The following is a 72,089-nucleotide window of genomic DNA, read 5'->3' as shown; positions in this document are numbered from 1 at the left end:
CGTATGTCATGGTTTAAGCTCAGCCATGCAGCTCGTTCACTCACTCCCCCTGCTTCCTCCCTCAGCTGCTGGAGGGATGAGGAGGAGAATCAAAAGAATGTAACTCCCATGGGTTGAGATAAGAGCAGTCCCGTAACTAAGGTATAACACAAGCCACTAGTGCTACCACCAATAATAATAATGATAAGGGAAATAACAAGGGAAGAGAATGCAACCGCTCACCACCTGCTGACCAATACCCAGCCCGACCCGAGCAGTGATCTAACCCTTCTGGGTAACAGCCCCTAGTTTTACATCCTGGACATGATGTGCTGTGGTATGGAATACCTCTTTGGTCAGTTTGGGTCAGGTGTCCTGTCTCTGCTTCCTCCCAGCTTCCCCTCCTCCCTGGCAGAGCATGAGACTCACAAAGTCCTTGGTCAGAATAAACATGACTTAGCAACAACTAAAGACATCGGTGTTATCAGTGCTGTTCCCAGGCTGAAAGTCAAAAACACAGCACTGCACCAGCTACTAAGAAGGAGAAAAATGACTGCTACTGCCAAACCCAGGACAACGTAGCACTGAGAAAAGTCGTGTAATTTGTCCTGAGTAAACTAAATGGCTCTCACATACCCATTCCAACAAGAATTATTTTATGAGTCAATGATTCAGGTAAGAGTAATACTGTGTTTAGTTATTCTGCAATGCTAGGAGACTATTCACAACTTTGTAAATTCATTTGTGTGAAGGATTAATATCAATACAATGGAGATAAGATCACCTTTATAACAATGTCCAAAACTGAATTACCAATATATTTACTCTGCTAAAGGAAAAGTACAGAGAAGAGGTAAAGAGAAGGATAGTTTGCATCTAATTAGCTCGTTGCAGGTGTTGTTTGATATGTGAAAATAATTTATTTCTGGTGCAGCTTTTCTGAACTGAAATAACCTCTGCTGTAGGCAGTACACACTTAACACACTCAGGAAAACTTGGTGCAGTGTTGTCCATAATATTTCTATTATTTTTTATTTCTTTTAAACACTGCCTAATATCTAACCTTCTTCAATTTGGCAGTCATTTTGCAGTAATATCATATAGTCACTCAACAGTCCTTCTTTGTTCCTTTGTCTTTGGTCTTGGGAAATTTCAATAGGAGAGGTAAATTATTCACATGTCCAATTGCAATTACTAATGTTTATTATGTGGCAGTTATCTGTCATCAGTCTAACCCATTATAATTTTGGCAGTATATCTTTCCTAGATCGCTAAAGACTTTTGTATCAGCATTGACTTCTTGCAGTGGTGTACTCATTCATGACTAAACCATAATTACATTGTCACTTTAATGTAAGCCCGTACTGCCACTTAACGAACTGGATCCCACCTTCTTTCAGTGGCTCAGTCCCACCTGCTCATGTGTGTCATAACAATGCTTGCGTAGTTGGGTAATGAGCCAAGTCAAGGAAGCTGAAGACAAATCAAGATGAAAACTAGCCATCAGTTTGCAGCCAGATTATTTGCATGAACTCGATCATTGCGCAGGAACATGAAGAAGGTTTTGGGAGAAAAACTGGGACCACTTCTTGCCATATTAAAGCAATGACAGTTTAGTTCCATCAACCTAAACAGAGGCTGTCCTACTAATATATGTTAAAGCTGAGGATGTAAACAATGAAGATAACATACATTAGTAATGCCAGAACCCAGCATGACAGCTAGTCAGGAGAAAACTCTATTACTGCTGTAATTGTATCTGTTGCTTCAGACAGAAAAATAGCTGGAGTTATAATAGCCCTTAAGGAACATGGTGGAGGCATTAACTTCTGATAAAGAATCTGACTTTTGTACATTGCTCACTTCCTTCTTTCCTTCTTTTTTTCTGATGTTTGAAACTTCTCCATGTATTAAGCTTGATTGCACAATCAGCATTCTGACAAATTCCAGTTTCTCTCTCCATTCCCTTTCATCTTATTACTGTCCATAAATAGAGACAAGCCAGGAAGGGGAGATAAGTATATATCTATAATTGTAACAGTATAGAAACAACTCTTGAAACATATTAATCACTGACTAATCTTCCATACTAATTTATTCCACTTGTCTAGCAGCAGCTCTTTCCTTCTCTAATCTTTCCTATTCTGAGACCGAGACTTCATGATCATATTCCTGAGTAGCGGATGCAGCAAATTGCTATTATCATTTAGACTACAGCTTCCTGTTTCCCATTATATGACAACTGTCAACTTTCTGCATAATCAGGAAGATATATGTCCTCATTTGGGAAGGGAAAAAGAAGAGAAGAGAGTATTTTTCCTAAATGTGGTAATAATGTCAAAATGAAACTGTTTCCACTGTTATTATATATTGCAAAGCATGAGAGAGAGAGAGGGAAAGATAAGAGCAATAAGAGAAGAAAAGAGCAACAGTCTTGAACATTAACATTCTCACCTTCAACCAAGCTAAGAACACAGAAGACCAAACGCCGGGACCCCTAGACTCAGTCTTATTTCTGACAGCGGTTGTCTATGTTAAATAAAATTTGGTGGGTTTAAACTAAGACAATCAGGACTTGATTGTAAATGAAGAGATGCTTTGACACCAAAAAAAAAAACAAGTGCTATCTGCCACTTCTCCTTAGATTAAGCTAATGAAGCAAACTTGTTAGGTAACTAGCAAGTGTCAGTAATAGATGCAAGTCCCTGGCACAGCCAGCCCTTAGTTTCTAAGTTATCTTCCTCTTTCTTTATTTTTGAAATCAGGGAAACATTTCGCCTTTATAGTTTCCACTTGGTAGCTTCAGGAGCAAAAGAAAAGATTGCATGACCCACCATTCTCTACAATGGCCTATAAGTCAAATGGATTTGACCCTTCTCCACTGCTTTTTGGTCTGTTGTTCATTTATCTTGGTTGTCAGGGCTCTGTATTTCTTGGTGATGATGTGAAATGTGAAAATGCATCCTCTGCTGTTGCTGCTTTTTATTTTTTAAAGAGTAAAAATAGTTTGAATCTCTAGACTCCTTCAGAAGAAAAAAAAAGGAAAGGAATAAAATGGCCCACTGAGCTTTATCAACAGGATGGTTTTTTTTCCATTCTCTCCCTCCAAAAATCCCTAGAAAACATAGCGAAACAATAGTTTAAACCACCAAAAAGATAATGTGTTCCATCTGAGAGTACTGTGCACTGGTTCAGTGTATGTACACTAGGCTATTAAAATGCTAAAAGAAAATATACTACTGTACCAAACATATTTCAAAGTAAAGTCTTGCCTTTCTGAATTGATTTTTTTACAATAAATTTCTTCCACGACATCTGTTCCCTCTTAAAAGTAGTTTATTGAACAATTTTAGCTCTGCATCAGTAACTCAGAGTACTTTTTTGGTTTGTATCTTTTTCTGATGAGGAGAAACACGAAAAATTAGACGTTATCATTTCTAATTATTTCCTTTCTAGAGGCATAAGTCTGACTTGTTTCTTTTGAATGAACATTTTATCAAAACATTCACTGGTGTGTAATGTGTTAAATATATTTCCGTATGTATTTTAAAAAAGGTTGGCAGATGCTGAAATTTCATCCACAAGAGTAACATGAATTTTTGACTTAGAAAAGAAAAATATCTTGGTAGTCAGCTGTACAAAGTTAATAGACCAAATTATAGCCTCATTTAAGCTATTATAAATCCATAGCCACTGCTAGTGAATTTAAATTTAGACTAAGCTTAATGACAGGAAAATTTGGGTAATACAGAAAGGGGAGATGCAGTTCACATGCTAATCAACAGAGCAGGGAGATTTTGATGACTGCTGGTTACATGAAGAAGATGATATCTATAAAAAACTGTGGCCATGGCAGGCCAGGTCATCAACACAAGATGTGTTATATGCACACCTCCAGCTATTGAAACTTCACCCCAGACTTACGAATTTGGAAGGAACTGTTCATGTGCTCTGGATGTGAAAAGAGGAAATTTCTTACTCTCTTCTTCCTAAACTTCTATATTATAATATCTATGTTGATATTGCCTATTAGTCAGAATACAGAGTGTCACTCTATTAGAGTGTCACTCTATAAGAATATAACGTTTTAAAATAAGATTTCAAACTTTTCACCTGAGATTTATTTATATAACTTCCACCATTTTAACAATGGAGAACAAAATGCTAATGAGTGCTTTGAGGTATCTTAAGATAGAGCCAAAAGAGGTGGATACTGTCACTGTGAAATACAGAGGTCAGCAGCTCTGGAGATAAGCCCAGTTTTAGAACACTTACCTTGTCCTGAAATTTTGGCTGCCCTGCCAGATATTCAGTGTATATAAAACTATATCGCTATTAGCTATGAATGTCTAATATAAATCTAAATCAAGAAGGAAATTTGTCAAAGATGTGACATGTCATGATCTTGTCAAGAATTTCTTAACAAGCATGTTTTAACGTATCAATATTGTCTTTTCAACCAAAACTAATCAGGGAAATAATTGTGGGTTGTTTTGTTTTGTTTTTTTAATCAGTTTTCAGTATTTATACATGTTTGCAAAATGTAACAGTTTTTTTAAAGCTTGCTATTTTCCTTAAAAACAACTTCTTGTTTAAAAATGTAAACTTGCTGAGAAAAGAAAGGGATCACTGTTAGCAGAAAGAGAGAACTGTATAGTCACATTTCTCACTAAGTTATCTAACACCCAAAGTATTGACTAACTTTCCACCCAGTCTTTACTATAACTTCTATACCATTAACATCTGATATTAATTAGAAGCTTATGTAGTTGTCTGAATGTATGTCTGTAGCATAAATGGGTTTCTGCACTACGCGTCTCGTGACACAGACTGCATCAAATGTATGTTTCTTAGTTCTGTCATTGCTGATTTTAACACCTTCTTCACAGAAAATGGAAAGCATAAAAATAAAGGTAATCCGTGTAGTAGTTGTATCAGATATGTATATTCACATCCAAACTAAGGAATGCAAGAGACATAACTAGCAATTCAAAAATCTTATTCCAACTGTAAGGACATTGATACTCCCTCATGTGGATTTTATTAATTTTCTATAATGCTTTTTGTCAGTTCAACAGGCACAAGACAAAAGCACATCAATCTTTTTTTCTGCTCTTTTCAGTCAGGTGAGCTCACAAGCTCATTTTCAGATGGAGCAGGTGGGTGTACATACACTGTGTAAACAACACATTCTTGGCAAGGCTGTGTATTGCCATTATCTCTTCTAGACGCCAGACAGAGAGGAAAACCAACTCCTGCTTCTCTTAGTGCCAGACACCTGTTCATTTTTCTTCCATTGCATCTGCTTCACCTTCTGCTGCTCTATCAATTGCTCTTGCACTGAGGAATAATTCTCTTCAACAGGAACCATTCTGAAGTGTCAGGAATTTCTCAAGGTTTCTGATCAAATGTAGCTGTGTCGTAGGAAGGATCTTCAGCTAAGGCGTCACCATAAGAAGATGCTCAGGGAGAAAATCCTTGTTGACTTTCTAGAGGTAACACTGTTCATCATTTAGTAAAAAAATCAGAACCCTAAGCCATGTCAATGACTGAGAGTACATTCCACTAATCTCTAAAGCTAAAAAGCTGTGAAAAGAACAGCAACTTTCATGGAATATTTAGAACTCCATGTAGATAAAAGCTTCTAATCGGACAGGAAGGAAAAGACCCACATGACAGCAAATGTAATCTATCTGGTCTGTCACTTGGTTGTTGATACAGGCAGCACATACGCATTAATAGCAGCAAGTTCTGTGGTTTTGAATTGCTACATATTCCCTTTAGTAAAAAGTTGCATTCCTAATTTATTAATCCCGTGGCAGAATCCTGAATCTTATCTTAGTTAAGAAAATCCCCCAAATCCCAGGTTTTGAGCAGATAGTGATGTCTTGTTGATGTTATGGTGGTCTTGGGAAAAAGGAAGTTAATAGTTCAGTTTTGTTCTTTACAAATATACAATATAACATAATTATGCATTCACTTGACTTATTAAGGAAAGTGTCCCATCAATTTGGCATTTATGTATGCTCTTAAAGTGTTTGCTTAAATTATCTCAAAGAAATTGACTCAAACATGAGATCAAGAGCTCTACTTCAGGTTTTCTTCTATTTCTCAATATTTCCCAAGCTACACAACATAGAGATTATTTTATCAATCAATGGTTTTATGATAATCAGTGTTAAGCAATTTCTACTTATATCTGATAGACAATTACTTCTTGATTTAAGTAAAAAGAACAAATAATTCCTTCCTATGAAACAAGGACTAACCATGTAATTTCTGAGATAGCATTTATTCATAAGATTTTAAAATGTCTGGTATGTCATTAGGGTGCTTAAAGAAAGAGTAAAAGGTGGGGATAAATTTGTCTGCTCTCACTCAAACTATGCTTTATATTAGCCTGCAAGCAATCTAGTGAGTTCAGTAAAATGGCTTGTCAAAAATGGTTACACCTGTTTAACAAGGATATAAAAATTAAGTTTGTCTGCTTGTTCCATTTTGCAACAGAATATAGTTTTGTTTCCTTAAAAGCTTTCATATTTTGATGTGCTTTAAACTGTTTTAAAATAATTGTTAACAAATGATTGCATCAGCTCTCTAGAGGAAAGAATTTTCATGCAGTTTGTACTTGATAAAATGGAAATTTTATTATGTTTGTGTTTTTGCAATGCAATTAAATACTCTTTATAAACTAGCTATTTTTAATTCTCTTTTCTTATGGATTCTGGTGGTTGTACAGCTGTTAGACTGATAACTTCTTTTTTTAAAGGGCTGTTGTGTTGTGTTTTACATTTTAGAAAAAAAAATCTTCCACTTATTTTTCTCATTTAAATTTAACTCAATAGGAAAAAAAAAGCAACACATTTACACAAACCCAACAAAACCCCAAAACCCTGAAAACAGTATCAGTAAAACCCAAGAATCCTATATAGAGTAACTGGACTCATGCTATCCTGTGGCTAAAGAGTCCCAGATGCTATTGCATCTGTAAGTGTTCACCTAGTTAGGAGAAGCCACTGCAGCTTCAAGACACTGGGCACCATATCCAAAGACACAAGATTCAGTGTTTTCTTCCCCTACATCCCTTTGCTTTTCTCCTGTCTTTCCAAAGAACCTTTACTCTACAGCCAAGGCAGAAGGAGAAGGGCAAAGCTTACTGCTAGTTGTGAGGTACCATGTACAAGGCCTAGAGTAGGCAGGCAAAGCAGGGCAGGGGGCAGATACAATAAATAAACAGAAAATTGAAAGTACAGTAATACAACAAAGAAAAAAAAAAATCCCAAATTCTTTTGTGCCTCATTTTTTCTCATTTGTAAAATAGTCTTTCCCCTTCTTATATGCATATATAAAGAGAAAAAAAAAATCTGAAGGTAAAATCTATACTGCTTGTGAAGCATTAGCTGGATTATGAGTTATGAGTGCAATAATAATTAAGATCATAAAGGTCCAGTCTTGGCTACTACAATGTTCATGAAGTAAACAAGGCTTACAAGATGGCTATTAATGGTGCATGAAGTTTTAAATAAATATTTTAAAACAAACAGTCCAAATTAAAGTTGTAGAGCAGCCTTAATTCTGGCATTTCTAGAATTGTGGATTTTTGAATTTTCAAACTTCATTGTGTTCCTTTAACATAAGCTGTAAAATATCTGGAAAATATTTCATTAGCATTGTGTTGTCTAAGTTTTAGAACCACAAGAATGTAAAAAATCTTAATCAATATGAATAAATAAAGCTTGGCTTTCATTACAGCAATCTGTATTTTCAGAGGAAGTTTAAAATTTGCAAAAAATAAAAAAAATATTGCCCATAAAAATAAAAAAAAAATAAAGCAGAGATTTCATTGGTGGGCTACTTTAAATATATTCTGCTTTGTATTTTTAACTTCTATTTCTCCATTGTAATGTAATGTTAATTTACATTCATTTTCTTTCCTTTTCATGGACTACGACAGAATAAGTTGTGACTGTGACGACTGAGCAGATTTTCAGAGCGAAATGCTTGGTGCTAAAGGCTCAATGTTCATACTATACAAATTTTAGGGGATTCTTCTTCAGACCACCTCTAGGCTGACCCTGTAAACTGAGTGCTAATTAGCAGTTGCAGTGTTTTCAGTACACTCTTGTTAGTAATAGGTAAAATTGTGTGTTGAAACAATAATACAAAGAGAAAAGATGATTATATTTGAAAATCTGCTAATCAGTAGAGGGTTTCTTTTGTATTAAGAACAAGTTGAAATTCTGCTATTGTGTATCTTAGTTACTTTATAACTAAATATTACAATGGTAGCTATAATGATAAGAAATTAACATAGCCATATATGGGGAAGGGTATATGGGTGGATCCAGGGGAGTATTGTGAAACTCTACCGAAGTAGAACTCACGAAGGTACCATGAGTAGTCAAGTGAAAATAAGAGAATGCTGGCGTCCACACAATGACTGGGACATGTCCAAGGAACAGAAAAGTGAACAGGATGACCTGAGGAAGACTTCTTACTTCATCCGAGGAAGACTCCTTACTTCATCAGGACGACCACCAGAGGGGGGCTGCGCAAGCGCAGAAGAGGCTGATATCGTAATAGACTGATGTGGCAATCCTTGATGCATGTGTATTAGTCAATGATGTAATCTGTGTTGAATATGTATTAGTGACGACAATTTTAGTGTATAAATTGCGAGCGCTATGTAACGGGGTTGAAGCCAGATTTGGGTGCATGCCCCTGGTTTCCCAGCGCTGCAATAAAGCACCTCATATAACCATTCCGGTGGTTATGTGTCAGTTATTACGCTAACACTGAGAACTTCCCATTTCATTTAGTCCAAAAAGAAATCCACTTCCTGTGCTTAGAGACTGCTTCTGTATGTGGTACAAAGCACAATGAGCAGAGATGACCAGGACATTCATTTCAGAAGTACATTCATACTCTGAACTAAAGCACTAACATAGATGCAACCAGAAGCTATGCAAGCATATTTAGTATGGAACTAAGCCCAAGTAACAGCCTCTTCAATCAGGAAACTTTATTAGTGCAGGTTCTGGCTCAACACTGTATTAATCACTACTACCTGGCTTATGGCCAGCACGAAGTGCAGGCAGAGGTCATTTGCCTCTGCCTACAAAGTACCATATACACATTACCTAAATACGCATTTGTCCTTCATATGGTACAATTATGTTTATTGCATTACTGAATGAAAATTTTGCTAGAGTTTAATGTTGCCTGGAGGATGATGATTCAATTTTACAGCAACTGTAGAAGGTTTAAATGTATTTGTTGTTCTGCATTAAAATTGAATTTGTTTAAACATCTGTTTTCAGTTTCAGAAGAGATGAAAGATCTGAATGATACAGATTATTTGAGTGAATGAAACCAGGAATGAAGATGTCAAAGGTCCCTGTTCTCCTCTATGGAGATCTGCTTTGCTGGTTAGGGAAGGACATTTCTTGAACTTGACCCTTCCATACTTTGCCCCATATGCTAAACAGACAGCAGTCATCAGGATTTGGCATTTCCCTCCACACCCCAATATTTTATTAAAAAGTTCTTGAAATGCTAAATAGCTGGGCAAATCATAGCTGATTTGATGAAATTAATTGGTTTAAACTGTCCCAATAACTTTTAAAAGAAGCTGCCTTTCCTAGGCAACCTACTGTTTTAATGCACTGCCCAAAACTTATTTCCAAAGAGCTGAGTACAGCACTGCTCTATCTTCATTAAGAGAGCACATATGTTGGCAGCCAATTTTTTGTAGCTCCCTTGAGTGGTTCTGTAAGTCAGATTTCACTGATAATTGCTTTAATAAAATCTATTTTAACAGAAATGACTTGATTTCACGTGTGGGCTACATTTTTCTGTGTTCTGCCTTATGCATGCAACAATCTGTACAGGCATTCTCTATACTAATGGGACTGCCCTCCTGGTTAAACAGATGCTTAAATGCTTTATTAGGTCAAGGTCCAAAGCCTAGGTGTGCAGGTAAAAGACTTTAAACATATTTAAATTCTGTATGTGAGCAAAAGAAGGAATGATTACCTGAATTTTCAGAAAATTACCATGGTCATGCCCATCGGTGTACATGGACTAAACATGTACCTATAGACAGAATCTGTACTTGAACCCTGATGTAACTTCTCACTCCTGTGAGAAGGTGAATCTGTGTATAAATAGATTCCCCATCTGTTTATAGACCAACTCTGTAGCTAAAAAAAATTTAAATGAACTCTGAACTTCTGATATGCCAGTAACAAAAGAATCAGCTGTCCACACATATACTGTTTGTCTCTGTGGCACGCTGAGATACAATGTGAGAAGACAAAGGATTTTAAGTATCTGTGACTGTTGAACCTGATGAATAAATACACTTTTAATATTTCTGTCTGTAATATCTCAAAAAAGAGCTGTAGACTCAGACATAAAAGAACAGTTATTAAATCTAATATCCAAACATGAGTATAATTTTTGTTTAGGAGACACAAGGGAGTCTTAAGAGCAAGATGAAATCTCTCTGTCAGCTGGCACCTTTTCTAGTGGAATGATCAAAGCTTTCTTTTGCCCTTCTTTTTGCCCCATCATGAGCTGTGAAAGAGAAGAGAGCTTTCCCATCATAGCTTGCAGTCAGTAGATGGAGAAAACAGTTTCAGTCCTCTGCCTAAAACTTTGACATCACAGGATGCAACAGGGAAACTGGGTGAAGCCGAATGTTCCTAAAATAGTGTACAGAAGAAAAAGGAGAGCTATATCACAAGACCCTTGCTGAAGTTGGACCTTCAGGCCCTAATGACTGTCCTTGTAGAAAGCCTGAGATAAAGAAGTGATCACAGGAGGATGAATCTTGCTGGGACGAGGAATTAAGATTGCTGCTAAGATGTTGGAACATGTATTCTCTTTTATTGTGATTCACCATACTGTGGGACATTTATTGCCTTTTGCTGAGATAATCATAAAGAAACACCCAGTGCATCTTCTCTAATCTCCTGTCAATTGCCTGGGGGAGGAATACACCATGATTTACAATCCACAAAGCACATGGACAGATTAAAGACCTTGATGGAAGGGAATCTTCCTTCCTGACACAAATGAAACAGTATTTTTCAATTCTTTTTCCTCCAAAAGTGTTTTAAAGTCACATACACTTAAGATAAGCAGCTTTGTTCCTGAAGAAAGCCTTCAGATAATTGCTAAAGCTTTATTTTCATAGCTAAAAAGTGTAAATAGCTCATTTATGTTATTGCTTACTTCTCCCTGTCCCATTGTTCACAAATCGATGCCTTTCCCCTCTTCCTCCTCTCTTCTCTTGTGATTTACTCTCTCCTAGCCAAATAGGGCTAAATAAACTGTTCCATGCCAAGGTACCCCTTTGGTGAACATATTGTTGGCCTGTAATCTGTTCAAAAGTGGTGAATAGCCGAGGCCCTTTCAAGCAAGCTGCATGAAAATCTCCACTAATGAGCCTATGCCATTAGTAACAAAGAGCCCTAAGGGAGCCATTGTAGTGACTGAACGTATATTATGGATCTCTCACTGTAATTTAATTCTGGAACTGGGAATCTTAGGTAGCATATGAAGAGCTGAAGAACTGCCACACCACCCCCGCCTCTCTTGCTCACACTCACACACAGAAGGAAATCAGTGGGAGAAATGTCCTTGCAATACTGAATACATATGCACATTGGCATTTATGAAAACTCATGATCCCTGCGGGGATGAAGAACGTGGCTTAAAGGAAATTAGAACAGCCTGACATTGGTGCAGTCCCCCACTCTGCAATACAGGTCATGATTGACAGGGTCCTTGTAAATAGAGAATTCAAGAAGGAGGAGGCTGTTAAAATTACATATAGGATGATTGAAATGACATTTAAAATGCCAGTTTAAACAAGAATGCATTTTCTGAATTATGCACTTCATAATGTGCCTTTGCATTTTTGCTGCATCTCCAAGACATTCATTATAAGCTTCATCCAGTGACTCATTTAAGGAAAACTGCAGAAGTGGAGTATTTAATATATATAATGGATTTGCATACATAAGAACAGCCTCTCTACAAAGTACTGGAATGCACAACAAATTTACATTAATATTCGATTAAATCTCTGCAGAATGCTTTTATATGTAAATATAGCTGCCGTATAAAGCCAAGTACACAACAGTAAAACAAAAGAGAAAATGTTATTCCATATACTTATAAAACTAATCTGCATATCTTCTCAATGTTGAAAATGCAGGCTTCCTAAACTATGAAATGATAGCAGAAGCAAATAAAAACTGTAAGAACAAATGAGATTAATTCCAGCAAAGATGTCAGATATTCTTCGTGAGAAAGTTAATCTCTCCTGGACTGGCAGCATTTTTTGTTTGTGGTAATTACAATCAGGGCTAATAAAAGCAATTTCGATTTCTGGTGGAGATCAGTTACCTCATTCATATAAAACAAAAAGGATCCTGCATCCACATTTGCACAGAAGTCCATGAATCAGAAAGAAATTTGCAGGGCATATGTTACAGCTTTCATAACAGTTATGCTTCAAAAAGTGATTTCTCAACCCACTGTGCAGGGATTTATAATTCTAGTGTACCTATCTCAAGGTATAGGTTTCTTTTCATTGTGCCACTGGACAAGCTTAGGGATGCAAATAAGAACTATAGAACATAGAAGCTAACAATTTTGTTTGAAATAACTTACATATTAGTAGGATTATTTATTTTTAAAGAATTGCACTGCATACCTCTTGATACAGTAGCTGCTGGAAGGGTTTTTCTTTTCAAACTAAATTTTTCATGCTGGAAGCACACAGCAAAGGAAGTTGTAATACTCAACCCAGTGAGACTTAAAGGAGTCACAGTAAAACTTACTTAGCTTGTGTCTTTCCCCCTGCAAAATTCATGTACCCTTTAGTTGTGTGAATGATGTGATCAGTTTAGATTTAGGTGCTTTTTGATAATAAAGTTATTTGAAGGGAAGAAAACGTAAGCTCTGATTACAAAATGTTAATGTTCTTCCAAAAAAAGTTCTCAGAGCCACCATGTAGCTGGCTGGACTTCACAGCATTTGGTCTGTTCCCTCAGTCCCTGTGATGTAATTTGGACTGTAAGATCCTCAAGAGTTTCTTTCCTGACCTTCTCTCTCTTATTCTTGATGTATCTGGCATATTCTGCTGCACAGCTGCCTCTGCTCTGATTCCCCATAGCAAGCTGACACTTGCACAGTGTATAGAAAACAGACGAAAGGCACTGAAATGCAATGGGCCTGACAGCTTCAGAAGAAACAGCCAAAGAGCATGATTGGAGAGGTTCTTGCCATCTACATCAGGCAAGTATTTTGGAAGCAAAGGCAAGGGGCAGACAGAAGCTGTCAGCTTATACACACAGACATTTGAGATTAGTAACTCATTTGCTTGCTGGTTTTAGTTTAAAAGCTCTTCATGTCAAGTTTTGACAGTACTTTTGAAAGTATTTCACAAACCACTTCTGTATTTCAGCCTTTTCATCCTTCTTGCTAGAGTGAATAGGAATATCTGATCCTTATAAAGTAAACAAAGACACTGAATAAAGCAATTCACTTAAGATATGCAAAGAGAAACCTCCCACTAAGACAAGGTTAGTAAAACTCTCTTGTTGGTTGGAAGGATTTTTTGCTTTAACCTGTGTCTTTTGGATCAAGGCTGCTGTCTGGTATTAAGTCAGATCACTGACAACAGGTATAACATCAACTGGATATGTTATCTATTACCTGGAAAAAAATATTTTTACTTCTTAATATTCCAAGATTTGTTAACTTAATCCTATTTCATTATAAACATATTTGTGTCTTAACTATAGAACAACTAACTTATTGCAACATTTAGAATAATATATTAATAATAAATAGAAGGTTGCTTTTACTGGATTTTATTATCCTTTCTTTGGTTGTACTGTACACTTCTTCCTAAGGATTTCTACAGGCTACCTTATTGATTAGTTTTTTTAATATTAACTTTTTGACCAGCGGCCCAGATTAAGGTTAGTGTTTTCCCATGATCTCGTGATAGATACACCATGAACACATATAAAAATGTAATTCTCTTCTCACAGGGAATGGTGTATAGACATAAGTAAGTAAGGGAGAAGAGAGTAATAATCAATTACACAGACATTACCTGCATTTTTTTCAGATAATTGTGTTTTTCAGATCAGAAAGTAAATATCAAACCTTTACTCTGCTCTTCTAGACAGTATTTATCATCTTTTTTTCGTGGCTGTTTTGTTCAGGGATGGATCATCACCTCTCAGAATAATAACAGAACTCTTGCTTTATTTCTAATAACATTTATCCAGTTACAACCTTCTAAGAAAAATTCAGTTCTGAGCAAAACAGCATTTGGTACACTGAGTTGGTCCTACAAACAGCAAACTGGGAAGTGCAGACATGTTGTAAACCAAGAATTTATATCTTTTTTTTCCAATTGTTTGGGAGCAGAAGTCTAATTTTTACATTTTGTTGCAGGCAAATGGTGAAAGTTCTATGAAGGTTAGATCCTGCACTTTGTGTTAGCATTTATCCATGGAACGAAAATCCAGGACAGTATATGTATTAACCAACTCAGAATTGCTCTGAGGCATGGAATAATCAGTAATGGGTGCTAAATTAGGAGAAAGATCTGGAAGTAGTAGTAGTTCTGAAAAACTGCACTGCAACTGAAGTGCCACATATAACAAGAATGCCGATAGAAAAGCGCAGTAGTCGAAAAAGGAATACATGTAAAAGTTTGGGCAGAATTGAAATCAGGGGAGTGAAAAGAATTTCCATAGAAATTGAGCTAACAAACCAGTCTCTGGGAATTAAATTGAGAAAGTTGTGGAACTCCGTATACTTAGCAAAACACCAAGAAACAAGAGTCACCTCAAATCAAGGAAGCTCATGTTAGCTTCTTATATCAAGAATCATAGAATCATAGAATTACAGAATCACAGGATGTTCTGGGTTGGAAGTGACCTTAAGGATCATCTAGTTCCAATCCCCATGCCACGGGCAGGGACATCTTCCTGTCTTGCTCAAAGCTTCATTCAACCTGGCCTTGAACACTTCCAGCAATGGGGCATCCACAACTTCTCTGGGCAACCTGTTCCAGTGTCTCACCACAGTCATAGTGAATTTTTCCAAATATCTAATCTAAAGCTATTCTCTTTCAGCTTAAAACCGGAAGACCTAAAAAGACATGAAAGTGGCATAAAATCACTTTTGTACTCAGCCATGATTTTTGGGTATTTCCCACTACAGTACAGTAGTGGGAATTACACTGCAAATGTCATCACTGGGTGATAAAACACTTCAAGTTATGGCACCTCATCACATTACTTTGCTTGTGTTCTTCTGAAGAAAGACTTCTCTCTGTGCTCATTCGTCACTACGCTAAGAAATAGGGTAACCCAAAACATCCTAAACCATGTTCCTTTTGATCATTAAACAAATGCACCAGCTCTTGAATAAATACTATACCACAATTTGTGTTTGAAATGTTTGGGCAAAACCTGTGAAAGCTCTATCTATTCTACCTCACTGCTAATTAAGATAGTAACATATATTTGGCCAATCCCCACAAATCTCCTTGGTATGCTTTTTAGTCACATTTTAGTAACTCAGTATACCATTGATTTTCTTGCCTTCTGCTTTCCTCTTATGTGGCTGGTTTCTGAAAACTTTTGGACAGCCTGCTGAATTCTTTTCCTTGCATTCTTTCCCTTATGAATCATGTGGTATACTTTTTCTCTATACAACTCTGGTTTTTGCAGTAGGAGAGAGAAATGTTCAATTTCCTGTGTATTGTCTGGAATATGTTAACCCATTTTTAATTCTTTTGTAGACAAATATAATTTATAAGAACATAGAAATAACCATATTGATTCAGACTAAAAGCTAACCTACTATATCCTATACCTGACAGTGGCCAATTGCAAAGGAACACCATGAGAGCAAAGTGAACAAATAGTGCTCACAGTTGATCTCAGCTTCCAGAAATCAATGTTTCAGGGAATTTCTGAGGAAAGATACTACCTGTATTATAGTTCATTATTTTTTACCTACCACTTTCTGTAACCGTTCTTTTAGTCCAAGCAGATTTTCTCAATGAGTTTCCCAGTTTAACTAATTTTGTTTAAATCTACTAAGGATTACAGCTGATGCCCTTTATTTCTGAAATTGTTCCACTTCTTCACCTTCTTCATGCTTCTCCCTGGATTACAACCTGTTTCATATTCCCCTCAGCTGCCTGTTGTTCAAACTAAAGATGATAGGTCAGTTAACCTCTTCTCTGATGGAAGGGGATTAAATGAATCCCATCACTCGATTACATTTACTGTCTTTCACCTTTTGAAAAAACTCTTTTTGAATAGGGGGAACTGTATTTCCACTGTGTTGAGGATGTTTGAATGCTTATGCTACAGTTATGTTTTTAATTTTGTTCTCTAATCTTTCCCTATTAATCCATAATGTATTCTTTTTTTCTTTTTTTTTAATTCCTGATGAAAACTGAGAAGAATAAAAGATATCTTTTTGGTGTGTAAATACATAACTGGAAACAGTGCACTGTGTAGACAGAAATGTATTATTTTCCATGTGCACTCTTTATCACAAATTTACATTGTTTTTAAGAACATTTTTATTGCTTGATTTTTTTTTTTATTCGAAGCTGTGAGAAGTTAAACTTGTTAATGTTTGAACTTATTGAAAGGCCAGATGGAAGTAAAGGAGGAACAAAATATTCATTACTTGTGCAGGGTTCTTGAATTTAGATCTAAAGTAGCAGTCATTAAATATATCTAGACTGACAGAAAATATGAAGTGAAAGATCCCTTTAAATCTGCACCAGATCCTGAGTACATTCATCTGAATATCTCAAATAAGGTCCATACTCAGACTTAGCCAACACAAGATCAAACTTTTTTCTTACACCATAAAATTAGCAGTCCCACTGCCAGTATTTTTTGCCTATTTTGTGATTTTTATATATGTTCTAGTCAGATATATAGTCTGTGACAGCAGCAGTCTTTCAGGTGTCTTTCAACACCCTTGAAAGCCCAGGCCATAATACATGCCTCTTTTCTCGGTACCACTCACTGGGAGTGAGTGAACAAGTTACCTGACTGGGTTTAAACCACGACAAGCTGTCAGCATTACTGTTAATGACTTTTTCCCTGCACTTTTTTCTTGAACTTTTCTGTGCCTTTTAGACACAGACCAAACAGTTCAAGTTTGACATTCATTTGCAGACTTAATGGAAAGTCTATCCCATTTTGTGACCAGTGTTTGACTCAGAAATTTGGCTGAAAGAAATAAAACACAGAACTTATTATTTCCCTATTTTTCCCTGTCTGAAACTATAAGTACTAGAAATGTAAAATAAAAAAATGGAGACCCTATTCTTACAAAATATGCCATATAACTGTGTTTTCAAAGGCCATATAAAGTCTGGATAAGTTTTTTGAAAAATGTTACAATTTTTGATATTGAAAAATTTAAATGGATTATTAGATATAAAAAAATGCATTTAGAAATCAAAGCAAATAACAAAATAACTTTCTTAAATTACATGAACACTTTCAAAAGGCTAAGATGTTGTTAAAGCCACAGATTTGTAAATGGGGTTATATGAACCCAGAAGATCATGGAAAGATATTCTGTCTTTGCAGTTTCATGCATACAGAAATGTAGTAATGTGCAACATAGTGTCCTCCAGAGACATAAGAAAATGAATTCCAAATTTTTCAGGGATATATCTCATTTTAGACCACTCCAGGCCTATTTCCAAATAGTCTCTTTGGTTTATACTATCTTGTGCTGTTTGTCTTTGTTTTAAAGGTCATCTGTGAAATAAGCTATTAGAACCCATATAAAAACTACTGAAATCATTTGAACTGTAAATATCTTTGAATCAGACCCATATTTTCTAGTTAAAAACCCAAATATTTGATCATGACCGCAAGAAGTGAAGTTGATGATGACTCAAGAACTCCAGTTCTGCAAGTCCAATTTGACATGATGGTCACTACTCTCACAGTAAATACAAAAGGTGATAAAAAAAACGCAGTATTTGCAAAGTTAAACCAAGTATACAGTATATTTTTATATACATAAATAGTAGCTACTGAACTACTATCAGAAATGGTTGCAGTCCAACAACACTGAAAAAGTTACTGTACTAAGGAACATATGATTTGCACTCCTTTTTTAGAGTTAAATTCTGATTCTTTTTGCTAACTTCACTGCCACAGTTTGATTTCAAATAAAGAAAAACCTTTCTTTTTTCAAATAAGAAAAACCTCTCTTTGCAAGCAATTTGTTCCTTGAGGTCTTCTTCTACACTGCCAGGTCGTTCCATAGGCTTCTGAATATCAGAAGAGTTTCTTAATTTGCAGCTAATCTTGCCTACATGTCTCTCAGGTGTTGTAGTCATATTTATCTTCCTTTTAACTGAAGCAGCGTAAACAGGAACTGTCACACCCACCAATAAATCTAGCCATAATTATGTTAAAAAACCTGGAACATAGCTTCTTCCCCAGGAAGATTCTTTGTCCTTTCCTTTTCATTTTTTTTCTCCCCCCTCCTCTTTCTGCTAACTTCTCTCCCTTTGGAAAAATTACTGACAAGAATCTCCAGAAAACATGATGAAGATGAGCAACATGTCATTTCTCCCTCAAAACCCACAGATCCCTCAAAAGGTTTGCAATGAAGTTTAAACCTACTTATGTCTGTGATTAGAAATTAGAGATTAATAAGGATTGGCATGAACATTTCACAAAGAATCTCTAATTATAGCTGCACAAATGAACAGGGGGAAAATACAAAGGAACTACGATGCCACTCAGACGTCTCCTTTTTTATAAAATTAATGAAATGTTTCCAATTTCATTTTCTGGGGCTGATCAAGAAAGTATTCTGCTGGAAAGAAACCAAATGATGGCAAATATGCAAGATAACTAATACAATATTTGCATTTTGACAGTCACACATTCTCCATTCTGATTGTGTGCATTTTTTTCTTTTTATATAGTTTCAGTCAAAAGAAGATATTAAACATGAAAAGGCCAAAATGTATGAATAATAGCTACTTCATCTATGCAATTTGTTAAGTGAACAGAAGCAACCTTGATAAGTCTGTGATAGAGAGAACACCACTGTATATATATATGACATAACTTCTTTTTTTTTTTTTTGATATATCTTCATATTCAGTGTCCTTCACAAGACTTCCATCAGACTTTAATTCAGCTATAGTTGTTTGACTTCACACATTTACCCCACAGTATCCAGGCAGTAGTCTTCAATGTGAACACAAATAGCCCTTTACATCCCTAACCCCTATCAGTCCATTGACTGCAAGGATAGGATGCCAGTGAGGGTTAGCAATGATAAATAGCATTTTACACACACTGATTTCAAAGTGAATAACAAAAGAATATGGAAGGAGAAATTAGGAAAAGCTACTCACATTATTTGCTCTAAGCCTCACTGTGTCTAAGCAGGTAAATATGGTTACAGCCTAAGAAGTGCTCTTATGATCAGGCTCAAGTTCTCAGTTAGAGTGACTACAGCTCACTATATCCATGCTATCCTTTGGAGCAGAAATCAATGTAAACCACTGAGCCCTGTGCCTGGGTTTGCTGACCTGGAGAGACAGATAGCTTGCATCAGTTTAGACCCAACATGACAGCTAATGTGTAGATTTTCCTGAAGAGTGATCTCAATGCAGTCAACTGAAGGCTGCCAATATAGCCTTATGTTAAAAGCCAATCTAAGCCTGTTTCAGACAAAGAAGAATACCAAAATCCAACCCCCAAAAAAACAAAACCCACAAAAAACCAAAACCCACAAAACCCCAAAACCTAATAATCCTGGAAATAATCACTTTCAGACACTGGAAGCTTTCACATTTATATGATTTTTTTTTAAACACAAACCAGAGGATACTCTGTTACTCCAAATAAGCTGTTGCAGAAAGAATACAGGGACCTCATCTAAAACGCAGAGAGATTCAAACAAAATTAATGAAATTGATCAAGATTGTTTATAGTTTTGTATATATGGCAACAACTCCTATAGAAACTGTAAACATAAATTATATAATATTTAAAGAAAGATCTCTTTTCCTTTAGAAAACTATTGTTTAGAAAAGTAAAAATAGGTACACTCAATCAATACTTGAGAGCATATCTGCCTGATGTTCTATATTACAAGGAATGAGAATTTCATCACTGATGGCAGCATGTATTAAACAGGTTCACACAGAAGACAGAAAATTCCATGCACTTTAAGAAGCCTCAGCATTACGTCTATAGTAGTTTATGTGGCATTATCTCTATTTTTGCCAATTAAACGAAAATAACTATCATTTGCAATAAACTGACATATTGTCAATTTTGTATGCACTACATAATAACTACCTTTAAAAAAATATTATGATCTTCTTTAATACCTTTAAAAAACCTGCCATTTTCAGATTTTGTTTTGTTTTGTTAGCCCATTTTTATGTATACCTAAAAAAAAATTGTGGTTGGAAAATACAACATGAAATCAACTGGAATATTTGAGTAGTGGTAAAAATTTAGTGCTGGATACCCAGCCATCTAATACTGCTTACTACAGGCCACTGAAATTAATAACATAATGGCTTACAGTTAATAAAGTATTGATACTGTTAAGAGACAAATTACTGCCAAAAGAAAATGGATTTGTTTTACAAACATAGCTTGTGTAATAGTTTACATATTAGGTAGGACAAAAACCTATTCAGTGCCAAAAGACTGACACCTTAATATATTTTCTCCCTCAGGACAATTGTGAATGTATTTTCAGCTATTCCTACTTGTCTTTTTCAAAATAGCAGCACCAGTTTTATTACTTTTTATACTTCCAGAGGGAATTGCTTCTTATTTTGATTGTATATATTTCTTAAACCATTTTTTTATGGTTATGAGAATTATCTTCTTGATAGCAAAGCATGATCTTTAACAAAAGTTACACAGGCAGCCTTCTTGGCTGTGTTATGTCTTTTCCTTCCTTCCTTCCTTCCTTCCTTCCTTCCTTCCTTCCTTCCTTCCTTCCTTCCTTCCTTCCTTCCTTCCTTCCTTCCTTCCTTCCTCCTTCCTTCCTTCCTTCCCTCCTCCCTTCCTTCCTTCCTTCCCTCCTCCCTCCCTCCCTCCCTTCCTCTATCAAACCTATATTAATTATATAATTAATTCTATAATTCTATATTTATAATTAATAATATATTTATAACTAATTATATTAATAATTATATAATGCTATCTAATTTTAATCTGATTTATTTCATGCCATATGGATACACATGTTAAATAAGAAAAAAAAACACAAAACAATCCAAAATGACAGAAAAATAGTCAAAACAAACAGGGTAGGATATTTGATCCATAAAAAGGATAATCTGCCAGAACTTGTCAATATTCAGTTAAGAAGTCCTGTAGCATGGCATGTCAGAAACTCATTAAAACAAACAAGTCTCTGTGTAGGCTTGCCAGTCCATCCATGCACTCTAGGCTGCACGATCGATAAGTAATGAATGCTTATAAAGTGACACTATCAGCAAGGGAAGTGTTTGTACTAATGAAGAACAGAGGGGACTTAGCAAAGGAAATACTCATACTGTTACTGCATGTTAGATTAAAATTCGTAAAGGAACTGAATCTGTTTGGGGAGTATTAGATATAAGAGCCCAAGAAAAATTTTGTAAGTGCTAAAGAAACTTAACAGCATATGCATCCTGTGAGTTTATTTCTGTGCTATCTCATTGAGATTTTTACTACTAACAGCTTTTATTCTTGAAATAGAACCTTTTTAGTACTATCTGAGGTCTTTATTTCTGACATAAATTCTGACTAGTCTTGAGACTATCCACACATAAAATAAAAAGGGCTGACCCTATACAGAAAACATAAACAATGACCTTAACAAATTAAACCCAATAGAATTGCTTCAGCAGCGTAAGTGTGCAGGCAATCATGTATAAATAAAAGATTTTTACCTAGGAAATGGTATAACCTATTTTACTCACTTGTGGTTGCTATATATTTACTCTATCAAAGCTCTTTTACTATAAAATGGTGGCGAATAGCATCATTATAGAGCTGAGCATCTGGTTTGGGGTGAAGTTTATGAGGAGACCCAGAGAAAAGTGTGTCTCTACTTTTACCCTGTAATGCTTATGAAAAAAGCAAATAAGAATACTTAAATTCCTATATGCTTAATGAATGCACCTATTGATTTGAATGGACATCTGGGTCTGTGGCTCACTCCCAGGCTTGGGATTGTACTTCATTCCTCACCTTACCTGCATTTCTGTTCAGTGGAACCTGACTAAAGGGTTTCTATTTGTATGTCCTGCTGCTTTAAGGCCACATCTCCATATTTCAACGTCCATAAGAAAAGACTTCATGATCACAAATTGGAGATGACTTTCATCTAGAGTAAACTAATCTGTAGAAAATATTATGGAGGATTTACCAGAAACATTCAGTGACTTTTTCAGGAAGAACTGGCATATATTTGTGGTGATTTATTTTAATTCAGTCGTGGATATTTGCCTTCATTCTTAGCAGAATCTCAGTTGTTTTTTTGGGTTTTGTTTGTTTGCTTTTGCTGTTGATGTTTATTCTTGATATTAGCAGATGACTATGCCTGGCCAAAAATCTCGTATCATGTGAAAGATTTTCAAGGTGAATACCAAAGTTAGTAGAGTTCTTGGAATTTAAGTTTATGCAGCTCTTATGCTCAATGCTGTTTGAGGTGGCATACTATTTTGCATCCACTAAGAAAATGACCTTGCTCAGCAATCTCCACAATTTTCTTGGTCGTTTAAAACTTGCTTTCTGTGCGTGCTTAAAACTGTGAACTCAGAGAAGAATTGACATCAGTTCCAAAAATCCTATTTTTCTCCATGGGAAATCCTGTAGAAGGTTCCCATGCTCAAACTGGGTAAAAGCACTGCCATTCAAGTACTGGATAGTACATTTCTTTTAGCGGAAAATACTTTGGGTGCCTATTGCTTTGGGAAACAAGCAGAGAAGTCACAACTGAGAATCAGACAGTACTGCTGTGAAGAATGTTTTGCACTTCCCTTTTTTCTTTCTCAAAGCTACTAGTGAGATGAAGTTTTTGGAAAATTATGGATGTCAATTATGGATGTCAATTTTAACAAGAGTTGTGAGATTTTACTGCACGCTTCTGTTACATCAGTAAAGATGTGAAGTACAGCACTTAACAATCAAGTTTTACATTAGTTCCTCAAAACAATGCTAGAAATATGAGCAGACAAAGAAAAATAATCTTTAAAAAAAGAAAAAGGTGTTTTAAAAGGCAGGTGCTAAAAAATAGATAAGTTCATTACTAACAAATATTAGTGCTTTCTTTTTGGTTTCCTAAGGTGCAGTACCTTCAATTGACCACCCACTGAATTCTTTACAGACTTTGCAGAAATAGGAGGATCTGAAATCAGAGGATATCTGAAACTGCTGTATGGGCCACATCTGTAAAATTGTATTAAGGAACATTAAAGGTAAAAATGTTACATGCCTCTCTATTTTCAACAAGAACTGCTTATGTCAACACAATGTACTGTGTACTGCAACTTAAAGAATGCAAGACTGACTTACAGTAGTTGCTTCTGATTTTATGTTTTCTGATATCAGAGAAAGAATATGTTTGGTTTTTTTTGCTTAAATTAGCCAAAGAGGAATATTGGCCAGTAAGTGGTGCCTCTGATTTGTCTACACTGAACTTTGCATTCTAACAGTGAGTTACTCAAACTAGCTGTGTTATATATGCCTCATGTAAACCCTGGGCTCCATATAATAGTCTACAGAGACCTTTACACCACTTAGTTTACTGAACTTCACCACACTGTATATCTTGAGTCAAGCAACATAGTAGACAAAGATTTATGGCTAATTGTCTGTGTAGCCTTCAGCAAGTTTTTTGTAGTTTGTAGGGCAAAAACAACCCTTTTGCTCTGAGTGACATAAAATTTAAAAAAAAAGAAAAAAAAAAGAATTACAATCTTAACTGGTAGGTACTGTTCCAGCAGTTTAACAATAATAATAGTGGTATATTTATTTATCTATACAAACTTGCAATGCACTCTTCAAATGTGAATTGTGCGGCTCATTAGTTTGTTTGCCTTGTATTCACTCTTTCTGACAACTGCAGATGTTTTGTTATTTTCTAATTGTGACTGTATAAATTTGCAAACATAAAACCCGCTCAGTTTTTGACAACTGTTTGTTTGTAAGTTTGTAAATGTACAGTCTTCTAGCTTTGCAGTTCATTTTTTTCACAGCTTAAGTAATTCTGTGCTATTTGCTTTTGTAAGCTCGACCCTCAGGGAAACCTGAATTAAATCAGTGGCTTCCACGGAAAATTACCTGGGATGGTAAGAGATGGGGGTTGTGCTTGTAGGTAAGGTTGAAAATATTTCTGTTGCTTTGGTGTGCCCTGATGAATCTCATTTAAGATAAACAAAAATTTATGGCTTCTGGAGTGGCTACTGTAGGCCTGGAGCAAAAGTGTAATCTCTCTTATAACACTCTGTTGGGCATACTTAAATCTGGTATGCACCTCTCAGTCGTGGAGGTGTGTTTTGCTACATTGATATACTCCAAATGGGACATAATTTTTATTACCAGCTAACCACAAACTCAAGCAAAACAGTGATGAGCAGAAATTTATTACCCATCCATTCATTACCTATCCCTGTCTTGTTAGAGATAGTGGCATGCAGTTTAGAGCCTATTTTATCTTATTTTTTTTATCTCAGATATAACACATTTTGTTACATTTTAAGGAAATGTTAATTATATTTATTTAGTTACTTCTGGAGATATTGCTTGATATTATTAAGAAGTTGTTTTACAGTACCATCATGTGCTCTATTATTTCAACTAAGAATTGATTTTTAAAAATAGACCCTACTCCTCAACCTGCTGCTTTTACCTGTGTATGTTGTTAGATGATGTTTATCTGATATATATAAAAGTTTTGACACCAAATATGGACTTGGTAGCTAACAACTTAAGGGAAAAAAAAAAATAAAAAGAAATGTAACTCCAAAATAAAATTCTTTCTTCAGTTAAACTGTGATATTTGCAGACTTAAAATAAGAAGATATTTGAGCCTGATTTTGACCCTGACTTGGGCCTTGTTAACTACATAACATTAATTTGAAAAAGCCATTTGGAGTCAAATTCGTACGTATGTACTCCAGAAATGTTTCCCTGAATTATATGCAGGCCTCACTCACAAAGAGGGTCGCACACAAGGGAGCAGTGATTAAAAACATTAAAGATGTGGAAGTTTCTTGTGAGAGAATTTAATATTTCACATAAAGAAAGACAGAGCTTGATGAAATACTAAGTTCTTTTGTATCTTTACTCATTCATGTGGCATAAAATTAAGAACAAAAGGGACTTCTTGATTAATGACCTCTGCTAATCATTCCAGTAGAATACAGAGAGACATTTCTTATTTGATTCAACTACCAAATTAAGTTTGCGTTAATTATAAATGTCACTTGCACACAAATCACACATAAATATACAGAGTGATCTATATTTTATCAGTTATAACAGAATGCTTGGCAGGCAGAGTGGGTTTAAACAAGCAATTAGTGAATATGTTATTAAACATTTTAAACAAATGTGGTGCATGAAACCCAAATTAGAGGAGTTCAAACAAATTTAGCAGAGTCTTGATTACACAGGTGCCTGAGATGGAGGCAGATTTGCCGTGTATAAAAAAAAAAAAAAAAAATGGAATATGCATTAGAGCCTAACATGCCACAGAATTTTCTTTCATTACTTTTCTTTTAATCCTTTTGAGAAAGACTTTTGAAAACTTCCCTTGGCAAATCACACAAAAGCAACTTCTGAGAGCCTTTTACTTAGACCTGAATTTGTATTAGCCTTCCTTATGCCTTCTCTGCTTTGCATTGCTCTAAGTTACCACTTCTGCATTCCTGTTTATGAGCATACAAGTTCATAGAAAATAAGTTTAAAATAAATAAGTCTAAAACTGTCCAGAGAAAAACTTCTATCGGGGTTAATATCTATTTTTAATTTCATTTTTTAGTATTCACAGAAAATCTGCTTTCATGTTAATTTTTTGAGGCACACTGTAAACAATATAGGGAGTGATTTTTCATATTCTGACTCCATGGCTAATGCTTTCTTCTTCGATAGTGTTATTGAATAATAAGGCTTCGTGGAAATCTATTGCTACCTAGTGTGAATAGGGGCTACAAAGCTTGATGTTCTCACAGTTATCTGAACAAACTCCAAAGAAACAGACATGCACAAATTGAAAGAAATTGACTCTGGAATTGTAAATTAAAACCAAGAAGTTAATATGCAAGTACTCAACCCTGAGCACTTTACAGTTTAACTGTCTCAACTATACAGTTGAGATCAATGCAACAGTGTACAACAGCAAGTTCTTCAACTCTGTATGGACTGAATGATAGGTACTTAATCTGGAGATGAAACACTAATTTCTTTTTAAACCTGAGAGGCTTTGGGTGATGAGGGCGGTACTATATATCACTTCTGTGTATTTGTGTACAAAGTATGTATATGGAAAAAATTACACTGGATGCTGGACATCAGGTGTTTATTAACTGAAAGAGGATAATAATGCTTACAAAAAGTGTGGACACAAGTGCAGTTACTTTTGTTAAGGTAGAACATCACATATGGTTAACACTTTTATTCAGTTCTCAGTTAACTTCTTTAAAACTGATATTAACCTCAGCCTGGGGCATTTCCTGGGAATTAATCATTGGCTGGGGTTTGTAGCCACACGGTGGATGGATGATGGCAGAGCGGTGGATGTGGTCTACCTTGACTTCAGCAAAGCATTTGACACAGTCTCCCACAGCATCCTCACGGCTAAATTGAGGAAGTGTGGTCTGGATGATCAGGTAGTGAGGTGGACTGCGAACTGGCTGAAGGAGAGAAGCCAGAGAGTTGTAGTCTATGGGGCTGAGTCTAGTTGGAGGCCTGTAACTAGTGGAGTGCCTCAAGGGTCAGTACTGGGAACAGTATTATTTAATATATTCATCAACGATTTAGATGAGGGAATTGAGTGTACTATCAGCAAGTTTGCTGATGACACTAAGCTGGGAGGAGTGGCTGACATGCCAGAAGGCTGTGCTGCCACCCAGCGAGACCTGGACAGGCTGGAGAGTTGGGCAGGAAATAACTTGATGAACTATAACAAGGGAAAGTGTAGAGTCCTGCATCTGGGCAGGAACAACCCCAGGTTCCAGTATAGGTTGGGGAACAACCTGTTAGAGAGCAGTGTAGGGGAGAGGGACCTGGGGGTCCTAGTGGACGACAGGATGACCATGAGCCAGCACTGTGCCCTTGTGACTAAGAAGGCCAATGGCATCCTGGGGTGTATTAGAAGGGTGGTGGTTAGTAGGTCGAGAGAGGTCCTCCTTCCCCTCTACTCTGCCCTGGTGAGACCGCATCTGGAATATTGTGTCCAGTTCTGGGCCCCTCAGTTCAAGAAGGACAGGGAGCTGCTGGAGAGAGTCCAGCGCAGGGCAACGAAGATGATTAAGGGAGTGGAGCATCTCCCTTATGAGGAAAGACTGAGGGAGCTGGGTCTCTATAGTTTGGAGAAGAGGAGACTGAGGGGTGACCTTATTAGTGTATATAAATATATAAAGGGGGAGTGTCATGAGGGTGGAGCAAGGCTCTACTCAGTGGCAAACAATGACAGGACAAGGGGTAATGGGTACAAACTGGAACACAAGAGGTTCCACTTAAACTTGAGAAGAAACTTCTTCTCAGTGAGGGTGACGGAACACTGGAACAGGCTGCCCAGGGAGGTTGTGGAGTCTCCTTCCCTGGAGACATTCAAAACCCGCCTGGACACATTCCTGTGTAACATTATCTAGGTGTTCCTGCTCCGGCAGGGGGATTGGACTATGTGATCTTTCGAGGTCCCTTCCAATCTCTAGCATACTGTGATACTGTGATAGCCCAAAGCATAGCTTTGAGCTATCAGCTCCTCCCAAGTATTCATTAAATTCCTAGCAGTGCCTCAGTGTGTTTTGCTTAATTAACATTAGAATAAATATGGTAGTTTAGAGCTATTTCAGTATCAGAGTCGAGTAAAACTTCCTCCTTTCACCTTCTGACTTCTGGGACATTTATGTCTTTCTAAATCTAAGAGTCTACAAGCTGTAACGTTGTTTGGCACTTATATACTGATAAGCACTTGCTTCATATTTGTATTTTATCAGCACATTTCCCCTTCTAGCCCAAAGGCTGGAGTGAGGCAATTAGGTTCTAAAAGCATATAGGGTCTGGCTAACCAGAAACAAGATTCTGGGGTTCAATATCACTGCTCTTATGCTCATTTCTTCAGTATGTGATGAAGACAGTCTTCATATTTCTTCTCAGTTAAGGAGAATGCAAAAATAGTCTCGTATCTGACAATATTCCATGCTTAAAATTAAGATGTAATCAGCAGTGCAAATGAATGTGTGGGATGCTAGCTGGTTTTCAGTTCTTAAAATGAATTTATTTGACTTCTACAGTCCAGTTCCTTGGTCAAATCTGATTGTTTAAATGTCTTGGCAAACTTCTCCAACATTTCATTTTAAATCTCATTTTTAAATTTAAAAAAAAAAAAAAATCACTCATAAATTAAATGAAAACTTTACTGCTTCCTTCCTTTGCTATTAAAATTATTTACAGAAAGTGAATGTACGAATAATTAAACTTCCATTTGTGGAAGTTCAGTTCAGCCAGGAGGTGATAGAATTGAAGAATACCGCCTGGGGAAGAACACTAGGAAAGAACTGTGATTCACAAGCCTGGTGAGGACAGATTTTTATCAATTTAACTCTGTTTGGCTCATGCTCATCTTAGCACTGTTATCTAAAAGCCTTAACATGTGCGTTCGCTCTTCTTCCTGTTATTTTGGTTATTATTACACAGGATCTCAGAGCTCAGTTTATGGACTGGGAGCAGTAGTATGCCAGATACTCACCAGTACAGAAAAAAAGACCCTTCCTGCTTACCAAAGCAACCTATGAGATGAGATAAGGCAAAAAAAGCAATACAGGAGAATACTGAAGAGAAAGTAGCCAATATAATACTTGACTGTTTAACTATTATTGATGTTTTTTCAGGCAGCATTATAAATTCAGTTGTTATAGTAGAGACTGGAGAGCACATAATGATTTTCCTTCCGAATACAGAGGGCGGGGCAGCATGAAAAATGTTTTGATAAATTCATAGAGAAAAAATATAATAATTGCTTGAACTTCTGTTTATTTATTGTAGTTTTTATTCAGTTCTAATGTTAGCATAAATTCATAGTGGCCATGAAGGGAATGTTAAGCATAACTAGGAGCCACCCAAAAAGTTTGCTAGTCTCTTCTTATACATTATTACTGTAAATTGTTCAAAGTTATTAACGTGCATCGGAAGAACATAGTTATGTTGCTCATGTCAATGGACCTTGAAATCTGTCTCAATAAGGATGCGGACAATAAAAAGTAATAATAGCAGAGGCATCATTAAAATAATAATTCATTCATATTTCCCTTGATTTATCAGATTAACATAATGAAATTAAATTCCAAGCAATTGTCTCCCACATCTACTTAGCTTGAAGACCTGAAGATGGCTTGCTTGCTTGTTATGTAGCCTATAAAATTTTACCTCTACCACAAATCTTGATTCATTTAAAACTTTTAGTGATCATTAAGCCAAAATTTATCTCAAAGTGCATAACATTCTAGTTCAGGCCAAAATTGGTATTAAGCATCTATAAATAATAGAAGAAATGCAAACTTCTTGGGCAATTCAGGGATCTTTTCTCATTTTTTAATTCACTGAACTTTAGAGCCAAATAATGTACAATAACAGATTGCAGCTGAAAGCAAGATCCCTGTCATTCCCAGTCAAAGTAAATACGGTTACAGTACGGTCTCCAGGCAGTTCTCTTACAAACCCTCCTGTAGATGCATGTACACATATTTTACCGATTAAAGAGCAAAACAAAAGCAAGCAAGCAGGACAGTGGATGCATAATCCTGAAAATAAATCAATATGACACAGAAGCAATGACATGCAGCTTATCCTCACTTCTTAAACTGATGATCTTCATTGTTTTGCAATAGTTTTTGCAATACATTCTATGGATAACACACAAATCTTGTGGAGTTAATCTGTATATATAACTAAACTTTTCTGGCCTTCAGGCACCTTAGTCTTGTCAGTCTCCTGCTGTTTGCTATCAATGTTCAATCTGCATTACTACTGTAGCCCACGAGAACATTTTAGTATTCAATATTGTGCCTTTTTATTCCATCTTCAAAGGTTTTTCATTTCATTTATGTAGCTAGTCTGTACTGTAAGTGGTTGATAGCACTTGTCTCAGATGTGTTTTTTTTTCATGCGTAATAGAGGATCACCAACAAGCAACACTGTAGCTATTATCTGTTAATATTTCCCTATTAAACTCCTATATTCAGTTTTTAATAACACAGCTGTAAAAATCTCAGGGTTGAAAGCTGACATTGAAGATGAGTCAATAGGAAAAAAATGGACGTTATTTTCTCTAAAAATACATTATAACCAGAGCCACTCTACAGGTTGATATTAGTTTTTTTAATTGTCCTTTTTGCTGAAGTGCATCTGGGAAAGTTTATACCCAAATTGTCCCTTGAGCATTTTACAGAACTTCTAAGTTATATTTAATGTTGTTAGAAGACATTATGCATATAATTTGTTTCCTAAGTGAAATGAAAAATGGTCAGTCATCAAATGATAAATACATCATTTAGAATATTATCCTTGGAAGCTTTATATATCAATTAAATCTTAGAATTTGGTGGTTTGCTTTTATATAGCACACATATACATGCAAAGATGGTGGTTCCTTAAAAGGTTAGCATTTATGAAAGGTAGCTGTGTCACTGCAGCCAGTAAAATAAATGAACTTTTTTAAATAGAAGAAAATATTGTGGCATCTGAGAATTCATAGCAATAACACTGACTTTTCACTGGTGAAACTCTAGTGATACTGCAAATATCTGCTGAGGACAAACAAGGTAAACAAGATGGAAATGAAAGGAGAGCTAAACCTTTTTCTAGTTAATCCAGCCTAAATTACTACTCAGGAATGAGAGTTTCAGGGAGGCACTGAAAAAAAGGATTCCACCTTCTTCTTATCTCTGATAAGAAGACTCTTATATCTCTGCAGTTAGGTTTGCATCAGCTGTTGCAATTTGTGAGAATAAGTAATGCTTTATAGTTTAGTGCTTTAATTAAAACAGGAATGCAAATGCAAACATTAATCAAAATTCAGATTGAAAGGTTATAGGCTTCAAACTAAATAAAAAGATAGATAAATACATAAGGTTACTTTATATTACTCTTGAAAACTAGAAGGCACTGAGATAGCTTCTTTCCATCTATTCCTTTCCTTTTGTCAGAAAGGTGTTTTGAAGGTAGATTTTTTTCAGGTCATCCAAGAAATAAGTTTCCAGGCTTATTTTAGGACATGAATCAAAATGAGTGCTCCAAGAGGCAAGGCTGGACAGAGCCTTAAGCAACCTGATCTAGTGGGAGGTGTCCCTGCCTTTGGCAGGGGGATTGAAACCAGATGATCTTAAGGTACTTTCCAACACAAACCATTCTAATATTCTATGATTCTAAGAGATTTCATTTTAGTGCTCAATAATTTCACTTCATTCTAAATTGGTAGGTGAAGACCTGACACAAAGTAGACATTGAATAGCACTGGTTTTGGCCCCAAAATAATTTATTAGTTAATTTGGTGATGGTTTGATGTTTATATTTAAGGACTTCATAGAAGAGGCTTAGAGAAGCAGGTGTCCCTTCCAAAGTAAGACTAAAGACTTCAAACTTCAATTCGTGGACAACTTCACCCATGTTTTCATATTCTTTATTCTCAAGGGTCAAACAGTGAAGGTTTGACTGGATTTCAGTAAAGTTATCTTTGATAAAAATTGGCTAATGATCTAATAAACACATTCTCTTCAGGGGTATATTTGTTTCATGGTGGTTACTTCAGTAACTACTCAAAATAATCTCAGCAACTTTAATCTGCAGATGATTAGGAAGTTTATAAGAATAAACACTTGGTCTTAATGTTGGGGTTTTTTAGACTGTCACAAACTGCTTTAATATTTTACCTAAGTCATTTCAAATCATAGCAGGCAGGTAGACTGAGAATCGACTGAAATCTTTGCAAGTCTTCTTTCAGAAAACAGGTCAGTCCCAAAATGCTTCGCATTAAAAGCTAAGGTGTTTCAAAGTCTCATGTGTGAGGGAGCAGCTTTTGCGTCATTTTTACTTGAGAGCAGTATCATTGACACGTGAAATGCAGAGCTGTATTTTTCCAATTTTACCTATAAGAGAAATTCTAGAGGTGCAGTCTGATGGACTATGCCATTATTTATTTCACTTCATTTTGTTAAACATTAGGCCATAAACCAAAGCAAAGTTTAGTAAGGTAAATTACTGACAGGTTTCCAAAGAACTACAGAAAAAAAAAAGAAAAAAATTAAAGAACCTAATCATTATTCTGTGTTACAAATGAAGTATCACCTGACCTTCACTGAACACAAAGTCAGTGAAAAACCAAATGCAGCAACTGAATTACCAGTTTACAAGGTATCAGTCAATCTACTTAAAATATATAGATTGGGACAGAGAAATATTAAGAACAAAATTTCAAATTAAGTTTTGAACCTGCAGGCACAGGTACAGGTTGGACAAAGAAGAGATTCAGAGCAGCCCTGCACAGAAGGACTTGGGGTCTTGGTCCATGAGAAAATGAACATGAGCCAGCTTCAGTGTGTGCTCGCAGCCCAGAAAGCCAACCGTATCCTGGGCTGCATCAAAAGGAGCGTGACCAGCAGGTCAAAGGAGGTGATCCTGCCCTTCTACTCTGCTCTTCTGAGACCTCACCTGGAGTATTGTGTGCAGTCCTGGTGTCCTCAACATAAAAGGGACATGTTACTGCTGGAACAAGCCCAGAGGAGGGCCACGAGGGTGATCAGGGGACTGGTGCACCTCCCGTATGAAGACAGGCTGAGAAAGTTGGGGCTGTTCATCCTGGAGAAGAGAAGGCTGCATGGAGACCTCATAGCAGCCTTCCAGTATCTGAAGGGGGCCTATAGGGATGCTGGGGAGGGACTCTTCATTAGGGACTGTAGTGATAGGACAAAGGGTAACGGGTTCAAACTTAAACAGGGGAAGTTTAGATTGGATATAAGAAAGAAATTCTTTACTGTAAGGGTGGTGAGGCACTGGAATAGGTTGCCAAGGGTGGTTGTGAATGCTCCATCCCTGGTAGTGTTCAAGGCCAGGTTGGACAGAACCTTGGGTGGCATGGTTTAGTGTGAGGTGTCCCTGCCCATGGCAGGGGGTTTGGAACTAGATGATCTTAAGGTCCTTTCTAACCCTAACTATTCTATGATTCTATTCTATGATTCTATAACTCCAAAAGTTTTTTATATAGGGTTGGTATACTGCTGCAGTTAGAAGAGGAGAAATGATTTCCTTCTGTTGAATGAATTTTCCCAAAGCTAAGTCAGAATTGTATTTCAGGTGTTAAAATGAGGAGAGAGACCATTACAAAGTTGTTAGTGTTTCTTAAGCATATTTCTTAAAAACGGCTAAGACTGAAAGAAAGCTAATTAAGCTGTTTTATTCTGTTAGTTTTCTCCAATCCATTTCTGGTAAAGAAACTATTCCTCTAACACTGAGGGAGAGGATGGGGATGAACAGGGGGAGAGTATCTATTCTATAAAACACATAGAAATTGGAATGACCAGCCATTAAAAAGAGAATTAGTTTGTTCTGCAAATGTCAAAGCAGTAAACTTTGACATTAGTGAATTAACATTTCCACCCATATGTTTCTTTCCCACAACATTCTGGCATGCTGGCATTCACAGACTCTTTTGTTTACTATGTGATCACAGACTCTCAGTGAATTTGCTTCCTTCAAAGCGGCACTGCCTGGATTTATTCCAGATTCAGCAGAAAAGCAGACCTTACAGGGACCCTGAGTAGGACAGCAGCTAAATGCCAAGCCCTTGCCCAAAGGATACTGAAGTGTGATTTTGATCCAATTCTGCATGAACTTGGAAGAAATTGGACATGTCATTGACATAGTGGGTTTCCTGTGATCCACCATGGGGTTCTCCTTTATGTTGTTTCCTGAATCTTTGATGTAAACAACATAGGGCCAGCTTCAATCTGTGATTTTGCAGATAAACTTTGAAACTGCATTTCCAGTGTCAAAATAAAGCCACATAGCATGAAAAATGGGCTCATTTCACATTCACATTTTTATTTTGAGAAACAGAAATGTTTCATTTATACAAATAGCAACTTGGGCTGCTCCCTCATGTGCTCTTGAATGTATTTGTGTGGAATTTTTTTTAAGTTACTGATAAAATGTGTCTGAAATAAGGGTGAGCCAAAGGATCACATCTAAAAGGGCACAATAATGCTAACAACCTATCAGGAACTTAACTACATGACAGCTCTGAAAGCAAACACAAAGCTGCCAATATTATCTGGGGAGTCAGCCAAGAAGACAGATGCTACCAAAAAAATATATCCTCTGCTGTTTGGCATTTTGCAGCCTCATGGGTGCCATTGAAAGACAAAGAGATCCAGTATATGTTATAGAACAATATGCTAGGCCTCAAGCACCTCTACTGTTGTTCAGGACAATTTAACGCTTTGTAGCTGTGTCAAGAAAAAAAATAAAAAGGAAAAGGACATGAAAAATAAAAGCAGTTTTCCAATTCATCTTCCTTTTTATATTAAATTTGGGAATTAGAGAAATTCAGGTGTAGCTCAGTATCCTGGGGTGGGAAATCAGATAAACAAAAAGCAGAATTTCATTAGATCTAACTTCCAATATTAATTTTTGAATAAGCTTGCAGCTGTCTGCATCAGATAGATATAAAAATCAGAGAATTGCTTAGCAAAGGGTCCTGCAAAGAAAACCAAATCTAATCAATATTATTTACCTTTTATTTATTTTTGAGAGATAAGACCAGGAATAGATATTCTTTTAATTAAAGATTTGTAAGATTGGTCTTGATTTGCATTATTTATCTGTTTCTTCAAATTTCATTCTCCCTTTATTTTAAGGTTTGTTTCGTGTAATGTATTTCTCCTGCTTAACATTGAATTGCATTAATAACTATAGTAGTTAGACAATTTTCTCATTTTCTCCAGGTACAGATTTTCTTAAAATTAGTATCAATATACTCTTAAAGAGCTGATGTATTGTATTTTAGAGGTGAATTTTGTTTAGAAATTAGCAGAAATTACCACAGAAGTGTCTTTAAAACTCCTTTAAATTTATGGAATAAAAGGATATGTATAGGCCGCTATCATAAATATCTGAGATTATTGCCAATATGTTGAAAGAACACTTGGGAGTTATGAACCAGTTCAGACAAAACAAGTCAGTTTCTGAGTCCACAAGACCTACTATCCCATTTTGTTTTAAAAAATATTACATCACTATGCCTCCAATTGTCATCTTTTCTTTTGAAGTGAATAATGGAATTTTTCCATTGGTTTTGTGGGAAGATTATTATTATGGTAGCTCATTTTCATTTGATTACATTATTTAAGAAGTGCAAAGATAGTTTTAATTGCTTTTAATAATTTTGGTGTAATATTTGTTCTTTAAGAGAAGGGAGCTTCTATGAGTTTTAGCTAGATGATGAACTGAATTGACTAGAGCCAGAAGGTGGGAATGGGAGGCCAAATACTGCCCTTCCTTGTTATGTGGCACAAAACTTGTTTCCAAAGCCAAATATTCTTTTTTAGCAAACTGTTCTTCCCAGATAACTGCCAGATTCCTCAGAATACCAAAGTTAGAGTTCAGACCAGATTTCTAACTGCCAAAGTGTAAGACATTGAAAGAAGCAGTGATGTTTTGAAAGAAAAATCTTTACTTTTCAACAAAGATTTCCTTCAAATCTCCCCCACCCACATACGGTTTTATGTCTCTGTCATATAAAATGACTGAAAATAATGCTGGATCAAGGTATGAATCCAGAAACTGAGTTTAAAGGTAGCATTAAAAACTGTTATAGAAAACTGTAGCATATCCCACCGTGAATAGTGACTTGAACAAAATATGTTCTGTTACAGTTGAACATCAGCCAGTTACAACTTAAATCTCTTCATTATATTGGCATCTTTCTCTTCCTCATTCCATTCTCTTAACCTTGAAAGAAATTATATGATTTGACATAATTTTCCTGAATTGCACAATTCAGCTATCATGTAAAACCAAGATCCCAGCGTACATTTTAGTTTACCTTACCAATGCTGTTAAAACATGGAACTGAGGGAAGCAAAGTTAGTGAGGACAGGAAGATTGAGCAGGATATGGAATTTTATTGAAGTAAGCAAGTAAATAAATAATTATTTATCTAACAGTGTAGAATCTAAGGAGATTGTTACTATTTAAGGGTTTGGTTTAACAGTGCCTTTAAAGAAGCATTGCTTTCCTGAACTGACTGTGTATATTCAGAAAACCATTCCATTTTAATATTCTCCAAGACTGAAGAAAACAGACAGGCTTTTTTCAAGTTTTAGAGTGTTAGAAAAGTGTCTATGACCAACATGAGAAAACAGTCTCTTCATGCTTTTCAGTGTTCAAAATATATTCAAATGTAAAAATCCAATAATTTAATTGCAATAACAAACTCACTGATGTGTGTTTATCTTTCTTTTGCACACAGGGATTTACTAAAAATCACCTTATGGAAAAATAGTTCTATGTGCTAAAATCCAAACTCAATGGAGCACTCCACATAAAAGTTATTAAAATCAAATAGTTCCTTTAAACTTTAAATTCAGACCCAAAGCACCAACTAATCCAAAAGGAAATTAAGTGAAATGCCCTTCTGGAAACTGCAAAATTAGTGCACTTAGGGAGAAACTTAAATGATGAACCAAACTAAAAGCAATGAAACTGCTTGGAAAATGTGTATTTTTCACAATATGTACACATGCATGTGTGCACGTATCCAAACAACGGACACGCAGATTGATTAATTACTGCAAAAGAGCACACCTCTAAAAACCATATGAGCACCTTCTAGCGTCTTTTTTATAAACTTGTCTAAATTCAACAACAAATATCACCTTTAAACTTTTTGTTTATTGATATTTTCTCATTGTACAAAAAAATAAATGTCAAACCTTTAACAGAGCAATCATATTACCAATCCTGATTTATGTTTTCTAAGGCCAAGGTCAAGCGTTAGGAAAAATCATCCTGCTTCTGACAACCTTTGTAGATCCCACACTCAATCAAAGGCACTTTAGTAATTTATATGACATGATGGTTAGCCCATAGTTTCTCCATAAAATTTGAGAGCAAATCAAATCTTTACAGTGTTCAGTATTGCTCTTGAAGAGACCTAACAATAGGTGGATTTTGCTTAATAGAAATAATACAGGTAAGAAAATATGTTGCTATTTTCCTGTGAAGGACTTTGTAGATTTCCTGGCCATTTGTGGACAGCACCCATCAGTGCTTACAGTAGCTATGTAAACTAGGCTATGCATGAGCATATTTTGGATTCCTGTATGTCCAGCCACTGGTGTGTGTGGCTTCTAGAGCTATCAGCTACATGCATCCATCTTCACCTTTGATTCTTCGACGATATTTTGTTTGTTTTTCTTAGCAAAATCAGATGGTCTGAAGAACAGTATTCCTTCTCATGGAAACCATTATCTCTCTTATTTCTGTAGTTCACCCTGGATGTAACAGCACTATTTTTTGTAATGATGTTATTATTCAGTATGTGTGGGCACCTCTCAAAAGGCATGTTTCACTCTAGCAATACAGAGTGGGATACATACGTATTTTCTCCTCCTCAAATCTCTATATTTAATAAGCTAATCTAATTATTTTGCTCTGTTGAGAAAGCATGCCTTTATTCTTCTGAAACAGTTTTTACCTTTCATATACTCATTGTTATATAAAAATCTGTGCTAGAAATATTGCCAATGAGTAAAGGATGTGAGTGAATTTAAAGATGCATACATTGTCTCTTTAAGGAATCTTATTAAATGCCAGTACTTGTAATGTCCTACAAAGTACATCTAATGCATCCAATTAAATCAGTTCTCTACAATATATTATTGAATAATTAGTGCTTAAACCAGAATTTCTGCTTCTTATTAAGCATCTTGTTGCTCAGATTGCATAAGCTAAATTGATTGCTTAAGGAACCACAAATATTATAATCACAAGTTTTATAGTTTTATGTAGAATGTTAGGAAAAAATTGCCTCATTGTCTTCAATGTGAAACAAGATTACTTTTCCTGAAGCAATGCAGTGGAAGCTACATAAAATCAAGTATGTGAAGTCATTGGTTCCTTAATGCCACTGTTCTCAGTAGAGATAATTGCTTCATTCAGTTCATAAATTCTCTTGCTTGTTTGCATTTGTAGCTCTCCCACAGAATCTCACTCCACTGATATAATGTTAGGTGTTGGTTCAACTGTTATTTCTGATTGAAATATAGTAAGTTGACAGCTGCTAAAGATGGATCCAGTATCATTATTACTGGCTTTTGCACAGACATCAATAAAGATCCAATAGGGTTTCAGTAATTCATTTGCTACCTAATTATATCCTGATACTCTCATAAATGGAATGTCCCATATTTTTCTACCTATATATTTCAAGAGACATATTAATTGTGAGGGAAGCTATCGATAAAAACTGGAAGAGTTGCTCATTTATTATTTGTTTACATTATGGCTGTATTTAAGAAACCCCAACCATATCACTGTCCTGAATGGATGCAACAGGACAGTGAGCAGAAAGAACTTAGAACATGTTACATACAGAATTATGGTTACCACCCATTCATCTAAAAGGTATTTAATCATAATCTGCTCTAGCAACTATTACTTGTAATCAATCAAATATATATACTTATTTTTTTTTATCTTAAGTGATTAATATTAATTCTTTGAACTGATTCTTTTTTGGCTTACTACTAAGGAAAATATATATATTATCAGCTACTCAGAATTTTGGAGCCCACCTATAAGCTCAGATATTTCCTTCTACACTGCTGCTGTATTTTTCATGCCCATATAAGAATTTTTGTACTAAAAATGGATTTATTTGATTTTATGAAAACTTAGTTTTTAAAACATTCAAGAAGCTTGACAAATAAACCCCTTTGCCTTTTTTGGATAAAACTGTCATCAAAATAATGGTTATGAATGATTTTTTTTCATTTCTCATATTAATTGAACTTTTTATGTCTTATACTAACTTCCATATATCAAAACCACTTATTAATCTATAGCAAAGAAACACCTCAGTAACCTCCTATTGTGCTGGGGTTGTATCAGTTACAATAAACTTCACCTTTTGACTGTGTTAGAACACACATGTGTCCAATTTTTGACCTTTGAGATCAGTTCACATCAGAAAAACACTTTCATTTGTACCATCTTTGGTACATCTTGTCACAAAGAATTGCTCAGCCGATTTGGCTCATAATAGAATAAAATGGTCATAGTATACCCTTCTTTGATCTTCTTCGTAATTCCTTTCTGGAAAAAAAAACCTACAAAAAAGTAAAAATATTTAGAAACATACATAAAAACAGTGTGAACTACAAATGATTAGTTTTCACATCTTTCTTCTAAATAAATTAGAGTTGGAGATCTCTCTCAATAGTAAGCCAGAATCAAAATCTTAAAAAACCTGTTCAGCCAAATTCTGCAATCTAGTGAAAACTCTATTTTTTTCTTTTTTTTATTTTTTTTGTCACAATAAACAGTAATTTAAATTAACTTTGTTAATTTCTTGTGGCTTTCACGTTTCTTTATGTTACTGTATCTTCTTACTTTCTTTTTTTCCCAAAGTTACCTAGTTTCTTTCACTATAAAATCTATACATTTTCATATTTGTAAATTTTAAACTGTCAGGGATGCTCTTATCCCTGCATCACTTTCCATAATTTCATCTGTATTAATTCAATAGAGTTGCTTTTACGTTTGTTCATTTCACATTTGATAAATGCAGGTATTTGCTCAAACTGCAGGGCTCATCATTCAAAGGCATAGCTTTTGAGTAGGGTTTCATCAAAGTCAAGTATCTAGTCCAATGTATCATAAGTGTAGGAATTTGTGATTTTTCTTGTAAGTTTTCTCTTTACTACTTTGTAACACAGAGTAGTCTGCCCTATGGAAGTACAAGCAGCAGCACTTTCCTAACCAGTCCTATTTCACGAAACTTGCAATAAGCCATTCAGTTTTCTTTGGAGAATGAGATATACAGATCTGGCTGCATTTCTGAACAAAACATTTCCCGCATTACTTAAAAGAAGAGTCTACCTTAATTTGAAAAAAAAAGTAAAATTTTGAACTCATGAAATTATTTCCAACGGTTTTTAAAACAGTTTTTTCCATTTATGTTGAAATATTTTGTTGTTAATTTGAATCTAATATTTACCTACATCAAAGTTTAAACACCATAAGAAAACCTCTACAAAAACTACAAAAATACTAGTTTGGATGAACCCAAAATATAAAAGTTCATTCAAACTGGTTTGGGGTTGGTTTTCCTTTTTTACTTAAAATATTTTATTTTTTTTCCAATTTGAGAAAATAATATTGCTTTGCTTTGTTTTAATTTTTCAATTGTTATGAAACTAAGACACAATTATTTAACATCTGTACTACTAGTTTCGTTATTTTGTTTACTCTCTGGAATAAAAATTAAAGTTCTGATATAGAGACCTTAGAATATTTTTTAGCTTAGACGATGCTCCATTATCTACTGGGTATTCATGCAAGATTTCATCACAGCTCACTTTTTTGGTTTTGATTAACTTTTTCATTAGCATAAACACTGAAGATTCTCCATAACTTTTTCATTAGCATAAACACTGAAGATTCTCCATTCTATATTTATCCATGTTCCTTCACTTTTGACATATATTTTATATTCTTTTTTGTCTAACCCAAATTATAATTACTTTATAAGTTAAAAAAAAATAAAATATCAAACCAGATTTATTTATTTTTTTTTTTTAAAGCGAACAACTAAACCCCAGAATTTTTTATAAATCAAACTGTAACAGGGTCTGAGAATCTCAAAGAACCTCTCTCCTGGCAAAGAAAGGCTGCCATGCAATCAAGAAGTAAAAGTAGCTCCATTAGTGGCAGCTCCTTTTAAAAATGAGTACAGTACACAAGTGACTATACTCCAGGTTTCCCTTCTATACAGCGCCATCTTTAGAGTAATATATCATCTCAGCAGCATCTTGTACTGATGTATTACTCAAATACATCATCAGCCTGAACAGTGTTTCAAATGATTCATAAGCCTGGTAAATCATTAGAGTAAGGCACATTGATGTATTATTAAAAGATAGCGCCATATGGGTAAGAAGGTTTTAAAAGCATAGCCAACTGAATAACAGAACAAAGCATAGAGTACAAGCAAATTCATACCATGCAGAAGGCAGCTGCCCTCAGCTTGCAAATGAGTATTAATTCCAAATGAGATCCAGCAATGATGTGGGCAACTGCTCCTCATCTCTCATGACTCAGTCTGAAAACCACTGGGTAATGAGGACCTGTAAAGGTAATACCCTCAAATGAGACAGATACACATGAGAAGACTCCCAGGTAGAATAATGGGCAAGAGGATCCTGACACTTATCCTTACTAAAATTTGTATAGGGAGATGGGTGTTTACACATCTTAAATACCTACCTGCAACAGAGGAAAGAAGGAATGTGTTTGTGTTTGTGCACAGGCATGTGTGTGGAAGTGCATGAAAAGAGTAATAAAGAGCTGGTTTCTGCTGATTGGGTGTTGATGCGAGAGTCATGGACAGCGCAGAGACGATCAATGTGATCAAGTGATTGCCAAATTTATTACAAAGCCTTAACTCCTTATATACTATTTCTTACATGCAGTTACAGTGATTTGGCATATTATGATTGGATACATGTCTTGAAGACCCTTAGTGACTAACATATAATTGGTTAAGCATAGGTGTGAGAACTTGACCTCGAAAGCTTGCCAACAGTCCACAGTTCTCATTACCTCAGTGAATTCCAGCTTCTTCTTATCTTGCTTGCTTAAGCTTCTTTGGGCCTCTCATGGCCTTGCTGTATCTTTCAGGATTATTCGGAGTTTATGTCCCAGTTATGCATTCTCCTGTGAGAACACTGTCTCCACATCTCCCCGTTTTTGTTTTATATATGGTTTGGGTGACCCTACTTGAGCAGGGGATTTGGGCTAGATTATATCTCCAACATATGCCAACTACAGGCTGCTGGGCCTGCCCCTTTTTTCTGCTGTATGGCTCTCTGATAACAGGGGAGGCCATCCTTCCCATCAAGGTCTGGCATGGCATGTGTCCCACCGCTCCACGCCTGTCGGGTTGCAGCCAACAGCAGAGCTAAAGGTTCTTCTTGGTGGCAAACACAGAGGCCAACACAGTATTGCCCTTGACTGTGGTAGCAGGCATTTGGTCAGCCTCAGTCCTTGCACCTTGTTGTCAATGCACAGTTTCACCTGCTTCATCCAGTAACAAGTGGCTACTACAGCAAGGCACACACACAAATTTACATTAGCAGAGTAACTATTACAGGGTGCAGCAGCATGTTGAAGGTGCTGATGGCAGTGAGAGACTAGCCAAAGAAATTTCTTACCAGTGGAATTCTCCCACCCTCTTAATTTGTTCCATCACCTGCTTTATAACACTACCATTGTATTAGAATCTTTCCAGCTTTTGCCTTAGCATTTTCTAGCAGCTACTGCAAATTCCCGTACTCTAACATCTCTTTTACAAGTGACAAATCCATACAGTACAAGGTGTAGTTCCTCATTAGCAACTGGCTAGTAAATACAGGTGGTTTTATACACAAAATCACAGCCTCTAATAATAGCCACTTTACAAGCACACATATTCAGGATGTTACTTTTCAGTTGCCCCCAAGTGATGTTTTGCAATCATTCGTTTTTCTCTTCCTCTATCTCATTCTGCTTGGGGTATTCATGGTCAGCTCCTGCAGCTGAGGCATCAGGTTTATCCATTCGTCTGTCCAGCTCATGGCAAGGCTTGACAAACTTTGCAGGCAGTCGCCATGGACCTGTAGGCAGGAGGACACAAATATACCCCCCCCCCCCCCAGGTTATCAGTTGTTGAGAAGCAGACAGGTTAAACTGCAAGTTGTTAACAGCCAAGGAGTTTGCTGCATCATTGCCTCTTTTCTTCTTTTTTTTTTTTTTCTGCCACCCTGATGCTGCTTAGGTGACGGCTCATAAAGCTTGTGGTTGCACTACCCCTCTTGCTTTTTCAGTTAGCAGTTCTTATTTCAACCAATCTATCTATTCCTCCAAGTCTTGGATTCACCCCCAGGTTACCTTAAACATACTAAGCAAGGCTCCTACCATGCACTCACTGTGTTGCGGGTGCTCTTTAGGCTTTGTCTGTGGTGTCTCTACAAACTGCCTCAATACCTCAATAGATTGAGGGGTTGGGTTTTGTTTTTTTTGTTGTTGTTGTTGGCTTGTTTTGTTGGTTTGGTTTTTTCTGTTTTTTTTTTTTTCTTTCTTCACTCCTCGGCTCTGGTGTCCACCTTGGCCGTTCCACCGGTAGAGCACCGGGAGCTGAATCGGAGGTCAGGTTTTCTTGGCGCTTTTTTTTTTTTTTTCCCCAAAGTCACTCACCCTGCTTTGCACAGCTACAAATGCCAGCCTGCTCAGCAGCAGCTATAAAAGCTCTCCTGCTCGGCAGCAGCTACAGCTGTCTGCCTGCTTCAGCAGCAACCATAAATACCTGCCTGCAACCACACTTTTGCATTAGCCCTTTCTTGCCCAAAATGTTAAACTGCTACCAATTAAAAACTTTTACATGAACCCAACAACAAAAAATACACAGAACACCGTCTGCCCGCAACACACACACACACACACGTATGGGATCCCACAAGCACACTCCACACAACTACAATATTTGAAGCACAAAATCCAGACAATCATTACTCATACAACACAGTCCCACGCACAGAACGTGGCACAAGGACGCTGTGGAGACTAACAGGAAACCAGCTCCGAGAAGCATCATTGCAGTGCGAGGCAGCAGGCTCATCCTTAGCAGGCGTCCCCACAGAGGCTCTGACTCCCCCACATCGTATGAGGCTTGGGCTTTTATACGGACCAAAATGCACACTCATTCCGACACAGGTGGCCAGCCTATGTTGGAAGAAGTGGCCAGCAATATCTATAAAGGTCTCCAAAGGTCAATAGAAACCTGGACATACTTATATTTACCAACTTCTAGTACATGAGTATCACAGAGAAACTGTATTAAATGAGTTTTATAAGGGATCCCAAGTCCATGGTCCATCACAGTATGCCCAATACCCCTGATAAGAGCATAAGAGAGACCTTCCCACCACCAGAAAATCACACAATACATCTGTATCCTGCGCTGATCTCGCTTCCCTGGAGGTTCGGGGAACGTAAAAAAGGGTTGCTCGCTTCACTTTAAGAGAGGCTGAAAACATCCATAAAACGGATGTCCTGAGCTCAAATTCCAATTCATTCAATCACTGACAAGGGGGGTGTCCTGGGGTGATGCTGACTCTTTCCAGGGTTTCACCCATCTAGCTGGCACCCACTGCAGACCAGAATCTGTAATTTACACACATATAGCCTCAACCTGTTAGTTTTACTTCCACAGGACCTTTCCAAATGCCGGTTTCCAAATCCTTGTACTGGACCAGAATACCCGGAGTTTTAGTTATATAACCTAAACCTAATGCCTGACCATGTATTATAGCAGGGGAGTCATTAAAGTCTCCTGTCAATAGCACAAAAAAATCATAACATATACAGCTTGAGTATAAAAGGATTTTAACCCATATGTGGTCACCGCTTGTCAGGCCTCCTTAACTATTTTGAGATCAAAAGCTTCCCACTCTTTACCCCCCTGCTGTGTAGTAAACACAGGATATGCAGAGAGGCCCATTGCAGAAAATTCACCAGTAATAATTGCATCTTTGATTAACCCATGCCAACAGTGCGCAGGATTTGTGCCCCCCGATACCTCTCCCAGCCCCTGCCCTGGTTGCCTTCTTTAAGGAAGCAGTTTTGCGGAGGATAAGGTGGTGGCACCGATAGAGATGTGTCAGTCTGAGTCTTGAGGGCTTCAAGCTTTTTCATCAACTGTTGCAGCTGAGCGTCTCCAAGGCCAGTGGGTAGTTGCTGATGAGCCGAGCAGACCGACCCGGGAGACGAAGGGTCAGAGTCTGGAAGCAGAGGATATAAATCTGGCTCGGATTCAGGGGACTCGGAGTCTGATCCTGGGTCGAACTCAGGGTCTCTGCTGTTCGCAGCTATGTCTTTCTTGTCAGGTGTCTTGTTCGGTATGTGGCCATCTGCGGACCTGGCTCTTGCTTTCATTGGCTCGGGGAGTTGATTTTTTCAGTGCCATTCCAGGTACCACAGGAGGTGCAAAAGTCATAGCCGCAGCACTATGATGGGGGTTAGGGGAGACAGCCCCTTCTGGAGCTGTGGCGGCAAATACAGAAGCTACCGCCGCCCTTTCCAATATCATCTCTTTCGAAGTCTCAAACACCAATCTCCAAAGTGTAGAGTGTTTCTGTGCACCTTTGGTCCCTTTACTAACCTTGCAATCACAGGACCACTTTAACAGCCTCTGTAAGGCGGCACTATCATATTGCAGTACTCTCTTAGAGAGAATGTATTGGAGGAGCTTCACCACCGCCTGTTCCTCTTTGGATAACAAGTCCCCCATCTCCTCCCTGGCCGCTCACCTGATCAGGGCAAGATTCCCAAAGTTTTGCAGATGTCTGACTTCCCAGAGCTGGGGCAGCGCTGAATTTCGGCCGGCTCTCCACCCCCTCCTTTTCGTCGGGCTTTCAAACTCATCTTCGTCGAGTTACCGATCGGAGGGTCCCTGTTCGGGCGCCACTTATTGATGCAGGAGTCAAGGACAATGCAGAGACAATCAATGTGATCAAGCGATTGCCAAATTTATTACAAAGTCTTAACTCCTTATATACTATTTCTTACATGCAGTTACAGTGATTTGGCATATTATGATTGGATACATGTCTTGAAGACCCTTAGTGACTAACATATAATTGGTTAAGCATAGGTGTGAGAACTTGACCTCAAAAGCTTGCCAACAGTCCACAGTTCTCATTAACAAAGTGAATTCCAGCTTCTTCTTATCTTGCTTAAGCTTCTTTATGCCTCTCATGTCTTTGCTGTATCTTTCAGGATTATTCAGAGTTTATGTACCAATTATGCATTTTCCTGTGAGAACACTGTCTTCACAATTGAGACCATATTTCTGGGACATTCTTTTAAACTGCAGCAGAATCAGCAGACTAAAACTCTTTTTACCACTGCTTGTGGTTACATGAATGGGCCAAAGCCTTTCAGTACATAGACAGTGCAATATAAGAGATTGAAAAAAGAAATAAATAAAATCGGCCATAAGAACTTGGCAGTACCTAAGAAAACTAGAAGTACCTGTTATAACACATTTTATAGCTATAGTAAATGACTTCCTACCCTACAACAGGCAAAAAATACAGATCTAGTTCTTTTAAAAATGCTCTCAGGGAAAGAAAAGTGAGGAAGCTTGGTACGACTAACACTGACATTTTAGTTCCACTTGAAGGTAGCAGTTTCTGTATACTCAGCAATGCCAAATTAGGTGTTTTGTAGCATCTCTAAATAAAATACACTATCTAAACAATATTCTGTGGAAATATGTATTTCAGATATGAGTGGGCCTATTTCCTTCCTAATCCAATAACTTGTATTTGAGATAACCTAGAGGCCTTGAAGTTTGCTTTCAAATAACTTGTTGCAGCTCTAACAATGGTCCTGCATTGTATAAAGATAGCAGATAATAGCAAGCAAACTCTTCAGGCACACATATGTTAAACTTCACAATGAGGTTCTGAGCAACATTTTTGCGGCAGAGACAATTAAATTTCAAATCTTTGCAAAACACCAATAGGGTGAGATCCAAAAGTTTACTGGGGGAAATTTCTAGTTCATCAAAAGAGAATCACAAAATATTGAGACATCCAGCTGCAGGGCTCCACATTTGTAACACAGAAACACATCAAAAAGAAAACCAAGAGGTTTTTCTTAGATGTTATAGTTCTGGAAAGAGAAGCTGCCTTTCTAGCTTTGCTTCTATTTGGAAAACAGTTGAATTTCCTGGGACTGACTTTTGTCTCCTTTTTTTTTTTTTTTCTAAAACTGCCTTGCTCATTCTTCTTGAGGAAGATTTCAGATGCTGACTTTTCGATACAGAGAATATTTGAGGAGGTGGAGCATCAGAACTAAGAAAAAGGTTTAGGTGCCAGGAAATTTATGTACAGTGAACTTAGCTGCATAATTAACAGGATTTTTCTGTAATAATTAGACGATACAGTGTATAAATGTTAGCATCATTGTAACTGGATGGACAATAACTTTTGCATTTTTTATTGGAATGTTAAAAGACTTATTGAACTTACAGCAATTTATTGGATCTGCTTATATAAGCTACAGTCCTTTCTACCCATAAGCTTTTGAATGCATCAGGGCACAGAGTCTTAAAAAAAGAACTTTTGAAAGTAGCTTTTGAGGCAGGTGTGCAGACAGCAGCAGGTACCATTTACATAACAGATGCTAAAAAATGCTTTTCTGTAGGAGTAAAGACATATTTGCAAGCATTAAAAGTACAGTAAATTGATCCTCAGTGGGATCTCATTTTAGTTTTGTTTTTTCCCTCTCTTTGATGTTACCTTTTTGAATCCATTAACTAGTACCATTGTGAATCTCTGTTTCAACAAATTTGCTGTCCAAGCATGTGCATTTTAAGTAAAAGACACTTAAATACATCTTCAACACTACAGAATCTTTGAGTATGTGCTGAATAGTACATGAATATGCATTTCTGTCTAGGAAATCTTGGAAAGAAGTAAAAGAGTCTTACCAAATGTACTGGGTAGGTCAAAACCATGGTTCTAATATGTTTTGCAGGTAGGTTCTAAGACTGGAAGGAGAAAAGAGTAAAAAACTGCTGGATAATATGGGTTTCAAGCAGATGGCGTATCACCTGAGCAAATAGTGAATGCAGGCATTTTCTGAGATAATAGAAATTTCCCATTCAAACTGTGCCAGACATCTGATTTCTCTGAGACAGACATTTAGTATTTGCTGACATTCAAGATTTCTTTAAGGAAAAAATGTTTTCTCATGGGACCTGTTTTCTGAAACCACTCTAGTTTATTCCTCTGATTTTTCTTTTCTCCCCAAAATCCTCACAGCTAATAAAAAATTCCAATAATTTAACTTTCTGATATAAAATCCAAAGCTTTTTAAGTACCCATTAGTATAACTAAGGTACTGATTTCAAATATGTCACTGTATGAAAATGTAGCCCTTATTTAATTATTAGAGCTAGTTAATAAAAGAAAAAAATGTGGCTTCCTATTGAACCTTGCATTCATTACATATGTGACATGTGGAAAGACAACTCCTATAGGATATAATTGAAGAATATCTATTTTGCCTTCTGAACCTAAAAATCTCTATTAAGAGTCTTACTTTGGTTTAGAAAGAAAAGTGAAATGATGATATAGCCTCATATCAATCCATAAGTTTCCTATTTTGAGTTTATTGGATCAAATTCTATTCACAGCACAGCAGGAATCATCTGCATTTCTAAAAACCTAACAGTTTTATTTGCTTTGAAATAGCAGCACCTTTCAGCACCATTACATTGATAGTATGTCGTTGTATAACTAACAATGCCTTACACTATATTGGTCCCAGACCTAGAATTTGAAATAATTAGGTTTTTCTGGAGCTGCTCACATTCTGAGTTACGAAACCTGGCTCCTTATAAATACTGAAGGTCTTTGAAAAATATGAGCATATAGAATCACAGAATGTTTAGGGTTGGAAAGGACCTTAAGATCAGTTAGTTCCAACCCCCCGCCATGGGCAGAGATATCTCACACTAGACCAAGGGCCTGTTCAACCTGGCCTTGAACACTGCCAGGGATAGAGCATTCACCACTTCTTTGGGCAACCCATTCCAGTGCCTCACCACTCCCACTCACAGTAAAGAACTTCTTCCTTATACCTAAACTGAACATCCCCTCTTTAAGTTTAAACCCATTACTGCTTGTCCTATCACTACAGTCCCTTCTCTTCTTCAGGCTGAACAGCCCCCACTTTCTCAGCCTGTCATCATATGAGAGGTGCTCAAGATTTTCTGATCTGATCCCTAGCTTCGCAGACAATGTCCCTGTGTTCTTCCCAAGCCACTTGTCCTCATTTTTTACCTTCTATAAGCTTCAACATTTGTGTTTTCTCAACAGCACCTTATCTACCCATAGTATGTGTTTAAATGTAAGTTTCTTCTTTAACCTGAAGGAAGTTAATTTAGAACTCTAATCTCAACATCTGTCTTCTTCATATATCTTTGACCTAATGGGTACAATTATATACAATAAAAGTATTATATTTCTACCTTCAGAGTTTTTCTGTCTTCTGCAGATACTTGAAAATAGAGAAGATGATTTTATATTGCTTATGTAAATTTTTAAAGGGAATTTGGAAGATATCATCCTACTTTTGTTTTCTTTAGTTTAATTTTTTTATGTGAACAATATATTATACCTGTGCACAGGAACTCTGATTTGCTGAATAAAGAGGCAAGCATGTAGAAGGTGAACACCAGAGAAAAAAGTAGTTGGAATGAATATGAAAGAAAAGCCTGGAATCAAAATCATAAAATACAAGGGAGAAAGGATTTATATTTAGCAAGTAACACAAATGGCATGGAAGAATCACTGTATAAGATATTTAATGGATGGAGGAAAACTATGGTAAGATCTTATCCTTTACTGAACCAGGGAAACTGAAATGTTTAATGCTTTACTGCTTCACAGTTGCCTGCAATATAGAGATTATTGGTTAATAGCAACAACAGAGACTTGGAAACAGAATAAATCGCAGTACGTTTTCTGGTTGCAGAGTTCTGAGGTTCTAAGAAATTTATACTGAGCTGCTTAGAATGCTGTCTGTCTCAGGACCTTCACTAATTATTTCATAGAATCATAATACCTAAAGTTGAAAGGGATCCATAAAGATTATTGACTCCAACTCCCTGCTCTTCGTGGGGCCACCTAAAAATAAACCATATGACTAAACATTGTCCAGACACCCCTTGAACTCTAACAGGCTTGGTGCCATGACTACTTCCTGAGGAAACTTGTTCCAGTGACCAGCTATCCTCTCAGTGAAGATTTTTTTCCTAGTGTCCAATTTGAACTTTCACTGAAGCAGCTTCATTCCATTTCCTCATCCACTATCACGGATTACCAAGGAGAGTAGATCAGCACCTCCCCTTTGCTGCACCCCTTGAGCAAGTTGTAGACTTTGTGATGAGGTCATCTCTCAGCCTTCTCCAAGCTGAAGAAGCTAAGTGACCTCAGCCTTTCTCTGCAGTCTTGCCCTCAAGACCTTTCACCACCTTGGTTGCTCTCATCTAGACACACTCTAATTTTGATGCTATTGTTACATTGAAGCACCCAAAGCTGCACACTGTACTTGAGGCGGGGCCCTAAAACAGTGCAGTGTAGAGTGGGGCAATTATCTCCCTTGACCAAGCAAGCTATGCTATGCTTGATGCACTTCAGGACACGGTTAGCCCTTTTGGCTGCCAGGGCACACTGTTGACTCATATTCAGCTTGCCATCAACTCAACCACTATACCTCTTCCCGCAGAGTTCATCTTCAACCTCTCATACCCCAATTTGTACATATAACCAGAATTACCCTGTCCTAGGTGGAGATATTGGCACTTGCTTTTGTTAAATTTCTGAATACTAGCGGCATACAATTAACATTACAACAACCTGAGGATCAGTGAAACATTGAGTCCATTGTTAAAAAGCACAAAAATTGTACTAGAGAATTTTAGACGAAACAGCCTAAGAACAACTGTTTCAAAATAAATGTTTGACTACCTCACGATGCAAACTGTTGTTATGAATGTAAAAGAAACAAAGGCACAAGTAACAGCTAATGCAAAATTGTCAGGAAGAAGTCATGTTGACTAAATTGGACTAATTTTCATTTCCAGTGAGTAACAAATCATGAAGCAGTAGTTATATTTCTTGATTTTAGTAAGAATTCTCTTTTATTTAGAAGGCACAATTTTCTATGACATTCTTATAGGGAAATTGACAGACAGCCTAGAAAAAAAGTTTACCTAAATGGTGAAGAAACATGTTAAAAAATACTACTCAAAGAATACAGTGGTTCACTGTCAAAGGTGCATTGGAAGATCACTCAGTAGGTTTCTGCAAGGGTATGTCCAAGGTTTAATGTTATTCAACAATTACATCAATAATGTGTGCACATTACCTTATTATTATCATTATTATTAGATAATAGACAGCAGTAAGATGGGAGGAATAAATACCCTGTTTGAAGACAGGACTGGATTCATGACATTACAAAAAATAATATGAACCTGGGCAAAACAAGTGAAGTATTTTGTCAGGTCAGAATAACCAACAGCAAAATATAACCTGGCTAAAAACCTGTACAGCAGGATCCAAGGATAGTAAGAAATAACAGGCTGAGCATGAGTAAATCTGACTTGCAATGCAGATATTATACTGTGATTCATGAAGGTTTTTGTAATTCTTTAAAAAACAGTTTTCAGGTTTGGATGCAGAAGTCCAGGTTCTTAAGCCACTACACTGAAAGCAAAAGCTAATGGGTATTTGGCAGGATACAGTGTATTTTGTGATAATCATATCTCACTTACTGCAAATATAGCATACAGCTGATCTGCAGATAAACAATGCAGTGGGTACTGTGTATCTCAGTAGCTGTCAAGTACAAGCTGTACCCATAGTCTTCTGAATTCTGATGACAGGCTATTCTATAAGACGCACAAAGCAATTCTTCAATTGTAAGTAAGTGCTAGGCTGGACTAGTTCCATTCAAATTTTGGCAGTAAGTCTCATAATCAATTGAAGAGAAACAAAAGAATTAATGAAGAAACAGCAATATTCAGAATCTCAGAATGCATAGTGTAAAAGGAAAATGTTAAGAACTTAGAGTTTAGTCTAGAGAGGACAATACTGATGGGAGATGGCAGTCTTCGAATAAGTGAAGATTTTTGCAAAGTTGTCTACTATGCATAGAACAAGACTTAATGGGCTTAAATGTTATCAAGGGAGGTTTAAGTTATACATTAAAAAAAAATATCCTAATGGGAAGGACAGATAAGCAGTAATATAGGCTGCCTAGGGAGATTTTAGAATCACTATCATTAGCCAGATAATTATTGGGAATAATTTAAATATAGTTGATCCTACCCTGCAGCAAGTTAACAGATGAAATGCTCTCTACATGTCCCATCTTATATTTAATATGAGGCTATGCTTTTCTCTACACCCCCACAATATGTACATTGAATATTTTATGTCTGCCATTCCTGAAATTCCTTCCTGCTTCCAGCCTTATTTATAATTTTTTTCACTGCAAGACTTATCATAAAATTTAAATACATTGGTAAAAAAGCAAAGTAAGGCAAAAAAGAAAAGGATGGAGAGTAACACAACCTCTAGAAAAGGGAAAAGTACTTTCACAGGTTACCTCTACCAACCTTTAGCTTCATTTTAGCGTAGGTAAATAATGACGTCATATTATTACTACCTGTAGCCTGTAAAGCGTAAAGAAAAGGTTAATTGCAATATATGGTTATTTTTCTTCTTGTCCACAAATGAAACACATCAAAATGCACAGGGAAGCACACATGGTTGGAGAACTGATTTGCTGTTGTTCTGCGTTAACTGTTATTGTGCAGGATATATTTCTGCACCTTTAAAAAGACCAGTTCTACCTAAAACTTCAGTCAAGAGCTTTAGTGTACTGCATTCTTTGTAATTTTCTGAGTTTCTCACATTTTCAGTAGAATATTTCCTAATGTGCTGATGAAACCATGAATAATATGTTGCATTGTTAATGCCTGAAACAGAACTGCTAAAAGAAATACAAAACCACTTTTAAAAACAGCCTTTTAAAAATTATTTGTAAAAATTATTAATATAATTAACGTATGCCATATGTTAGTAAAGAGTAACACAGAAGTCATCATTCTTACTTTTCTACTCACTAATAGTTCTCCTTCTATCCTTTTTCCAAATTAATTCTTTAAAAACATATTTATCCAAAATTTCTGAAAGAGATGAGAAAATTGCTCATTCATTCAAACTGACTTTGTATAGAAGATAGAACTTGTCCCACACAATAAGGAAAGCAGATATGGGCAAAACCTTATACCTCAAATGACCAAAATAAGGATCCAGGTCCATGAATTTGAAACTAACATCAAATACCAGCACTGAAGATGTAAATATTGCAGAAGGGATTGCTAGATTGAGTTTTGGGGAAGCTGGGAAATACTTTCAGACCTGAATTGGCCACCTCTCCTTTTTCATCACATTTAGTTCCAAGGGACTCTGCTTTCCCACCTAGTGTATAATTGAATGGATTCCTATCCCCTTCCACTGAACATACTAACTCTTTCTAATTATATACAGTTCTACGCATAAATAATGCTGAAGTTTATCTTTCCTTTAATCCCACCTTTTTCAATGTATGACTTGATGAATCAGTACCGTTCTACTGCACACCTTTCTTGAAAAAGATTAGGCTCCAATGACCCATTCCACTTCAAAATGTAATCACCATGGTAGGGATCATGGAGGTTCTTTGCAGCAGAAAATTATTCTCTCTGGTCTACTTTGGCAGTTCAACCATGTAAGTTCCATGGTCTTAATAAATAAGGATGATTCTGTGGTCAAGAGAGAGACATGTTTTTAAGTCCTAGCTGTTCCAAGGTCTTGGCATCTTAGGCAAGGTTTTTTCTATCTTTTTTGATATTAGATTTCATAATAGTTTTCTCAATATGAGGGACACAGAGGCTAAAAAGATATCATCGCTGTTAACTCCATGACTGCTGCTTTGGGGTCTGTGGAGAAGAAAGAATAATTAGTATGCACATTTCAAATATTTTTGGACCTATGTGAGCAAGTCTTGGGATACGAAATCAGATCCTCATGCAAAACCCATTATTACACTCTTAAAAGTAATTTAGCAGAGGAATTGTGTTTCTCTAACAAAATGGATACTCTCACAGGTTATCTGAATCTGTTTCTAAAAATGCATTCCCTCTCATACCTCACTGAATACTGTTTCTTTCTCTGACATGCTTCTTACATTTAAGCATAGATCGCTTTTTAGTAATGTGCCACAAAAGGCTCATTACCACTGGAGAGGAAGAATTTTCATTTTACAGTCCCATATTATGGCACACTTTTCCCATTCCAATCTGTTCGTGTAAATCTCCTGATTAATTAATCTCTCTGCCAGAGAAAAGTTATTTACTTGATCTTTGGTTAAGTAATTGTTGCCTCATTGAATAGTTTCCACTCTTTTCTCTCACAAACAGTATTTCTTGAAGCCTGAGTTGCTGTTACTTACAGAAGTGCTTCCAGGGGTCTGTGGCAACATAAACTCTGTTTAGAAAACAGAGATTATTTTGTGTATCACAATGAGAGGGTCTCTCTGTGGAGTTAGAAAGAAGTTTCTGTACAAGATCTTTTATCCCCTTAGTCTTAGTAATTTTCAGATATCACTTTTTAACAATGTAACTGAGTTGGAAAATCTCCTTCCTTACTTGAACTGACCTAGAAAGAACAGGCAAATGTTCATTGAATCAGCTTGTAGTATTTCTTCAGTCAGGATGCAGTGTGACTGGCAAGGAGAAACTTTATTACAAAGACAACCTGTAATTCGCATAAGCTATTAAAGAGCAGTAAGGAATATGGTACTTGCAGCACAAATCCTGGACTTTCAGGAGACGTTAGATGAAAAATATAACGGTTTGTCATTCAGAACTATCATCAAGCCTACCATCAATTAAAGCCTGGAAACAGAGAAAAAAGAGTGTAAGAGAAAGAGAGAAGAGAGAAAGAGAGAGAGAAAGAGAGAATGAGAGAAAGAGAGAAAAATCGAAGGAAGAAGGAGAAATATAAGATATTAAAGCACTAGAAAGCCCAATGCAAACCTCAAGCAATTAAACCATTTCAGAAAGAAATATTCTCTCACACTTTGTTTAGCTTTTTTAGGTGGGGAGATTTACTTTCTTTTTATAGTAATTCTTTCATTCATTATGCTAACTTATTAAGCACTCCCCCAAAGCTTACTCTTCCACAGGTTTAATAGAATTACAAATGTAAAACTGAATTTCAGAGGTAGGGATTCAGGCTTTGTCAGCTGTTGACTAGAATATGTTAAGTTAAACCTTTCTGCTTCTGTTGAGCAAGAATAAAAAAATATTGATAGCAAATTGCATTCTAAAAATACCATGTTAAAAGTTACTAACTAGTGTTTTCAAAATTAGTCCAAAAGATAATATGCCTATGCAGTGAGCTGAAGATCAGAAAAGCATTGTGGATTCACTTTATGAAAAATCTAGCAACTTACCATGTTTGCAAATTAATAAATGTTTAACTAAGATGAGCTATAGTTACTCTCTTATGTAAGTCAGAATGACAGATTTTTACCAAATGAATCCATTATGGTCAGTGAGTGAATAGCTAATGAATCTGAATTTGATGATCTTTTACATTAAAAGTATTCCACAGGGAAACATCCAAGTAAAGTCTTGCAGAGAACTTACTCAAAATTCATAACAAATTAAAAAGGACAAGCAGGCTAAGCAGACAAAATGCATTGCTAATTCTTTGTAAGGCAGTGGTAGGTATAACAAAAAGAAGAGAAGAGTCATTTGGGTTATTTGATATATAAACAACAGAAGAGGATAGCATTTTTTTGACCAGAAGTGAGAAAGGGAATAAAGGCAGCAGCTGATACCTTTTGATTACAAGATATGAAGAAGTATCAAAAAATCTGTCAGCCTCGGTTTTAGTGAAGATTAAATATAAGTGAAAGAGTTGTGACCTGCTTCTCAGAGTTTCATACTGGGAATCCAGCAAGATTATGCAGTAAGGATCTCTGTAGCTGTTTGTTCAGACTGGCTGACAGAAAAGGAGATGAATAATTCCATTTCTTCGTTCAGTGCTGCTCTCAGGATTAAGAAGCAGGACTTCCCTTTAAAATGAGACTATAAAAAATCATTTAGGCCAACCATTCATATCTGTCAGTCTGTGATAATAGATTTCCTGAATAAGCAAAGTAACAAGCAGCTGTGATAGGTGCACTCACGAAAAGACAGAACAGACTAAACACACACTAAATACATAAGACAAAGGAAAAATCCTCTCCAGAAAAAAAAAGCATAAAATTACATTAATTCTGTTGTGAGTTAGCACAATCACACAGGATGAAACAACCAGGAAATAAGCTATTAAATATGCCATTCCTGTCACTGCATGAACTTTACATGATCCAAGTAAGATCCTCCTTCAGTGAGAAGAGACAGTATATCAGTACTGACCAATCTAATTCAGGGCTGAGTGGAAAAACTTATGATAAAATCCTCTACACTAAGAAAATACTAATTACTCAGAAATAAGATATTTTGCAGCAGCATGTTAGATTTAGTATTTTCAAATTTAAAATTTAGGAGCAAAGAATTTTGTTTAAAGAAAAAGACATTATTACATTATATTACTGTTTCTCAAAATCAGAGTGCAATATTCAAGTTTATAGATATAAGATTTTTTAACCAATCTAAAATTGTTTGATATCTCATATTGAGGAATATTTTCAAGTATCACTTTTATTTTGTTTCATAGGAACTTGGGACTTGACACCACAAGCAGTAGCCAATTCCTCATAAATGTTAAAAGCTCATCATTAAATTATAGACATTGTCTGCTTCCATTGTATCACGTTCTGGCAGAGTTAGAATGATACTGTTCTGCCTATTATAAACAGAAAGTTACTCTTTGGCTAAAATTTATTCAAGATTTCTTTGTATCCAGTTCCTAGTGCACCTTCACTATCCTTCAGACTAGACTGGGGGAAAAAAGGAGTTTGCATGCCTTTCAGAAGATTTGAGAACATGTTTTTTAAAAAAAATTGCATTCTGTATTTAAAAAATATTTAGAATAAAGAAGAAATATTCCATAGGTGCAGGCTAATTAGGAAGGGTAAAAGGACTACATGAAGAGAGGAAAGAAAATCTTAAGGAAGTTAAGCTGCCCATAATGATTAGCTAGGTAACATCAAATGGCAAAATTTAAACTACTATCAGACGCTTTCACAATGAAGGTGGTTGTTTTTTTTAAGTTTCAATTTCTTTTTTCTCTTATTAAAACAAATGATTACAGCTTTCACCATAATTTTCCTTGTGTCTGGAAGCAACAGTCTCATAATTTTCTTCATTTTCTGCCTGAGCAGCTCAAACAATGACAGAACCAGCACCACTGCTCATCCACTGTAGGAGTCTCCGATGACCGTGAGGATGTCTGTGGCATTTCTTGGACTGAAATTCATTACATTGTCACAACATGAGTTCAATAAAGCAAAAGAAACATGTAGACCCCAAAGGGCAGAGGAGGTTCTTTTGAATACTGTTCCAGCTGTACTGTATGCATTTGAGCCAAAGGTCAAGTTTTTCCCTCCCACCACTCAAATGGTAAAACTTGAGGTGTCATTTGAAATGAGCAATGAAAAGCTACAAGCTGTGAGAATGTGTAAAGACACCATACACAATACTTAGAGGGCACAGGAAAAAGCACTTTGAGATACTTTAGCTCTGAAAAAGCTCCAGCTGAAAATGGAGGCAACTTTCTGACTCAATAAAATACAATATTCACAAGAGTTCCTAGAGCTTACAGTGGATCTGGCTGTCAAAAGTCTATGGAAAACATTCCCTGGAATGGAGCATCTCCTGCATGAAGACAAGCTGAGAAAGTTGGGACTGTTCAGCCTGGAGAAGACAAGGCTGTGTGGAGACCTTCCAGTATCTGAAGGGGGCCTGTAAGGATGCTGGGGAAGGGCTTTTCATTAGGTACTATAGGGGCCAGACAAGCGGCAATGGGTTCAAACTTAAACACAGGAAGTTTAGATATAAGGAGGAAGTTCTTTACTGTGAGGGTGGTAAGGCACTGGAACAGGTTATACCAAGAAGTTGTAAATGCTCCATCCCTTGCAGTGTTCAAGGCCAGTTTGGACAGAGCCTTAGGCAGCATGGTCTAGTGTGAAACATACTTGTTCATGTCAGGGGGATTGGAACTAGATGATCTTAAGGTCCTTTCCAACCCTAACTGTTCTATGATTCTATGATATCACATCATTTTTTAAGTTTAGCAGTTTAAAACATGCTTCCCCTATAAGGAAAGTCAGATCTGTTAAGATGCCAAAAATGCCAGATGCATTTATATCTTTGAGGGCTAGGATGTTTTTGAACTGAATTTGTATATTCCACTTTTCATGTCAAATCTCCAGAAATGCTTTGTTGCAAACACAATTAAAAGAAATTAAGCAGAGGTAGGTATACCTGGGGCCAAAATCAAAACATCTTTCTGGAGAAGCTGCATGAAGCTTGTAGAACTTCATATATTTTGATCATCTTTAATTCAGGAGCAGAAAATTTCTGATTTTGACATAAACCTCTAAAGTTGTCTAATAACAGCTGAACACATCTGTATATTCCATCAGATTGGCACAGATAAGAACATGTAAACTGCAGAGTGCTCACAGTACTGGCTCATGGGAATTGTACAAAGGTGTTGCAGATCCAGCCCAGAAATTGCTCTCAGAGGCTTTGGCTGCCTAGGTATAGCAGTCATCATAAATATGCAGAGTGTAATTTTTAGGGACCTCAGACTTAACCATATTTAGACAGATACTTAAGACAACTGGATGGTTCATCCTTTACAGTCCTATCAATCAAGAATAATCCACAAAAAAAGGTGGTAGAGTTTCATAAGTATAAACTTGTCAGACTTACTCTGATATAATCTCCCTAGTCCTGTATCTGGAAACAATTGATCCATCATTAAACCTTAAAAAAAAAAAGGAAAAAATTAGCCTGAAGCTAACACCTGCCACCAGAAATTTCAACACATATAATCATAACTTGTCAGAGATATAAGCAATTTAATACAAAAGTTTTTAATGGGAAGCATCAGTCCATTTTAATTTTATGTGTTTCTGTCAGCTCCACTTGTAACTAACAGTATTCCACTCTAGTTATCAGCTGCATATTCTTATCCCACATTTATCTAGAATTATTCATGTAGGAATAAACATAGATCAACATAGATTCCTACATTATTAATGTAGGAATAAACATATATCAAAGTAGAGGGATTGTGTATGAAGTAAGAAGTCTGTAATTCCCCAAACTGACATATCTAATTTTGACAGGCAATGAGTACTTGCTCAGCAGTCTCTACTGGTTTTATCAGTTCTCTTCAACTACCTTAGGACTGGTCTGAAATGTATACAGCCTTTAACAATATAGAAAGGATTATGGAGTAACAAAAATACTTCTCTGCACTTTTCTTGAGGACATGAAACAGTACCCTAGGTGCACCCTAGATAAGAGCTGCTGTATATTACCTAGTCCAACTAATCAAAAAACAGAACTTATAGATTTCAGCTGGTTATCAGAGATTTTCAGAAACACAAAGAATACTTAGGGATCACCTTCAACAGGTTATTGAGAAATTCCACATCCCACCCTACAAGAACATGCGCAACGGCAGTCTGGTTATACAGCCATGTTTTCATTTTATTTCAGAATTGGAGCCTGAAATAAGCTCTCTAAAGTTGTGTGGCAGGTGTAGTAGCCCATGTTTCTTCCTTGATCCCCAGCTCCTGTTCTTGCATGTATATTTTTCAACCATAACACCTACATTTACTACTGTGAAACATCTTTTACAATAAACAATGTGTAAGCCACACAAAGGTCCAGTTGGACATATCTCAAAACTCTGTTACAATAGACTCCTGTATGTGTCCACTCTTTAATTACCTGGAAAGATTGGTGTGCTGGAGAAATTAGCTTCCCTCCATGGAGCTATCCGGACCTGTGGAATGGATTTGCTTATTGCCAACTCATTTATGACTATATCGATTCAGAGTTTGTCTGATGCACTGGATTTTTAATTCTATGATAGACCATTAAAACCTTTAACGCCTTAGGTTATATTCAGTTCTATTTTGCAAAGGATAAAGGAATTGAGTAGGATCTAAGTCACTACACTATTATTATATTTAACATTTTTCTCCATTTCTTGTTCAAGGCTGAATCTAGTATTGTAACATGATTAAAAAAAAATTCATTAGAATGTACTAACATACTGTGTTTTGAAACTTGCAATTAGATGCTTCTGCGCGTATCATCTGTTTTTCCATCATAAGCTTTTAGTCAAAATAGTGTTGATTTTCTCTGTATAAATTTGTCTGGAAACTTTAATTATGCTTTACTGTCTTACCTTTGGGGAAGGCATAAGTCACCTGCATAGTATCCTTCATGGAAATTATGCTGATAGCTTGGTTATTTGAGAGGACTCAGGACAGCCTTTACTGTAGTGTCACTTAAAACATGTAACTGAAGTGTGATGAATTTTGAGTTTCTAGGTATTTTTGTGACATCACCACAAATTGTAATGATGTGATTATACATCATGTACTAGAGTCATAATTACATTCTAATTATGCAAGGAGAAGTATTTATACTAAAACAGGCAATTAGGTGTAATTACGCTAATGATGTAAATGTGCAAGAATTAACTGGTAATGATTTGAAAAGGAACTAGGGAAATGTATACAAACATAACACATTTGATGGTTAAAAAAAAGCAAACCTCTCTGTTATACATAAAGTCTTAATTATGTATTAGGAACATCATGCAAGGAAAAGCCCCAAGGTCATTTTTCTCCCAGAATTCCTACTAAATGCTGCTATTCTCTGCCCTTTAAGGACAGTGAGAGATTACTTTTTTATTTCCTAGATCTTTTCAGCCAGGTGGAGAGGGAAAACAAGTATCTGTGGCTGGATCTGTGTATCTGGATTGTCCAGAAATACTGCTTACAAGTATTTTCGTAGGGCAACATCTGTATGATCCTTTTATGCTTCTGCTTAGGTCTCAGCACAATGAAGTGCTCTTAAATATTATGAGACTCAAGTCTATAGAACACAAGGCTACTTCAGTCCCTGGAGTGTTTCAGTACTGCTTCTGACCCTTGTTATTGAAGACACAGTTACTTGTTACTTACCCTTCCCACAAGATTCTCCAGTTCAGCTATCAGATATGTAAACCTATGCTTTCATGGTAAGGCTCCAATTCCAGAGCAACAGTTTTTCTAAATGCATAACAAAGTTAAGCTAAGTCTACAGTTGAAACATTACAGACTGATTTAATCAGTTTAATGATGTAAATTAAGACATATAAGGGAATATACAACATGAAAAATGAACAAATTCCCAAACCTTTCCCAAACCTTGTCAAAGTAGCATAGTTTAAACTGATACAGAGAGAGATTATTTCTTTTGTGGATTGGCTTTCAATTTTTTACTTTAAAAAAAAATGTGATTAGGAAAAGGATACTTATCCACTTCTGCTTTGCTAACTACCACTAACAAAATTATGTGTTTGTTAGAAGTCACTCCCTAGGAGAGGAAAAAAGCAAATGTTTTCTTAAGAATTTCTTCTATTTAAATCTCTTTAATTCAGGAATAATTCCTAGCACTAGACAAATGAAAAGCAATTCTGATAACAGAAAGTAAAGACAAAGAAAATTACTGCATACATTGATTTGAGTTTGAAATAAATCTTTCCTCTTACGTTAAATCTGAAAATGTTCTACTTCAGAGGTTTTCTTTTTCAATGAAATATACAGCCAGAATATGGAGAAACAAAGAATATTTGATGGGAAATCAGGAATTCATGGAAAAGGAACAAAAAATATGCTTTGTTTTGCCTTACATGCTGCTTCTTCATGGAGCCAATAGTCATGAAAGCAATAGAAAAGACTGTGACTCAGGCAAACTAATAGGCTACATAGTAACTCCTCATTCCAGACTCTTATTTTTAAACTAAGCTGATGCAGTGTCAAGGTTGTGACATAAAATGACAAAAGTAAGGACTTAAAACGTCAAAGTTAGAATTTGTCCCTTATCCTTTTACAGTCAGAGCTTTGTGCTGCCCTCTGACCTGCAAGCACAGTTCTCAATATAGTTGGTAAAATAAAAATTTTGTCCAGAAGTGGAGTGTTAAATCACTGTTCTGTTTCTTAGATAAATGTGAGTTCTCATTCTACCCTCCATTTTAACTCATGGGCTGAGTTATTGGTAGGACGGTTTCAGCCTAAGTGCATTATATAATTTCATTTTTAATGGCATATATGTGCCATCTTTCTAAGACAGATACACAATTGACACTAGACAAAAGACACTGAGGGATGAAACTGAGGATACACATGGTTAGATTGTAGTACAAATGGATCTCAATAGTTCTGGGTGAAGTTTTTTTCTATGTTCCCTTTCTTTTTTTACTTTTTTCAGAGTCAATGCTCCAAAAAGATTTAATCAGAAAAAGTATGAGCAGAAAGCAGTTGCTTCCTTTGGGCTTTGAAGAAGATAGGTCAAATGTATAGTGACATATCCTGTAAAACTCTTTACTGCTTGAATGCTGACAATCTTTCAACCATTAAGGAATTCAGTAGTATGATATTGCCAGGAAGCAAAGGTATGGAAAGAAAATGGAAACTATATCTGCATTTGAACAAAAGCCATGCAGGAGCAGAGCATGTTTCAACAGTTGGCTGCTTAGAATTCTCTTCTGGGAGGCAAGATGACTTGGTCTTCTGTTTTCAGTAATTGAGCAGACCACAGATTTCTCTCCAGTAAATGCCAGCTGGTTGACTACTGTAATTTCATAACTTCTGTCAAAACCTTATAAACGCAAATGTCTAAGATTGGGAAAAAGCCTGACTTGAAGTAGCATTCATCCCAGGAGAGTTATATGAGCACTTGAGTAAGGGAAGAAAGAAAAGCAGAAACACCTCTTTCAAAAATTCACTTTCTAAAAAAAGTGACAAGCAGAGGGCATTTACAGCTATGATTCACAAGTAGAGATGCAATTTCTGCTATCTTTTAACCAAATGCTAGCAGTGATTTTGTGGAGTGCAGTTAAAATTTAATCTTTCTCAGTATTTCTTATGAGGTGCTTATGAGGATTCCTTCTGTCCTTCTAGTGTATGATTTTCTCAATCTGAAGTAGTTACTTTCTAGACATGGAGAGACCTCAAAGTGCAACTTTGGGTCGAGCAGGGTGTTAAGAAGTTGAAAAGCTGCAAGACAGCATTTTGTCACTGATTTCTCCCTTATATGAGCTGAGACCAGCAATTTAAATGTGATTACAAGTCTTCCCACCCCCCCCCGAAACATATTGGTTAGAGGGCAACCCTCTCCTTCAAAATCTGTTCAGCATATTACTCATACATTCAGATTTTCCTGCTCACTCAGCATGTTACAGCTCATTACAACATAGTAAATATTCTGGAGTGAGCAGGGGGTTTTCACAGGCTTCAAGTCTGCTGGTTCCAGCTACAGATGATCCTAAATCCAAAACTCTTAGTTTTACTACTGTGATTTCACATGTGGTTTCTTTTATGTATAGTTATGCACTGCAGTCTTAGTGACAAGATAAAGTGGCAAATAGAAAGGCCCATTGCATCATGCCATAGTACACACGGCTGACATTCTATTGAATGAGGTAAACCCCATGCAAAGCAGTATTATTTTGTTGAGATATGCAGCATTCAAGCTGGCAGAATGACCATTTTTAGACTATGATTACAGCACTATGACAATATCAATTCAAATGATTTTCCGCATATTTTCAGTTTGATTTCATAAGAAGACAAGCTTTGTGTCTTCCTATTCCTTTCTTGTCTTGTCTATGTTTTAACTAAACTATTGGCCAGTTTTGATAAAATCTTAAAAAAAAGGAGAAGTAATCTGAAAACAGAAAAACATGAAAAACAGGAATTGCCAAGTAGGCAACAGAACTAAATTACTATTTATAATTTTTTTCGGTAGAAATAGCAGGTAGATCTTTGCTTGTGAGTATTTGTAGGTTGTAAAATCTGCTGGGAAAGAGCTAGTTGGCCAAGCCCCATAGACAGCCCACCTAGTTAAAATGAGATACTCAAGATGAACCACAGTAGGTATTATCTTTCCTATGTATCTAAGCTACGTGTTGCAGAGAAATTGTTACCATGTAACAGGATGTGGAAAGCAGACCTGAAATTGGAGGACCGCATTTGTTCAGTCTCACACATAATGCTAATATAGGCCTGAATTCAACACTGGCTTTTTGCAGGCATAGGTGAAACGCAAGTGTATTAGAATATATTAGCGTAGACTACTAAGTGTAGAATTTTTAGATGTTTATGGTAGCCTGTCTAGATTGCAACTCTTCTTCTCCACAACTGTTTTGGCCTCTCTTTTATTGTCTGTAATCATATGTTTTGCTTTTGACCACATGATCATCTGTATGTAATGATGCTAGCTAAATTAAAAGGACCATAGAAGTATGCGGTTGTCTTCCTATTTTGTTCTCATTTCTATAACTGTTTCTCCATGTATGCATTTTGCTTCATGAAATACATTATTTGAAAAAAATCTAATACATATGAAAAAGCCTAAATGAATATGCTAAAACCAATTCTTCAGAATTCAATGGGAAACCTATTGCCATGTATAAGTGCATAGGTTTCGCAAGCCACTGAATATCTAGAAAGTGTCAAGCACTCTTGTCCCTCTCGTTTTACAAGGAGTTCTGTGCATTCAAAGACACTGCAGAAGGTTCTGAACTTGACATATAGAACTGAAATGACACAGAATATACCAGCTATAAATCCTTTTATATAATCTGGAAATATCAGACTCACAAAATACTCTCTGATAATTAAAAAGTGTTTCTCTTGTGGTTTTCAGGTGATAAATATATAATTTTTTTAGACACAGTGACAAAAAATACACAGACTTGGAAAATTTTTCTTTTGCACAAACCCAGCAGCTTTGCACAAATATGATTTTTTTTTAAATCTAAGATCCTGAGTTACATACTGCAAAATGGTGATTTGTAGAAACCACAGAATAGCAGAAAAGCTAAAATACATCCATTTTTCTCTTATCAGTTTACATAATTTCTCCACTAAGGTGTAAGCTGAAGTAATAAGGTTACAAAGCATAAAAATCACACAGACCAGATACGCTAGCTATGGTCAAAGGATTTATTCATCAGCATTAGACTACTCATGAAAAGCTTTTGGCCATTGTGTTACCAGCTGGCAGCTACCACTAACATCTGGGTCATTAACATCAGAATTAGTAATCTAGAGAATTGTTCCTTCTATCACTTCCAGCTAATACTGGACTTCAATTAGAGCTCTTCCTACCCCACCTGCAAAAATATTTAATGGCTTCAAATATCCAAATGTTACAGACAGTGGAAGGTTGCATGAAAAGAAAATAAGATCAGAGCTACTTGGAATATTCTGCAGATTCTGAATGTAGGAGTCTTTCCATCCATTAAACTTCTCAGCAAATGGCTGTAGTGACCAGATCCTTAGGGACGAAGCTCAAACAATTTTATCAAATGGAAGTTTCCTCAGTGAAGGTCTGCAGCTAAAACCAGAAGTTCATGAAATTAAGCAAGAAAAATAGAAGAGTCACTTCCTTGTTGGATAAGTCACCTCTCCAAGAACCAGTTCTGCTCTGACACCCAGAACTTAAATAAGAACTGCAGAAGCCAGGGATAAGTAGTTATTTGCTTTTTTTTTTTAGCTAACAACCACAAATCTTAAAACTTACAGTTGATTTAGTCAAGAGGACCCAGTAAATTGCCTACAAATGTATCTTTCTCAAATGAACCCAACATCGCCTGTCACCTTGCTACTCTTTTTAAGCTCATTGCATTCTTCATGTATTTAGTTTTAAACTGTAAATGTACAGGAACAACTGCTGTGAATTTTATAACATTACAGGGCCTACATCTTCACTTCTAGAAATATTTTGTAATTAAACTAATAATGTGATATCACAGCCGTAGCTCCAGTCAATCAGTGGCAACACAAGCCTGATTTTCTCTGAATTCATTCCTCAGAGAGTTTTATTTATTTGTTTATTTATCCTTCAGATATTTAATATGTCTGTCTATGTTAAATCTGAACTATTCCTTGTTTTTTGGGGGGGATTTGTTGGTAAGTTTGATAGAAGCAGGTATTTGTAGGCATAGTAAACCCCATGATATGTGGACGAGTGAATGAAAGCATTTTTTTCCAGGTCTTGGGTCTGTACTGGTCTTAACTTTAGGATTTTGAAGCCTTATTCTTCCAAACTTTGGTTCATCTCCTCCTTTTTGTAATTTTGTCCACATTCCACCTGAATCACCTAAGTATCAAAAGTAAGTAGGTATCTACCCAGCTGTGTCTTCCAGTTCTTGTGCACCTAGATTTCTTCTCTATCCCTTTGGCTGGCCAGTAGGATCAGTAAGACAGAGCTGTGAATGAGAGATAAAAATCATTTGACATTTCATGATCTTGTGTCAACATTTATGTATCCTGATGTTAACCCTGATATCAATGTTTGCCTATGTTTATTAGACAATTAATGAACTCAAGAGAAACTCAGAACATGTGAGAAGTATGGAGCAGGACTCGATAATTTTAATAACACTTATCTTTTATAATTTTGCTTAAGAGAGAGTCTTTATTTTCTCTTTCTCCTCCACTTCAACACAATTTCAAAAGCTCCCAGTTGCGTAAAGCTCAGACAATTACATGAAAGCTGCACAGTAATTTGCTTTCACCTAAACAGTGGAGCTACATAACATGTCTCTCCCTCTGAAATAACAAGATACTTACTTACAGTTTGAACTTGAGACTTGAGTGAAGCAGAACATCATGCTGAGAATCTGAATTCCTGTAATTTGATTTCAGAACAGTACATTCATTTCATTTGCAAGTGTACAGAAGAGAAAAGACTGCAGTCAATTATAGTCAGATGTGTAGGAATTTGTTTTGATTGGTGGGATAAACTGTGTGATGATTCCAATATGCACAAGAGACATGCACAGTAGCATGTCACCAGATGTGGTGGGAAAAATAAAAAAAATAAAATAAAAAAAATATAAAAGATTCAGTGACAAAAAATGAGAACTTGCAAGTAGGAAAACCAAGTACAGTTTTTAGCTCTGAGAACTCCTGATTTGGACATTCTGCCATCTGGTATGCAATGGGATAACAGAACTCTCATTGCTCAATAGACCAAATTTCTATTAAGTAATAATGAAGGTTTTCAGCAACAGGGAGAATTTTTTTTCTTTGTTAAAAACTCTTTACATGCCTGATCAGGGAAAACCATTTTGTTCAACTTGTCAGTCAAAGCATTTATGACTCTAAACTGGTAGGCAAACTTAAATGGCCTCATGTTTCTTTATTTTCACAAATTTGGATGTCTGAGGTAGGTTTTGTTATATTACTGATGTCTAAAATGTATTATCAGAAGCAACAACAACACAACAGTGAAAAAGAAATTTCCAGCTGAGATAAATGAATAGAGCTTTAACAAATCCTCTGTTACTACACTGATTTACGAGCTGTTAACCTGGCTTTCTATGTAGACAGTATAAAAGCAAGGCAAAAGAATGCGTATGAGAAGGTCAAATACTTTAACTAATAACTGGCTTCTCATTAGCTTGCTTCACTACTTTGACACATAGATTCCCAGGGGAATCAGGACCCTATCTTTCTGAACAAAATTATTTTGAAGGCGGACAATGCAGCATCTCTTAAAACTAATTGACTGGTGCTATAATCAGTCAAATTATAGCATGAACTGTATTAATACTAATTACAGTGGAGGAAGATGATCTTGTGCCAATAGTACAAAACTGAGAGTTAAGAGGACTGAATTGCTTTTTTCACCTTTGCCGCTGATTGGCTTGGGCAAGTCATATGAGCTCAGTTTATCATACACTGTGCTTGGTAAACTTATTTACCAAAATTTTCATCTCTCATGTTGCTGCTTCAAAGGAGCAGTGTGAGACTAATTCTTTGTCACCACTTGGAAGACATTCATGTAAAGTTACCACAGAACAAATAGTATTACCTTGCTTTATAGGGATGGTGCACCTATGTACCACTGTGTGAGAAATTAGGGCCATCTAAAACTTAATCTATAATCTCCAAAAAGTTCCTCTCACTGAGGATATTTCAGTAATGTCTTTGATTTTTTCTCTAGAAAGATAGAAAGTGAATTACTCGCACTGCAAAATGTAAAAAAAAAAAATTAAAAAGAAATGAAAAAATGGAGAAGGAAGAGCAAGGCAGGTGAAAGTGCTCTGTGCTTGTTTAATCAATAGGTAGATGTCTGTCACAGAATGAAGTATCAAACATTGTCACTTTGCCACCTCTTTCAACAAACCATTTACATTCTCCTATTTTTACAAGCTAAGTATGTCTCATTTTTATGTAAGTACCAGGATATGAAATTGAAGGCTTCCTGAGTTCTTCTCCATTCAGTCTCATCCTAATAAGTGGCATAATTTTATCCTTTTTATTAAACCACTACATGATTTCCTTAATCAGTTTTTCCCTTTTGTTTTAAGTGGAAGGAAAGATGGGTTATTAAATGCCCTGCATTATAGCAGTAATTAACTTTCAGTAGCTTTTGTTGTTGAATTCCCTAGCAGCTGAAAAGATTATTTATGTTACTACAGAATATCAATTAGAATTTTGGACTGTAAAGACTGTATAACAAAAATTCTACCTTTTCTGTGAGGGTCCATATATGTCAGATAGGATGTTATGACTTCATCACATGATGCTTGATGAGCATGAGAAGAATTACTCCCTGAAAAAGAAGTGCAAGTCTCAACAGACCAACTCTTGAAAATATCAGGAACAGACAGATGAAAATTTATACTCTGGCTTTGGATACCTTGATTATCTTGGTTCTTGTAATCCTTTGTTTTTATTGAATATTGAATGGCTATAGACAGAATTAGAAGCAAAGAATCGCTTAAGCTTTCCAAATATCTCTCACTATGTGTCAAAATCCAGAGAAATTTTGGTTCTTCCTAGAGGAGTCATTTTTAAGACATATCTGAATGATGTCATGTAAAAGAGGACATTTTTCCTAATATGACAAAATATGTCACATAGCAAAGGGAATTGTCACATGGAATTTGAAAAAAAAACCCCACCTTTTTTTTTTAAAGAACCTCTTTTTCAGTATAATATTCTTTTGGCCTGAATCACAGAACTTCACACTCTTTATGAAACATGTATTTACTTAATTCCTTTAAATATTAGCACATGATGTCCATGTAAATACAATAATTGCCTTTGAAAATTTATTCTCCATGGTTAAGGTAAACTTGACATGTGAGTATTTATAATATTTATAGTACAGTTATCTTATTTGAAAATATTTCTTCATCTGTCAGATTTATTGTATGTAATAGAAGTAAATTTTTAAATAAAATAATTAAGTTTTGCTAGAAATTTGAATACTTTTCAAATGTTCTCCAAAACACGATGTTTCAAGCATAACAAGAAAACATTTGAAAGATATAAACAACTAAACATAATTAATAAGACATAATAATGGTGAAAGCAGGTTTCAAGATGTAGTTGAAGAGGCATAAAAACATGAAGTTTTATCATACCTACTGCAACAGGCAACCAATAAAAACAAGAGCAACATTTTAGTTATTCAAAACACACATTCTAAAACCTCTGTCAAAAACCACAGGAACAGTTTGTTCAGAGACATGGCAAAATATCCATCTTTGGAGACAGTCAAAACACAACTGAACATGGTCCTGAGCAGCATGCTCTCATTGACTGTCCTCTGATCAGATGGTTTCAACTAGACGTCCCTTTCAATCTCAACTATTTGGTGGTTCTATGAAATACAAACTTCAAGTCTTGTAGAAAAAAAAAAAAAAAGGGAACAACAGCTAGCTAGCTACCGGTTTTCAGACAGAAAGTGTGGAAAATTTTTGAATAGTCTCAATGAAAAATACATGTGATCAATATCACAAAACTGTTCACAAGAACAGGAACTTCCCACTACTAAACATGTTTCTTGAGATTTTAGAATTTCTCTGATTTTCCTAATTAATCTTGACCTCAAGACCTAGGGCATTCACTTACAGTGGCAGCAATATATATACTGTGTACATATGTTTCATATTCAGTTCCTTTCCTATATATCTCAAATTAAGCTTTCAAATAATTAACATATATAACTGCATTTTAAACACTGTTTCTAGCTGAGGGTCTACAATGTCCTGAAAAACTTAATTAGCTATGGAAAAACCTAAAAATTGCACAGGTCAGTTAGGGGTATAACCTGATAAGAACACACAGGAGGAGTAACAATATTTTTTTGTAATTTACCTTGAAGTTAACTGGAGTGTGATAGTTTTAGCAGCAAGTACAATCTAAAAGATAATTTATTTTCCATCAAAAGTTTAAAGTCTACCTGTTATGGTAGCTGAGCTAGATAGTTCCATTTCTATCATTAGAGCTGTGGGCATTCTCTTCTAATTTCAGCAGAACGCCTATCTATCTGATGGTTTCTCAATGTGTAAAGCAACCAGTAATGGTAGCAAGTAGAAACAGTGATAGAGAAGGAAGATATAATCTCCTAAAAGTAAAAAAATATAGCAGCAGCAGAGATCACGAACTGTCAAACAATAAATAAAAAGTCGGGTTTGTCCATATTCAAGATCAGAAGTTATTTATCCAACCAGCAAGAGATATGTCAAGCTTCAAAGAGCTGGTGTCAAACACCATCTAAAAATATAAGGAAGGAAATGTGACTACAAACAACATCAGCATACAAATAACGAAACCACAGACTTTTTAATTCAGGCTCTCAGTGGGCTTAGTACAGCTGCTTGTGCAACATGGCACTTAGCTATATTAGAAAATAAAGCCATCGTTGATTCTAGGTAAGTATTACATTCACTGCATTGCAAGATATTTGCAACAAAAGCACCTCACTACTGTTTTTGCTTGCTTCCTTATTCTTTAAGTTAATGTACATATTTATTGCCATATGAGACTGACTGAGAGGTATTTTGTCAACTTAAATGTGAAATGTAACAGGAAGAATCTTAATGCAAAAGAAGAAGTTGCAGGAAAAGATGGCTATGACAATATCTATCTTATCTACTCTTTGATGATACTTTGTATGAGAACACTTCATTCTGGAAGTACCTTTTCAATGAATGACTGCTATTTATTGATAAAATATTTTATTACTAAAAGCAAGGTATATTTTAACAGATCATGTGAAAGACCATAGTTCCTATAGATCTTATTTTCTTTACTTCTACCTCATTCATCCACATCAATTAAATGATACTATGGTACTTTAATCAAGTAGTGTTCCATTAGGTCTGATAGAATAAACTGATCCTTCCAAACTGCACTGTTTTAGTCACTAAAAATGGGGACTGGAAAAAATGTCATCTTTATCCAAAGCCAGACTAACCAGAAGAATAATGCTACTAGGTCTTTCAGTTTTCATTCTCAGTTACCTTTACTTCAACAAGACACAGAAGAGATACAATCTTTAGTAAAAGTTTTTCAGTCCTGGGTTCAGCAGTAGCAGTCATTTTTTCTTCTTCTTAGTAGCTGGTGCTGTGCTGTGTTTTTGACTTTTGGCTTGGGAACAGTGCTGATAACACTGATGTTTTTAGTTGTTGCTAAGTAATGTTTACTCTGACTAAAGACTTTCTGAGTCTCATGCTACCAGGAAGGAGTGGAAGCAGGGAGGAAGCAGAGACAGGACACCTGACCCAGACTAGCCAAAGGGGTATTCCATACCACAGCACTTCATGCCCAGTACATAAACTGGAGGGAGTTATCCAGAAGGGCAGATCAATGCTTGGGTGGGGC

The sequence above is a fragment of the Pezoporus wallicus genome, unplaced genomic scaffold (assembly GCF_028554395.1).
Source record: "Pezoporus wallicus isolate ANWC-B61680 ecotype Strahan unplaced genomic scaffold, APGP_CSIRO_Pwel_v1 contig_7099, whole genome shotgun sequence".
Classification (NCBI taxonomy): Eukaryota; Metazoa; Chordata; class Aves; order Psittaciformes; family Psittacidae; genus Pezoporus; species Pezoporus wallicus.
Note: the sequence above shows the minus strand (reverse complement) of the source record.